This window comes from Vipera ursinii, assembly GCF_947247035.1.
Source record: "Vipera ursinii genome assembly, chromosome: 1".
NCBI classification, from domain to species: domain Eukaryota; kingdom Metazoa; phylum Chordata; class Lepidosauria; order Squamata; family Viperidae; genus Vipera; species Vipera ursinii.
In genome coordinates this window covers 305,735,083-305,807,171 of record NC_139512.1, presented here as the reverse complement: position 1 = coordinate 305,807,171, position 72,089 = coordinate 305,735,083, and the positions used below count along the sequence as shown (strand labels likewise).

Genomic DNA, 72,089 nt, shown 5'->3' with positions numbered 1-72,089 from the left:
GAATACTGCTATTATATCCCCCCTAGTTCTTCTTTTCGCTAGACTAGCCAAACCCAAAGCCTACAACCGTTCTTCATATGTTTTTGTCTCCAGCCCTTTAATCACCTTAATTACTCTTCTTTGCTCTTTTTCCAATCTTTCAACATCTTTTTTGTAATGTGGTGACCAAAACTGGATGCAGTATTCCAGGTGTGGACTTTTCTAAAGCTTTATAAAGCAGTACTAATACTTTGTGTGATTTTGATTCTATGCCTCTGTTTATGCAGCCAAGGATTGTATCAGCTTTTTTTGGCTGTTGCCGCACACATTTGCATGAACTTATCTTCAATAGAATATTTTAAGAGCACATCATACTAGAAGATGGTTTTGCAGTCAATACCTCAGTAATTTGACAGGATTGTATGGGAGAAAGCAGTCTTAATTAGCCAAGTCATTTTGTTTGGATCAATCTAAATACATTCATATTATTCATATCAAAAGTATTGACACAGTCTTTCATTCTGTCAATTTCTGTTTGCTTTTAACCAAATTTGTGTTTGTTATTGTAAGCAATTTTCCTGAAGCTCACACATTTTTGAATGCACCTTTCCAAAATGTAACGCTTTAAAATTGCAATTTTTTTTACTTCGTGTTTTTTTAATATATAGCAGATCATTACTGTATCCCTGAATTGAATGCAGTTTCCTCAAATATGCTCTTTTGGATGTTAATAGATTCTGTGCAATATAACTTATTCAATGTACAACAGGCTCTGCTTTGCAGTTCTTTGATATCAGTGAGATGCAGATACATTTTCTTTATCTCTCTGAAATATATGATATATGAAAAGTTCTGATATATGTAGAAGTTTGAGTCTTAATGCCACAGATTGGACCATCCCAGTTATCGGGATACGAGTATCCTATAGACATGTTTTGTCTGCAAGGAAAAATGTGAGCTTTCTAAGCACACCTATTTTAAAAGGCCTGAAGATTTTGAGTGGGGTGACTTACTTAAATCAAATTCACCAGAACAAAGGGCCAAAATTAACAATAGGGCAGAGTTGTGGCCTGTTTTACAGTAGGAAATGTGCAAAACATGGTACAAGAATCCAAAAATTGGTTTTAAATACTGAAAAGGAGAAAACACAGAAAGCCTTAACAAATCATACTGTACACACTTAAAACAAACCCAATAAAAATAAGATTTGCATCATTTTTTCAGTACTGTGGCCTTGGTTAATCAACAAATGTACAGTAAAGATCATCTTCAATCATCAAAAATGTACTAATTTCTGAAATAACCATAACAATTGATTAATTAATTAAGGGGGACATATATAACATATAATGATAATGTTGCAAAAACTGGGAACATGTAATAATTAGATACTTAAGGAAGTCAGTTGTAAAAGAAGTGTTTGATTGATTATACAGTATGCCTTCATGGATTACTGCCTTGTCGTGGCAAAGGGGCTTGCATAATTCAATGAAGCTATGAGCTATTCTGTGCAGGGCCACCCAAGATGAAAAGGTCATAGCAGAGAGTTCTGACAAAACGTGATTCACTGGCAACCCACTCCAGTATCTTTGACATGAAAACCCTATGGACAGTACCAAAAGGCAAAACAATATGATGCTGGAAGATGAGCCGCTCAGGTCGGAAGGTGTCCAATATGCTACTGGGGAAGAGCAGAGGACTAGTACTAGTAGCGCCATAAAGAATGAAGTGACTGGGCCAAAGCCGAAAGGACGCTCAGCTGTGGATGTGTCTGGTGGTGAAAGGAAAGTCAGATGCTGTAAAGATTTTTTCTCCATAGGAACCTGGAATGTAAGATCCATGAATCAAGGAAAGCTGGACGTGGTCAAACAAGAGATGACAAGACTGAACATCGACATCTTAGGTATCAGCGAACTAAAATGGACAGGAATGGGTGAATTTAATTCAGATGACCATCAGGTATACTACTATGGGCAAGAATCCCTCAGAAGAAATGGAGTAGCCTTCAAAGTCAATAAAAGAGTAGGGAAAGCAATACTGGGATACAATCCTCAAAATGACAGAATGATCTCAGTTCGAATCCAAGGCAAACCATTCAATATCACAGTAGTCCAAATCTATGCCCCAACCACTGGTGTTGAAGAGGATGAAACTGACCAGTTCTATTAAGCCCTACAGCACCTTATAGAACTAACACCAAAAATGATGTCCTCATCATCATGGGGGATTGGAATGCTAAAGTAGGAAGGCAAAAGATAACTGGAATAACAGGCAAGTTTGGCCTTGGAGTACAAAATGAAGCAGGGCACAGGCTGATAGAATTTTGTCAAGAGAATACGATGGTCATAGCAAACACTCTTTTCCAACAACCCAAGAGATGGCTCTACACATGGACATCACCAGACGGTCAACACAGAAAACAGATTGACTATATGCTGTGCAGCCAAAGATGGAGAAGCTCTATACCAGGGGTCAGCAACATGAAACAGTGAAAGAGCCACTCGGAACCGGTTCCCTCACAAAAGGAAAAACTGGGAGCCGCAAAAAATGTGTGCGCACGTGCGCACATGCGCAGGACAGGGTTTGACTGAAGAGTGGAGCCAAGGCGAGATATGCACCTATCCTGCATATTTGAATTGATTGGTTGAACTTTTTTAGTACCACTTTTTTTTTTGGACTGCACATGGCAGAGGACTGGGAGCCGCAGGAGACGGCTGAAAGAGCCGCATGCGGCTCGGGAGCCACGGGTTGCAGACCTGTGCTCTATACAGTCAGTAAAAACAAGACCAGGAGATGACTGTGGCTCAGATCGTGAGCTTCCCATTGAAAAATATAGGCTTAAATTGAAGAAAGTAGGGAAAAACACTAGGCCACTCAGGAACGAACTAAATCATATCCCTGATGACTATACATTAAAGGTGACAAATAGATTTAAGGAATTAGATCTGATAGACAGAGTGCCTGAAAAACTAAGGACGGAGGTTCGCAACATTGTACAAGAGGTAGCAACTAAAACCATCCCAAAGAAAAAGAAATGCAAGAAAGCAAAATGGCTGTCTGAATGCAAAATTCCAGAAAATAACTAGAAGAGATAAGAATGCCTTCTTAAATGAACAGTGCAAAGAAATAGAAGAATACAATAGAATAGGGAGGACCAGAGATCTTTTCAAGAAAATTGGGGAGATGAAGGGAATGTTTAATGCAAAAATGGGCATGATAAAGGCAGGGACCTAACAGAGGCAGAAGAGATTAAGAAGAGGTGGCAAAATTACACAGAAGAACTATACAAGAATGAGTTTAACGTCCCTGACAATCACAATGAGATGGTCACTGACCTTGAGCCAGACATCCTAGAATGTGAAGTGAAGTGCGCCTTAGAAAAGCTGAGAAAACAACAAAGCTAGTAGAGGTGACAGTATTACAGCTGAGCTATTCAAAATCTTAAAAGACGGTGCAGTAAAAGTGCTACACTCAATTTGCCAGCAAATTTGGAAAACTCAACAGTGGCCACAGGATTAGAAAAGATCAGTTTACATTCCAATTCCAAAGAAAGGCAGTGCCAAAGAATGTTCAAACTATCGCACCATTGCACTCATTTCTCATGTTAGTAAAGTTATGCTTAAAATCCTACAAGCTAGACTCCAGCAGTATGTGGATCGAGTACTACCAGAAGTACAGGCAGGATTTCGAAGAGGCAAAGGAACTAGAGATCAAATTGCCAACATATGCTGGATCATGGAGAAAGCTAGAGAGTTCCAGAAAAACATCTACTTCTGCTTCATTGACTATGCTAAAGCCTTTGATTGTGTGGATCATAACAAACTGTGACAAGTTCTTAAAGAGATGGGCGTACCACACCATCTTATTTGTCTCTTGAGAAACCTATATGTGGGCCAAGAAGCAACAGTGAGAACTGGACACGAAACCACTGATTGGTTCAAAATTGGGAAAGGAGTCCGGCAAGGCTTTATACTGTCGCCCTGCCTATTTAACTTATATGCATAGCACATCATGAGAAAGGTAGGGCTAGATGAATCAAAAGTTGGAATTAAGATTGCCGGAAGAAATATCAACAACCTAAGATATGCAGATGATACCACTCTAATGGCAGAAAGTGAAGAGGAACTAAAGAGCCTCTTGTTGCAAGTGAAGAAGGAGAGTGCAAAAGTTGGGTTGAAACTTAACATTAAGAAAACTAAGATCATGGCATCCGGCCCTCTCAATTCCTGGCAAATAGATGGGGAAGAAATGGAGGTAGTGACATATTTTATTTTCCTGGGCTCCAAGATCACTGCAGATGGGGACTGTAGCCAAGAAATTAAAAGACGCTTGCTCCTCGGGAGGAAAGCCATGGCAAATCTAGACAGGACACTAAAAAGCAGAGACATCACCCTGTCAACAAAAGTGTGTATAGTCAAGGCTATGGTCTTCCCAGTTGCAATGTATGGCAGTGAAAGTTGGACCATAAAAAAGACTGAGCACCAAAGAATTGAGGCCTTTGAACTGTGGTGCTGGAGAAGACTCCTACGAGTCCCTTGGACTGCAAGGCGATCAAACCGGTCAGTCCTAGAGGAGATCAACACTGACTGCTCTTTAGAAGGCCAGATCCTGAAGCTAAAACTCAAATACTTTGGCCACCTAATGAGAAGGAAGGACTCACTGGAGAAGAGCCTAATGCTGGGAAAGATTGAGGGCAAGAAAAGAAGGGGACGACAGAGAATGAGGTGGCTGAATGGAGTCACTGAAGCAGTAGGCGGGAGCTCAAATAGACTCCAGAAGATGGTAGAGGACAGGAAAGCCTGGAGGAATGTTGTCCATAGGGTCGCAATGGGTCGGACACAACTTCGCAGCTAACAACAACAACACAGTATGCTAGAGCAAGCCTTCACTAAAAAAATATTGCTTTAAATAATAGTTTCATGATACTATTCTGGGAAGCCACTCAGGAAGAGAACAAAAAAGTCTACCTCTATTATATCAATTTTTATACAACATTCAAATGGTAGAACACAATCAATCATAAATCCCTTTTGCTTAATAGGCTCAATAAGGCAATTAAGTAAGTCTTTTCTTGATGGTAGCCAGGATATTTCCAGCATTTTTATTCCCCAAACTCTCTGAAGAAATTTGAGGGTGACTGACGAGTCAGTTTGATGTAGTAGTTAAGGCATCAAGCTAAAGACTATGAATTCTAGTTTTGCCTTGGGCATGAAGTCAATTGGGTGACCTTGGGCCAATCACTTTGTCTCAGCCTAGGAGCAGCAAGGGGGTTAAAAAGTGGATAAGACACCAGGATAAAAACCAGGATAATTTGAGTACTGCTCCTGCCTTAGGCACAAAGTCATACCTTTCTAAAGGTACCCCTTCTCAACAAGTAACTGGGCGAAGTACATCATAGAACACACACACACACACACACACACACACACACACACAAATGCAATTAAAACAGGTATGTGTGTGTGCGCGCGCACTTTATACACACACACACACACACACATACGTATAGCAAATGTGAAATTAATGTAGTTAGCAGAGTTGTGCAAAATGGAAGTATAACTTTGCCTTAAGTATTTATTACATATCATAAATCATACATATTTTATGTTTTCTTCCATTCAATTGTGTCCAGTTCTGGAAGAGTGCCTGAACTTTTCCTGGCAAGGTTTTTCAGAAGTGGTTAGCGATTGATTCCTTCCTATGGCTGAGAGAAAATGACTGCCGCAAGATCGCCCAGTTGGCTTCATGTCCAAAACAGGCTAGAACTTCCAGGCTCCTGGTTTCTAGCCACATACTCTAAAGATGATTTAAAATTGGGAAGAGGAGACAATTAATAGGTAACTATTCTAAGGAATAGAAAATCACTCAGGAAAAATCCACCCCCTTCTTTCCATTCCACTCAGTCAAACAGCCTTCCATGAATAGAAGACGACTGCTGGATTTTTAACAGCATTTGGATAGGCTTTTAACACTGCTTCCTTCTGATTTAATCCTAGAGGACTACTACACTGCTTACTATTCCATTTGTGAATAATTTTCTCTGCACTTTAAAGCCAACCAATGGTTTGTCCACATTGTCCTCACCATCTGCAATTTTCAAATGTTTTCAGCACAGTGATAGTGCTATGAGGTTCTAGAATTTACAGAGAGCACCATCGGTCAAGCCTTCAGCCAACAGCTGAAGACAGATAAGCTAGCCGGTCAGTGCTCTTTCTTTCTGTATCGAACTAGATAATTGCTGAGTGTGCTACTCTTAAAGCTTTTAGTACAACAGCAAACAGCTTTTCTACTTCATTCACAAAAAAAGAAAAGCAAATATGTTTCTAGTATTGTACACACATTTACACAATTTGTGCATTTGTCCACAAAATGACATTCCTTTGAGTTCTTCTGAAGAGTTCCCAACAAATCCTGAAAATGTTGTACAGCGTCAAGCTGTGGTGGTGCAGTGGTTAGAATGCAGTATGGCAGGCTAATTCTGCTGACTGCCGGATGCCAGCAGTTTTGCAATTCGATTCTGCCTTCCATCCTTCCAAGGTCAGTAAAATGAGGACCCGGATTGTTAGGGGCAATATGCTGTCTTTGTGAGCTGCTTAGAGAGGGCTGTAAAGCACTGTGAAGCTGTATATAAGTCTAAGTGCTTTTGCTATCAAACTCTATTAAAATACATGCAAATAAAATTGCATGTAAGGGTTTTTTCTCAGGAAGGGAACATACTGACAAACATGGGATGAATTGCTTGGAGAGTGAGTTTTACCCATCTCTGAAGCAAGGAAGCGTAATGGGGTTTCTAAGGGTAGGGAAAGGACAGAGATTTTGGAAATTGACAGATTTAAGGACAATGTCTTTTGATTACTAAGAGTTCTGTAAACCAAAAAATAAAAAGAAAGTGGATGAGTTTTCAATTTCTTTACTTTCCTTCAACATCTCCAAAGGAAAGAGATTCTAAAATAAATTTAAAATACAGAAAATAAGAGTCACTTTCTCAGAGTAAATCTGTTACAATATTAGAAAAAAGTACACTAAATTCATTATCATATTAGGGCCTTGTAAGCCTGAAAATATTACTTAGCCTCTCTATTAGCTAGATTATTATTCATCAGATAGGTGTTCATAGGTCATTTAAGGACAAACTTAGCAGTAGTCTTGGACCTAGTTTATTTATCTGTTCATCATTTATGAATAAGAAAATTGAAATTGGAAATTGAAATTATAGTAATAACTAGTAATAGTTCTATCTATACAGATTCTAGTGAACAATTCAATCGGCAATAGAATCAAAACAAGCAATAACATTAATAATAAGAAGGTACCTAGGATGATTCCTAGAACAGCACTGTTTTACGTTTTGCCCAGAAAGCAAAGAGGTTTGGGGCTACCCATACTTCCATGGGGAAAGTCTTCCAAAGAATGATGGTTGCTGTCAAGAAGACCTGTCACCAGGTCCACCCTCCATATATCTCACAAATAGAGGTAACCTTAACAGGCTCTTTCAAAATGTCCATACTGAAAAAGCAAATTCTATTTTGAGAAGATACTTCTTGACTGAATATGTATACTTTTTTCATATTACCATGTTATGCAACCTATATATAATTGCATATTTCCACTTTCTAAAGATAGACTATAAATTACATTTCTTTTTATTTCCCAACTTTTCCTCCAGAAGCTCTAAGTAATATAGCTAGCTTTCTCCCACGGTGCTTTCGGATGCCTTAAAACAGCATTTCCCTGTCCCCAGATAAAATGTTATTAGCACAGAGATGTATCCACATTGCTTACAGATAGAAGAATCCAGCTACAATATCACATGTGATCAGCAGAACCTCATCTCACTCCACTATTGGGACTGTGCCTTTTATAAAGCAGGAAAGTAGTGCATGAACGTAGCTTTGTGAAATATGCTGTGATAATCACACCCGTTAAAACAGTCTGTCCTTGTTTCAGTGACCTTAAAAGTAAGATAGGGTGTAAATGTTAGAAGAAGAAAGCTCCATGCTCTGGTCAAAGTCAGAAGATTGAAGTAAAAGGCTCCATTTCAATTCTTGATGTGTTTCATTTGTCAAGCATATTTGGTACAATCTAATTTTTCTTCTTGGGGTGTCCAATATTTTCTATGCTGGAGAAACAGTACGGCTCTTACCTTGGCCTCTTTAATTAAATAGAATACTAACAAGATAGTGCGATACATTTATCTATATAGACTAATGACAGACAAAACAATGGGGATGCCATTTTTAAAAATATGATGCTATTCTACTGTTGAAAAAAAAAATCTTCAGGTCCAGTCCAAGTCCAAGAAAATGGAGACTGTTTTAGGAAAGAAGGTCTGGTTTATTGAGTTGCCAGCAACTTCAGTGACACAGCATGTGTTTCTGGGGTGGCTAACAAAATGGAGCTGGGAGTAGTGGGTTTTTATACCTTCTGTAATGTACTGGCCTTATATGCTGTAATTACTTGCTTATGTTTGAACTGTTTGCTAATGGGTGAATTTAGACACACATAAACAGTGATGTAGTAGCATATACAATGGGCATTCTGGACTGGTTCTGAATTGGTCCAGAACCCCCATAGTATCTTGTTGAAAGTTGCCTGTCTTCTCCATTCAGCATGAACAATCGCAAGATGATAATTTCTCAGATAATTTGTCATGATAGAACTCCAGGAACCATTTTGTTACTTTCCTGTTTCTAAACTGGGAATAAAGTGGCTCTGAAATCCCTTTCAGAGGATTTTGTGGCTTTCATCACAATGAATGGGATTTTGGTTAGGCAGCATTACCTCAAAAAGAACACAATGGAGCAGTTACTCCCTCTTCTGGGCATCTAAAGAAAATTTGATCAGCACACATTTAAAGACTGACTGACATTACATTCACTTTTCTTTCAGGTATCTTATACTGTTAGAAAAATATTCGAAATCAATATATTTTTGTTAAATTAATTGATATTTTGTTTTTCCCTGATGACCGCTATGTGCTCTGCAGCCAAAGATGGAGATGTTTTATACAGTCAGTAAAAACAAGACCAGGAGCTGACTGTGGCTCAGACCATGAGCTTCTTGTTGCAAAATTTAGGCTTAAACGGAAGAAAGTAGAGAAAAGCACTAGGCCACTCAGGTATGAACTAAATCATATCCCTGATGAATATACAGTAGAGATGACAAATAGATTTAAGGAATTAGATCTGATAGATAGAGTGCCTGAAGAACTATGGACAGAGGTTCGCAACATTGTACAACAGGTAGCAACCAAAACCATCCCAAAGAAAAAGAAATGCAAGAAAACAAAATGGCTGTCTGAGGAAGCTTTGCAAATAGCTGAGGAAAGGAAGGAAGCAAAAGGCAAGGGACAAAAAGAAAGATACACCCAATTGAATGCAGAATTCGAGAGAATAACTAGAAGAGATAAGAATGCCTTCTTAAATGAACAGTGCAAAGAAATAGAAGAAAACAATAGAATAGGGAGGACCAGAGATCTTTTCAAGAAAATTGGAGAGATGAAAGGAACATTTCATGCAAAAATGGGCATGATAAAGGACCAAAATGACAGGGACCTAACAGAGGCAGAAGAGATTAAGAAGAGGTGGCAAAATTACACAGAGGAACTGTACAAGAACAAGCTTAACATCCCTGATAACCACGATGAGGTGGTCACTGACCTCGAGCCAGACATCTAGAATGTGAAGTGAAGTGGGCCTTAGGAAAGCTGAGCAACAACAAAGCTAGTGGAGGTGACAGTATTCCAGCTGAGCTATTCAAAATCTTAAAAGACGATGCAGGAAATGTGCTACACTCAATTTGCCAGCAAATTTGGAAAACTCAACAGTGGCCACAGGATTGGAAAAGATCAGTTTACATTCCAATTCCAAAGAAAGGCAGTGCCAAAGAATGTTCAAACTATCGCACCATTGCACTCATTTCACATGCTAGTAAAGTTATGCTTAAAATCCTACAAGCTACACTTCAGCAGTATGTGGATCGAGAATTACCAGAAGTACAGGCAGGATTTCGAAGAGGCAGAGGAACCAGAGATCAAATTGCCAACATACACTGGATCATGGAGAAAGCTAGAGAGTTCCAGAAAAACATCTACTTCTGCTTCATTGACTATGCGAAAGCATTTGATTGTGTGAATCACAACAAACTGTGGCAAGTTCTTAAAGAGATGGGCGTACCAGACCATCTTATTTGTCTCTTGAGAAACATGTGGGCCAAGAAGCAACAGTGAGAACTGGACACGGAACCACTAATTGGTTCAAAATTGGGAAAGGAGTCCGGCAAGGCTGTATACCAGTAGTGGCAAACCTATGGCACACGTGCCAGAGGCAGCACTCAGAGCCCTCTCTGTGGGCACGCACACCATGCCCCAGAGATGGCAATCATCCCTCTTCAACCAGCTGCCTGCTAACTCACCAAGGTCCCATGTGGCTGGATGCATTCCAGCACAGCTGGTTTCCCTCCCCCCATCCCATCCCTCCTGGCCTCACATGCACTCCTTTTCCTGGGCATGACCCAGTGCATCACCTCCTCAGCTGTTGGCCGGCCATCCAGCTCAGAGGGGACTCCTCTGTACTGCTGGTGGTGGGCTGCGGAACCCCAGAGTGCGCCAGCGAGGGGCCAGCAATATGTGGCACTGGCCTCTGTGTGCGGGAGCTGGTGGTGTCAGGCAGCAGCCCCCCTGGCCCTTGCCTTGCCCCATGACTATGGCACCCCCACCCTGCCTCGCCTCACCCCACAGAACGAGCCTCCTGCCCACTGCCCCACCTGCCAGAGATCCCCTGGATCTTCCCCACAGGTGTCCCTCCCCACGAGCAATATTGAGGTGACCACACCCACCTTGGCCACACCCACCCAGTCTGCCATGACCACCACAGCCATAACCACCCAGTGGACCATGCCGACCTGGCACCCGGTGATACAAAATTGGGTTTTGGGTTGCAGTTTCATCACTCGGTTTCTAAAAGGTTCTCCATCACTGCTGTATACTGTCGCCCTGCCTGTTTAACTTATATTCAGAGCACATCATGAGAAAGGCAGGGTTAGATAAATAAAAAGTTGGAATTAAGATTGCTGGGAGAAATATCAACAACCTAAGATATGCAGATGATACCACTGTAATGGCAGAAAGTGAAGAGGAACGAAAGAGCCTCTTGTTGCAAGTGAAGAAGGAGAGTGCAAAAGTTGGCTTGAAACTTAACATTAAGAAAACCAAGATCATGGCATCCGGCCCTCTCAATTCCTGGCAAATAGATGGGGAAGAAATGGAGGTAGTGACAGATTTTATTTTCCTGGGCTCCAAGATCACTGCAGATGGGGATTGTAGCCAAGAAATTAAGACGCTTGCTCCTGGGGAGGAAAGCCATGGCAAATCTAGACAGCACACTAAAAAGCAGAGACATCACCCTGTCAACAAAAGTGTGTATAGTCAAGGCTATGGGCTTCCCAGTTGCAATGTACGGCAGTGAAAGTTGGACCATAAAAAAGGCTGAGCGCCAAAGAATTGAGGCCTTTGAACTATGGTGCTGGAGAAGACTCCTGCGAGTCCCATGGACTGCAAGGCGATCAAACCGGTCAGTCCTAGAGGAGATTAACCCTGACTGCTCTTTAGATGGCCAGATCCTGAAGTTGAAACTCAGATACTTTGGCCACCTAATGAGAAGGAAGGACTCACTGGAGAAGAGCCTAATGCTGGGAAAGGTTGAAGGCAAGAGAAGAAGGGGACAACAGAGAATGAGGTGGCTGGATGGAGTCACTGAAGCAGTAGGCATGAGTTTAAATGGATTCCAGAAGATGGTAGAGGACAGGAAGGCCTGGAAGAACGTTGTCCATGGGTCGCGATGGTTTGGACACAACTTCGCAACTAACAACAACAACAACAAGCCCACTGAAAGTAATTAGATATAAGTTGATCATTACAATGAGTATATTCTAAAGTCTACCCACTCTTATTTTAATCTTCTCTGTTTTTCAAAACTGTGACAATGCTACTAAAATATCTTAACCAGAATTACCTAAATATTTCTTAAATTTCTTTCTGATTAAGAAAGAGTGTTATATGAAAAAATTCCAGCAATTCATGGATCTGTTTCATTTAAGGCAAGAAATTATGACTGGCCATAATTTTCACACACTTCTGACATTTCATAGACTTACTTCCTATGCTTAACATATTTTATATGTTTTGAAACATGATAATAGGGAATTGTGTGTTTAAAATATGACAACTGGGAATTCTTGTGTAATCAACCTGCACTGAAATATAAACTGTTGTAAAACACACAAAACAAATATTTCTGCTCATTTCAAACTTTAGGGATGATATATAAGAGTTGACCCTGCAAGTTATAGCTATTCCTTAAGCTTTCGTCCCTGCTTGTTTATGGATCTCTGTTGAAATGTCCATCCATACTTCAATTATTTCTTACATATTTTGCTTTATATTATCCAAGCAACCAAAACCATTTTTTCCAAATGCTTTTAGCTCCAGTTGATTGTGAATTTTTGCTTTTAATCTGTTGATTTTTGAGTAGTTTTTTTCTTCTTTTATCAGTTTTCACCACTTGGAAACCATCAAAATTGGAACAGGTTCTAATTTAAGTAGAATGAATCAATGAATATGAAAGACCTGTCATATTCTGTAGAATCACACACTCATAAAAAATAATAAGCACATGATCTAAAAGACAACAAACATTGATTTACACTGGCAGAAATTATACAAAACTATAGCTATATATATATATTTGTTTTCTGAGGTTTTCGCGGGTGTTCGTATGTGGATCTTTGGTTATTCGGGTTTTTTCCCGTGTAGAACTAAAGGTGTAGGGGCGACGTTTCGACGGAATCCCATCCGTCATCATCAGGCTGGTGGCTTCTGCTTCCTTCTTCTGGGAGAAGCATGTGGCTGTTTGTTCCTCTTTTTTAAACTGCCAGAGGGGGTGTGTTCTGTGGGTGGAGGTGTGCTCTGATTGGGTGGGGGAGTAAGTGTGTTCTGATTGGGTGGGAGTGTGTTTTGAATGGTGGGTGTGTTCTGATTGGGTGGGGGTGTGTTTTGAGTGGATGGGCTGGTCTCAGCTGCCAGCCTTAGACCTGAGCTGGTGAGTTGTGCTGCTTTTATTCGGCTTCGTGTTTGTGGTGGTGCCATGCTTTTATAGTGGGTGTCAGTTTGCTTATTGTGTGGTTTGGAGGGGTTTAAAGTGGCTGATGTTGCAGCTGTAGTTAGGTTTCTGTTTTGTGGTTGTGCCTCGTTATCATTGTGGGTTCGGATTTGCTTTTTGAATGGTTGTGTGGTGGTGATGTCATGTGGTGTTATCATGACTTTGGGTCTATCATTCTTGGTGGTTGGGACTCGTCTGTCAATCAAGGCGGGTTTCCAAATGGTTGGTAGGCGAGAGGTATCATCTCGTTTGTTTATGCTGTGGGGGCGTTTTTCTATCTCAATGGCTTCTCTGATTATTCTGTTGTTAAAATGTTCAATTTTGGCGATAGTTTTGGTTTTTTTAAAATCAATTTCATGTCCCGTGGCTTCAAAGTGTTGGACCAGGGATGAAGTTTGTTCTCCTTTTCTGAGTGAGTTTTTGTGCTCTTCAATGCGTGCACTTATTCTTCTGTTGGTCTGTCCGATGTATGTGGTGGGGCAGGTGGTGCATGGGATTTTGTATACTCCTTGGTTTTCTAAGCCAATTATGTCCTTGGGGTTTCTTAGGATGGTGGATATTTTTCTGTCTGTGTAGAATGCTGTTTTGATGTTGTGTTTTTGGAGGACCTTGCTGATTCTGTCTGTGGTTCCTTTTAAGTATGGGAGGAGGGCTTTGCCATTTTCTTGTTCTCTGTCTTGGGTTTTTGTGGGTGTCTCTCTTCGGATTAAGTTGGTAATCGTGTTTCTTTGGAATCCATTGGCTGTTAGTACATTAGTGAGAGTGTGTAGTTCGGTTTTTTGGTGTTGTTCGTCAGCTAGGTGTTTTGTTCTGGAGATGAGTGTCTTGGCTACGGAGTTGATCTGTGCTGGGTGGTGGTGTGAAAGTGCGTTCAGATAGCGGTTTGTGTGTGTTTTTTTATGGTAGATAGTGTGTCCTAGGGAGCTGTTGGATTTCTTGTAGACTAAGACATCAAGGAAGGGAAGTTGATTGTTAGCTTCTGTTTCCATGGTGAATTGTATTTTGGGGTGTAGGCTATTGAGGTGTGTGAGGAAGTCATCCAGTTTTTCTTTGCCGTGTGGCCAGATTACGAAGGTGTCATCTACGTATCTGAGCCAGAGTTTGGGTTTGTGGTTGGATTTTTCTAGAGCGAGGGTTTCAAAGTGTTCCATGTAGAGGTTTGCGATGACAGGTGAAAGGGGTGATCCCATGGGTGCTCCTTCCATTTGTTTGTATCTTTGTCCATTGTAGATGAAGTATGTGTTAGATAGGCAGTGGTTGGAAACCCCAAGGACATAATTGGCTTAGAAAACCAAGGAGTATACGAAATCCCATGCACCACCTGCCCCACCACATACATCGGACAGACCAACAGAAGAATAAGTGCACACATTGAAGAGCACAAAAATTCACTCAGAAAAGGAGAACAAACTTCATCCCTGGTCCAACACTTTGAAGCCACGGGACATGAAATTGATTTTAAAAAAACCAAAACTATCGCCAAAATTGAACATTTTAACAACAGAATAATCAGAGAAGCCATTGAGATAGAAAAACGCCCCCACAGCATAAACAGATGATACCTCTCGCCTACCAACCATTTGGAAACCCGCCTTGATTGACAGACGAGTCCCAACCACCAAGAATGATAGACCCAAAGTCATGATAACACCACATGACGTCACCACCACACAACCATTCAAAAAGCAAATCCGAACCCACAATGATAACGAGGCACAACCACAAAACAGAAACCTAACTACAGCTGCAACATCAGCCACTTTAAACCCCTCCAAACCACACAATAAGCAAACTGACACCCACTATAAAAGCATGGCACCACCACAAACACGAAGCCGAATAAAAGCAGCACAACTCACCAGCTCAGGTCTAAGGCTGGCAGCTGAGACCAGCCCATCCACTCAAAACACACCCCCACCCAATCAGAACACACCCACCATTCAAAACACACTCCCACCCAATCAGAACACACTTACTCCCCCACCCAATCAGAGCACACCTCCACCCACAGAACACACCCCCTCTGGCAGTTTAAAAAAGAGGAACAAACAGCCACATGCTTCTCCCAGAAGAAGGAAGCAGAAGCCACCAGCCTGATGATGACGGATGGGATTCCGTCGAAACGTCGCCCCTACACCTTTAGTTCTACGCGGGGAAAAACCCGAATAACCAAAGATCCATATATATAAAAATGCGAATCCCAGGCATGTTAAAATTAACAAACAAACGAACACTGGGATGGAATTAAAAAAACTAAAACAGTTTTTATCGCTAAAAAATCAAGCTTTCGTTGGCTAACTGCCAACGTCGTCAGGATGGAGACGCTGGGCTGGGGAGATCACGTTTATACTGCACTCTGCTCATGGAGCACGTCACCAGTCTGTTTGTTGAGACAACTACATCCCCAAAAAATGGATGCGTGACAACTCAAAGAAATATAGCAGACCTCAACAAACAGACCGATGACGCGCTCCATGAAAAAAAATTTACAAAAATATGAGCTTTCACTGCTGTGACTACTGCCTGTTGATAGCCTTGGGTTAGGCTGAAACAGAAATAAGATTTGTCCCATGTTTGGGGCCTAGCAAGGTAATCTAAATCAGCTTCCCTCCAAATGTATGAAAAACAAGTCATGAAAAAGTAGGTTGTCCCCATAAATTATTATAAAGCAGAAACTTGGAAGGGGAAACATGGTCCACTAATTTCCTGGGATGGTTCCTTTTAAGGACAAAGGGTAAAAGTAATACTTTTAAGTAGAGGATCAGGAAAAATATAAAAATCTTTCCAATGTTAGTCTTTTGCCTCCTTATAAGTCCTGGTAAAATATGCTTTAAAAAAAGCACTTTCTACAGTATATCTCTGGCATATTTTCTACTGCTAAGATCATCTTGCAATATATTGGTCCCACCAGTCATTTGTAAGTATTTTGATGCATTCTTTCTTTAAATGTATGCATTTCAATTGGAAATTTGACATGTTCTTTATGTTGTAATTTGCCTATTGGCTCAAAAAAAATTCTTTCTTGTCTCCCACACAACACATATCAAGGAACATGGGCAGACTGACAGGATAACAGAATGACTGAGTTGGAAGGAACGTTGGGAATCTTCTAGTCCTGGGGTCTTCAAACTTGGCCCTTTTATGACTTGTGGACTTAAACTCCCAGAATTCTTCAGCCAGCGTGACCAAAAGAATATTTTTTCACTCTGGGTAGAATTAAATAGTAGATTTTGATGAAGTGGGATCGATGTTTTTGAACTTTGGTGTTGACTCCCTAGAATACCATGGACAGCTGAGAAAATAAAAAGGATCATCTAACAAATCAACCCAGAATTCTCAGTTCAGGCTCCAAAAACGAAGCTCAAATTATCATATTTTGGACACTAAAAGTCAACCCCATCTTGAATCAATCACACAAAAGGGTACTGCACAGGAAAATGGTCAGGAATACTTTCCATGCCACAGAACCTAGAAACAATGGATTTACATGTATTTCATTTAATCAGTATAAACAGAATTTTTCTGATAATAAGACCTGTCCAACAGTGGGACAGTCTGTCTATGGAGATTGTGGATTCTTCATTTCTAGAGGTTAAAGATGAAGATGGACTATGACATCGCTAGCATGATTTGCTTAATTTTCCTGCACATTCCAGAGAATTGGTGCAAGTGTGTAGAATGATCCTCGTGGCTCCCACAATTTCAGCTCCATAGTTCTATAATTCCATGATTCTATTATCCATCCATCCATCCATCCATCCAATCACATTTCTCACCTAGGTCACCCTCTGTAGTTTATGCCCTGCTGACAGGTTATCCCTAGCCAGCAGTTTTATGTATTTATTTCTATTTTAATTCCATTCATATCCCGCCCTTCTCCGAAGACTCAGGGCAGCTTACAAGCTTAGCAGTAGCCTTCATTCTATGTATATGCCTGCTTATTAGGGCTTTCACACACACCCCAAGCGGCATTATTACAAAGTCAGCTTAATTGCCCCCAACAATCTGGGTCCTCATTTTACCTACCTCGGAAGGATGGAAGGCTGAGTCAACCTTGAGCCTGTTGGGATGTGAACCTGCACTAATTGCAGGCAGCTGGTGTTACTTAAGGAGGCATGGTGTTACTTAAGGAGTTTGACCAATACAAGAATAGAAGGCTAGTTGTACTTGCACTACTCTTGTTACATTGTTATGATCAAAACACATTTTTTTAAAAAAAAATGCATTCCAAAATATTCAAAACAATTAACTTTGGGAGATTACACAGGTGGTGTATAACTCAGCAAAATAAAAACCAGAAGTACTGAACAATGCAAATCAGTTACATCCTCCAATAAATCAGATGAGATGTTTATGGAGTTTGTGAAATATTAGGGACTTTCCCTTGCTGATCTGCTTAGCATATTTAATGTTCTAATTTGCTCTGGTTTCTATGACATTTTGGCTCCACCTAGGGATTTTGAGTGGGATAGATTGTACCTGCCCTCAGTGTGGAAGGGACTGCCACTCTCCAATTGGCCTTTTTAGCCACACCAGATACTGCTTTAGGACCTCTTTCCAGAGCACGATACCATAGTCTCTCGAGACTGAAGGATGCCAATGATGATGAGGGGTTTTGAGTTTCTCAGAGAAAACTGAAATTGATTAACTATTCTGATTAGTACAGCTTAGTTGGTACTTAAAGCCTAGGAGTGAGCAACCTGTGGCTTACAGACCTCAAAAGATCTCCAGCTCTAGGAGAAATCAAAGCATCTATACCCAGATCTCTTCCTTTCATGTTGGTAAAGTTGAGCACTAATCAACCCCAGGTGATCACAGTGGTGCTTGATTGCTCTATGGTGGACACCATCTTTATTTATTTAATTTTTTTACCACACCCTGCCGTGTCCCCTGTTAATTGACATACTTAAGAGGGATAATTTTCCTCTTTTATGAAATAATTCTTTCTAAATAAGCATAACTTATGTCTCATCTCTGTTAATGTCTTTGCTGTGTCATGACTACACCCACTGCAGCCTCAGAGAGAATATGTAAAGGCAAGTTGGGGAGTTGAAGTCCACACATCTTAAAGTTGCTAAGGTTGAGAAACACTATTCTAGGAATATCTGAGGTGTTGAAGTCATATATTGTATTCATCTGTAAGGGGAAATCAGGCAAAAGATTATTTTTCTCAACTCATTTTTTCCTGTCCCTTCCCCGCACCCTTGGCAATGGGTTAGGAAGGCACTTGAAGCAGAGAAGCTTCCAGAACTTTCTGCAACTTTCTCTGCTTTTTCTCTGCATCACATTATTAAGGTTTTCAGCATCTTACGATATTGAGAACAGTTATATGCATTGGTAAATATTGAATTGATCTCTGCTGTTATTGAAATCATTCATCCTCATCATCTTTGGGAAGGGCTTAAACTGCCAAACTCAGTCTAAACATGTGGCTGACTGTGCACCAAACATTAATAATAACTGAAAGCTTCATTTTAGCACCTCAAGAACAACCTTTGCTAACTAACTGCATGAAAGTGAAAATTCAACATGTAACAAAAACAGCAAATGTTGCCTTTGTAATAATTGACACAACTGACCATTTATTTGATCAGTAGCTGCAGCAAAATTTCACAAAGTGACTACAAGCATGATGGAGTTACCAGAATTATTGGAAACTTTGCCGGAGGCTTAGATTTCAATGTAGTGAAACCTACCAGCACTATCACATTGGGAAGGTTTTGGGAAATGACCTGGTTAAGATCTTGTGGGATTTTAAGATGTAAAAAAGAGAGGCATCCTGTTTGTGATATGCCTGATATAATGGTTATTGACAAGAAGAAAGTCTGGTTCATTCCAGATAATGCTAGGATTCAGAAAAAGCAATTGGAAAAAATAAAAAAAATATTGATACCTGCAGATTGAGCTTGAACACTTATGAAAAAGAAATCCGTTGTCACACCAGCAGTGATTGGAGTCCTCAGAGATACTTCAAGGGCTTCTCAATATATGGAAATATTGAATTTATCACACCTGAACACACACACACAAATCCTGCTTGGAACTGTATAATATTCTTAGACATTGCCTTAGTAATTCTTAGGTCCTTGGTTAGGACTTGAATTATTAAGTTTCCACTAGTCTTATCTTAGTCTATGAATCTTACTGTAGATTGCCCATACATAATAATAAAGTCTCATAAATAGCTCGGCTATGATGTACTTCTGTGTTTTTATCTTCCAGAAATACAGACCTAGTCATTCTTGGCTGCCTGCTGAGTATTTATTCCTGTTTTTAACGAAATGGTGTCATGTTACAGCACATAGTAGGCCGGAAGTCGACTTGTCTCTATAAACTGTATTAGCCAGCGCGGTCTCAAATCTCTGGCTGAAAAATGGAGTTAATTCAATCTTCACAATATCATCGATTTAGAGAAATCGATGGAATGAACGAACATATTCGAAGAACAGTACTGTACCATTCATCGAGATAAGCCAAGATGATAGGTGGCTCCATAGCTCAGTGGTTAGAGCACTGGTCTTGTAAACCAGGGGTCGTGAGTTCGATCCTCGCTGGGGCCTTAGCGTTTTTTAAAAACATTCAGCGTTGTTGTTTTTTCCAAAGTGTTCTGTGTGCAATTTAACACAACACGTTCAATATAGAAATTTAAGGTCGGTGACAGCTCTATTGTCCACAAACAAGCTCAATTTCTGATTGCAAAATACTGACAATCGAAGAGGTGTTTTTTTTTCAAACAGTGCGGGTGAAATCAAAACATTTTGATTTATTTATATCTTGAAATCGGGTGCTGCTTTGAACGACTGCTTCGTGCGCAAAAATGATGCTTAATCAGCTAGGATCCCAAGTGAATTTTAAGTCCGAAGGACAATAAGAAGTGAGCGAGTTGTATAAAATCTGTGGTGTAAGTTGTCTTTCCACGACAGGACCGGCAGGTGGGGCTGCTGATCAAAGAATATGGTGAAAAGGGCAGTGGCAGCCGAGAAAGATTTATTTGGAACAAGAAAGGGGGGGAAAATCAGCCTCCTGAGTACACAGTTGGAATGCTTAGCCTACCATCCCCTATTTCCATGACACCCAGACAGGATTTGGATGTCTATTCATTAGTCAGATTTATATTCCGCCCGAATCCCTAAGTCTAATTTCTCTTACAGGCTGTTATGGAAAAGTGAAGTGTGGTGGGTCCAGAAAGCAACTGGGTCTGAAGTTACCCATCCGGGGCTCCTGGTGGATTTATATCTGTGGGTTCCTGCTCCCCATCCAGTGGGTGCTTCATCGCTACAGGTTTTTTGGAGGAGACTGGACAGTCAGTTGTTTGAGGTGTTGGTGGGTCTCCTGCTTGGTCGGGTGGGTTGGACTGGATGACCTCCAAGATCCCTCCCAACTCTGTTATTCTACAGTTCTGTAAGGGTCTCCTACTTGAGCAGAGGGTTGGACTAGATGGCCTCCAAGGTCCGTCCCAACTCTCATTCTATGATTCTGTAAGGGTCTCCTGCATGAGCAGGGGGTTGGACTAGATGACCTCCAAGGTACCTTCTAACCCTGTTATTCTATGATTCTATGATCACACAAGGACTGCAACAACACGGGGGACAGGAGGTGTTTCAGCTCAGACTGACAGACAACTGTGCTCTCTTTATTTCTCCCACTGCATTTCTTTTATAGGGTTATTTGGGGTTATTACACCAACACCAACACATATACACCCCTTTCACAAATTAGCAGATAGTCTGAGCAACATTAGACTGGTTAGTAAGGCTCAATACCTGAACAGGGAGTTCTCTATTAGCCTATAGAGGCAATCTGCCTTCTCAAAGCAAAGTCTCCTCCATGGATGTTGTGTTATGTTTCCCGTAAGTCTCAGCCAGTGCATATATTAGCAATGCAACCAGGATTGGGGGAGTTTTGTTATAACACATCTGGGAGGCACCAGCATGGAGAAGGTGAGAGAGATGAAATCCAGAGCACAGTCCACAAAGACATGCATTTTAGAGATGGAGAAGACTTTGATGTATAACATTTCCTCTGATTAACATCTATATTCTTGCAAATAGTCTCAAAGAAACCACAAACACTTACTTCCTTTTTTTCGTTCATTCTATATTTAATAGAATACAGAGAGAGGGAGAAAGAAATTTTTAAAAATTCAGCTTTTGGGTTGGCTTCACTGAAATATAAAAGATTGAGTGGCATTTGGTCATTTTGACTTCTGTCGTAAAAATGCAAACATTTTAGAAGACAAATTAGAAGATTTCATTCTTGAGATACAACCAGCTTTCCTCATTTGCTCAGCCCTTCCTCCTTTGCCAAAAATGAGCTCTTAAACTGCAGCTCTCTGTATTCTTAGGGATGCTTTTTCCAAGGAAGTCATGAAGGGTCTGGTTTTTCAGAAAAAGGGAGCAAATCCATTCTCACATGATACAGTTGTAATTTTGGTGGACTGTAGTAAGTGCTCACTAGAGTGTCTGCTCAAATTCACTAGGCAATTCTCAGAGAAAGACCTGTGCAGAGCAGAAAACTGGAAAACATCTGGGATGGTTAAACTCCCAGTTGTAAACATTTAAACAATTAAACATTTAAATGTATGTAGCATATCTGGTGTGGTCAGTGGCTGCAAAGCTGCGTAGATTCAGGTTAAAAATGTTTTGTATAAAATCTATATGCTATTCTGATTCACTTTCTTGGAAGTAAAGTGAGTCACTTGGCAATCCCACCCAGATCCCCTTCTCTTGATTCTTGGAAGCATTTTGGATGTTCAAGCAGAACTTCTTGCACTGACCCTACTTTTCTTCTTTCCCTCCTTCTTCAGGGTTTTCTCCTTAGCTGCTGACTTCAGCTTTGGAGACGGTGACGGTTTCTTCAGGGCTCCGGGTAACTGTGATCTTGTCTTCTGGTGGGGCTGAGTTCTTGCTCCAGAGATAACCGGCGCTTTCTCCTTTTGTGTTTGCCCATCAAATTTGGCTTGGGAACCCCGGCCTTTGGGATGCTGTGCTGTTGGCGGCTTTTTACCAGACCGTGTAGGAATTGCTGAGCCACGAGTCAAAGATTTTCTGTGAGATGCAGGCTTCTTCCGTTTCTGCCCAGAAGAAGCTGGGGGACGTTCTGTAGAACGGACAACTGTTTTGGAAAACTGGGTTGCAAGGCGCTCTTTGATCAGTTCAGGCACAGTCTCTGAGAAAACATGGTTTAAAAGGTCATAACTCACCTTAGCAGATTGACTACTTACAAATGCTGCCTTAAAGCAAGCAATACTCTCCTCCCACATTTTTCCCTCACTTGCAAAAGAAGTGGAAGGTAAGATCACGTTTTCATTCAACCATAGGCATTATATTTGAAAGGTTGACCTGGGTAGCAGATTAAAGAAAAAGATCTTTAAACGCCATGCCCATATCTGTAGATATTTGGGGGTAAAAGTGCAACTTTACAGGAGGGAATCAGCAAACAGTATTGCCTAAATCAAGCATTTAATGTGGACAAATAGTCTACAAAGCCATGATTTCCTGTGACCCTCAAACACATTATTTTGGCCCCAAATTCAGCAATATAGTTGCTGAAAATCAACAACACATTTCCAGAGAAGACTATAATGTAAGCTCCAACATAGGTCTTATATAATTAAAACAAAAGTCCAGAAAGGGAATAAGTCGTATGAACCATACCAACATGTGATGTGACCACAGGTATTTGCATCGCCAGATAAACTTTTCTCCTCCCAACAATATTAAATTGCCCAAACTTACTCACTGCTGGTTTTCTAATTTCCAGGAAGGAAGGAAGGAAGGAAGGAAGGAAGGAAGGAAGGAAGGAAGGAAGGAAGGAAGGAAGGGAGGGAGGGAGGGAGGGAGGGAGGGAGGGAGGGAGGGAGGGAGGCTGTTTATAGGCAGTTCTTTATTATATTTTTCAGTTAAGATAAGACAGAAGAACATTAAAATGCAGTGCCACTATTGACAATGTTATCACTATTTTTTTTAAAAAGAGAGCTAATGAGACTGAAAGTGTTTGCCATTCTGAGAACAGTATTTCCTTGTATCAAAACCAAAATCTACAACTAAATAATGGACAAAACCTAAGGAAAGAATAACACAGGATGCCAGGGTTTGGGAGAGACCTTGGAGGTCTTCTAGTCCAATTCCCTGCTCGAGCAAGAGACCTTATACCTTTCCAGACAAATGGTTGTGCAATCTTTTCTTTAAAACCTCCCATGTTGGAGCATCCACAACTTCTGCAGGCAAGTCACCGCACTGATTGTTTTCACTGTCAAGAAATTTCTTTTTAGAATTCAGGGAAATGTATTTAATTATTTAGATTCTCAAACTCAAAAGTTCCAGAAGTTACTCCAGTTCTGGTTTCCAGGAATTACGTGCGAAGATGCTCAGTTCCCTTTGCTTTGTTGGATCTGATTCTTCTCTTGGCATCCTTCAGTCTCGAGAGACTACGGTATCATGCTCTGGAAAGAGGTTCTAAAGCAGCATCTGGTGTGGCTAAAAAGGCCAATTCGAGAGTGGCAGATACAGTCTGTCCCCTGTCCAGCCCCCAGATTTTGCTGGTTCCGGGACTGCCTGCTTGCCTCAGCCTGCCGCACAAGTGTCTCTTCGAATTGGAGAAGGCCATGCTGTGTCTTTAGCCTCCAAGCTGAACAATCAGAAATCAAGGTTTCCCAGCTGTTAATGTCCATTCCCAAGGCCTTTAGATCCCTCTTGCAGATACCCTTATATTGCAGCTCTGGTCTGCCTCTGAGGTGTTTTCCCTGCACTAGTTCTCCATACAGGAGATCTTTCGGAACCCGACCATCAGCCATTCTCATGACATGCCCAAGCCAGCATAGACGACACTGTTTCAATAGTGTATACATGCTAGAAATTCCAGCACATTCCAGGACTGCGCTATTTGGAACTTTGTCATGCCAGGTGATGCCAAGAACATGTCGGGGACAGCGCATATGAAAGATGTTCAACTTTCTCTCCTGCCATTCGTGAAGGGTCCAAGACTCACTGCAGTGCTCAAGACGCAGGCTCTATAGACCTGGATCTTTGTATATTCTGTCAGCTTCTTATTAAGCCATACTCTCTTTGTAAGTCTGGAAAATGTGGTGGCTGCTTTACCAATACATTTATTTAGCTCAGTATCTAAAGAGGGAGTGTTGTAGATAGTTGAGCCGAGGTACACAAAGTCAAGAACGACCTCCAGTTCTTGTGCAGAGATTGTAATACAGGGAGGTGAATCCACGTCTTGACCCATGACTTATGTTTTTTCAGGCTGATTGTTAGTCCAAAGTCTTGGCAGACCTTGCTAAAACAGTCCGTAAGTTGTTGAAGGTCTTCAACAGAGTGAGCAATAACGGCAGCATCATCAGTGAAGAGGAAATCTAATAAAAATCTAATAAAATTAAATTAAATTGACTTCCGGTGGCTCCGTGGCGCCGGAGACAGCCTTCCCGGGCTGCCCGCAGCTCAGCTGTGTGATTTTTCGCCCGAAACAGCGCCGATCAGCTGTTCGGGCGAATTTGAAGCCCCCTCCTCGGGAGAAGAGGAGGGGGTGAGCCCCCAGGTGGGGGTTGAGTTCTCCGGGGCCGCCTGAGCTTGGAGCTTGGGCGGCTGAAGGATTGAACTCCCCCGTAGCCTGGGCTGCTCCCAGCTGGCTAGCGTCTCTGCTCCGGACTTTATGGAGCAGAGCCAGGCGTCTGCGACCATCCCTGCTTGAAGGAGAGACTATGAAAGGAAAAGAGCAGGCAGAGCAGTACAAGAGGGAAAGATGAAGAGATGAAGAAGATTATTTTATTTTACTCTCAAGCTTGATGGACTTTGCTTAAAACTTAAAGTGAAAGTGCGTCACAATTGTAAGTAAAAGATGGCGGCTAAACCTCCCCCTAGAACTTTTCGGAGTGCTGGAAATTCTCCGGTGCAACAACAATCATTACTGCAGGCGTTGCATTCTCCTGATGTATTGACTTCGAAGGATCTTGAAAGACATACCCAGTTAATTCTGGAGTCAATGGGTGCTAAATTTGCACAGATGGAGGAGAAATTGGAGAAATTGGAGCAGAGAATGGAAGAAAGGATGGAACAGAAACTTAGAGAGATGAAGGCAGACATTTTGTCCTCAGTGCATAAAGTTGCTAAATGTGTGGAGGTGCTGGATGACCAAGTGCAAGACTTGACTCAAAAGAATGCTATATTAGAAGCAAAAGTTTTGGAAATTGAAGATTTAAAAGACAAAATGGATAGTGAACAGAGTCTGGCCCAATTTTACCAGATGCAGTTTGCTGTGAGAATTAGAGGCCTAAAAGAGAATATTAAGGAAGATTTAAAGCAGTTGGTTTCTGAGGCTTTTGAGGGGGTATTGAATCATCCAGCATCTGAAATAAAACAAGGTATGGACAAAGTGTTTCGTGTGAATTCGTGGATTGCTAAACAGAGAAAGTTGCCTAGAGATGTGGTGGTTTATTTTGTAAAAAGGGAAGTTAGAGATGAAGTTATACAAGCTGCCTATGATACCAAAGTTGTGATTGCTGGTCAAGAAGTTTTGGTTCTAAAAGAAATTCCTCCAAAGATTTTAAAGAGAAGGAAGGATTTTATTTTTCTTGTGCAAGAGCTCAAGCAAAGGGATATAAGGTTCAGATGGGAGATCCCAGCTGGGCTGAGCTTCATGTATGATGGCAAAAGGTACTGTTTGGGTAATGTGAAGCAAGCGCATGACTTTTACAACAATGTTTTAAATGTAACCCCATCAACACTTCTGGAAGCTGCAGAGGGATCTGGAGAAGGAGAACATCAAGAGGATGAAGATGGACTGATAGACGAGAAGGGTACAGGAGGAGTTCAAGCTGCAACTCTTTTGGATGATATTAGAGAACAGAGGGTGATGCGTGCTGCCTTAAAACGCTCAAAAAAGACAAAAAAAATAAGACCAGCAGAAATCTATGGAACTTCCACAATATACTTATAGACAAGTGGTAGTTGTGTTTTTAAAAGTTTTGGGATGATATGTATGGTAACAGAATCTTTAATTTGGAATTAATGGACAATTTATTACAGAGGAAGAGGAAGAAAGTTTTGTGGGTTAATGCGGGTTAATTTGTGTAAGAACTATCTATTATAGTCTATTTTGGCTAGAGAGGTTAATAGGGATAGGTGTTTGTGATGTGTAAATGAGAATATGTTTAGGTAATAGGGAAATGTGGAAGAACATAGATGGGAATGATGCTAGTTTTCTTTTATTTTAGTTTTTTATATATATTTAGTATTGTTAAGGATTGGTTTACTTTATATAAGCTAGAGAGTGATGGATTTTAGAGTTTATAATTGTTAGTATATGATTGTTTATGATTGCTTTTTAGATATATACCTTGTATTTTGCTCTGGGAAGTCGGAGGGGGGGGAGGGGGGGAGGAGGGGAAGTAGAGGGGGGGAGGCAGGGGAGGGAGGAGGGAGAGGGGGAGGGGGGGAGATAGGGGGGAGGTAGGGAGGGGAGGAGGGAGGGGGAAGGGGGGTTTCTTAAAGGAAAATTGTATTTTTTAAAACTTTTCAATAAAAAAAAAAATTAAATTAAATTAAATCCCATAGGCATTTCAGCTGGACTTTAGACTTTGCTCTCAATCTGGAGAGATTAAAGAGTTTTCCGTCTGAACTTGTCCGAAGATAGATACCCTCTGTTGCGGTTCCAAAAGTATGTTTCAGCATGACAGCAAAAAAGATCCCAAATAAAGTTGGCGCAAGAATGCATGCCTGCTAAACTCCACTTCAAATCTCAAAGGAATCCAGGGCCATGTTTAGTTCTTCTAAAGTTGGTTCACTATCAAGCTCCTCCAAGACAGGAAGGCACTCAATATTATTTAATGCTTCTTCAGTTACCCCATTTTCTCTGGAATATAACTCAGAGTAGTGCTGCACCCAGCATGCCATCTGCTGTGCTCGGTCCTGGGGGGAGGCGAAAGCCCTAATAAGCAGGCATATACATAGAATGAAGGGTATTGCTAAGCACATTGATTTGTGCTTTAGATTGTAAGCCGCCCTGAGTCTTCGGAGAAGGGCGGGATATAAATGGGATTAATAATAATAATAATAACCTCTCCTGTAGCAGACTTCAGAGGGACAGATTTCTTCTGTCCTAAGGCCTGCTTGATGCCATCATACATCCCCTTGATATTGCCTGTGTCAGCTGCTATCTGGATCCGAGAGCAAAGCTGCAGCCAATAATCATTAGCACATCTCATGGCGGTCTGTTGGACTTTCCTATGAGCAGCTCACAGAACCTGTAGGTTGCACTCACTGGAACAGGCTTTATATGAAATTAAAGCTTTCCTTTTTTCCTCAATGGCTGGCGTCAGCTCCTCCGAATGGGCTTCAAACCAATCTGCTGTCTTTCTGATCTCTTTACTGACAAGGCAGTGTTATAAACAGTATTCTTGAAATATTCCCATTGTTCAGATGTATTTGCTTCAGCCGGGCCTGGGAGAGTTTCCTTGAGTGCTTGTGCAAATTCCTCCACTTTGCCCTTATTGCAGGTCTTGCTGATGTCAATTCATGGTCTTCCTTCCTTCAAGTGATGCAATCTCTTTGTTTTTAGTTTTATTTTGCTGCACACCAAGGAGTGTTCTGTATCGCAATCAGCACCCTGATAGCTGCGTGTGATTGTAATACTGGGAAGGTTGGAGCACCTGGTAAGAATCAAGTCGAGCTGGTGCCAATGCTTCAATCTTGGATGTCTCCAAGAGTCTCTGTGTTGAGGCTTTGTTTTAAAGAATGTATTGCTAACACAAAAACCCTAGTAGCAGCAAAACTCCAGCAGGCATTGGCCATTTTCATTCATCTTCCCGACACCGAATTGACCTAAACAAGTGGGCCAAGAGCTATAATCAGCTCCGGCATTAAAATTGCCAAGGACAAACAGTAGTTCTTTCATAGGGATTTTCTTGATAGTAGCAGCCAGATCGTCGTAGACTTTGTTTTTGGATTCTACTGAGGATGATAATGTTGGTGCATATGCGCTAATAAGAGTAACCAGCCCTGCTGATGAATGGAGCTGCAAGGACAGAATTCTTCACTTCCTGCAGTAGGTGGAGTAATGAATCCTAGTAGGGTGTTTCTGACCACAAAGCCAACCCTCTATTCCCTAGTCTCATTCAATGGTTTTCCCTGCCAGAAGAACGAGAAGTTTCTCTCCTTAACAGATCCCAAGTCTGACAGACTTGTCTCCTGAAGGGCAACGATGTCCATCTGCAGTCTACTCAGCTCTATTCAATGACAGCTGTCTTACGTACATCGTCTATTTCTTGCAAATTGTCAAAAAGGCCAGGGGTCATTGTCCAAACATTCCAAGTGCCCAACTTTAGGGCTAAAAAAATTTTATGTTTGTTGCATGGTGCAGAGTTGTTGATCTGCTTGTCAGCTTTGACCCTAAACCCCATGCACCCTGTGAGGTTAACAGACTGTGGCAGGGCAACACCTTACTGGCTGGAAGCTGCCCAGCTTAAGGCGGGTGGTAGCTGCCCAATGAGGTACAATGACCTCTCCCACCATTGAAAGTGGCCCCTGGCATCACGCTCTATGCCAATCAAACAAAGACTTATAACCGGTAACTGCCACTTCCCGTGTTGTTACAATGCTGTATGCAAAGCTGGGGTGTCCTCTCCAGAGCACGAGGCCTGGGTAGATTAATATGGAGGATAGACTGTTACCCAAGCAGCAGATCTCCCCTCTCCATGTCACTGAAAATAGTCCAATGGAATGGCAAAGCCGATATGATTAATTCCAGCTGCGTCACAGGAGTTACCAGAACGTGGTTGTAAACAGTCACGAACTGCTTCCGGGACTTTGGCTCCGGATTTTGCCTCGAGGTTGACTCCTGAAGCCTTCTCCAGTAGCAGATATAGCCACAAGGCAGTGGAGGTTTGAAATCAGAGTTTCCCTTCTCCTGGAAGATGGTTCTGCCGTTTTATCCACTGTTGGGGCATAAGGTCCTCTTCTGTCTTCAAAACCATTGACCGTCTTCTCCTGTAACCCTAGAAAGGGGCCTTTACAAGATGCTACCAGCCAGGCCAGCTGGACCAAGATTTTTTAGGGAGGTATTACTCTTCAGCAGACCCAAGGTTTTGTGACCCAGAACTAGTCTGGATTAGATTAGACTAGTCTGATCTGATTAGAGATCAGTAACTTTGCCCATCATCTCGGCTCTCCTCTGTCCTTTCCAGAGTTTTTTCCCATTTGGGAAGAAAAGCTGCATCTACCCTGGACTATTTTTCCTTACTTCCAATGGTATGTCTATCACAAATTAAGAAGCACTACCAAATCATGCTATCATGTTATCTGTTATATATTGAGTGTTAATTGTTAAACAGACAGCTCAGCTGGGCATCAGCTGTGTAACACCTGGCAACAACAGGTGGCGTCATAACTCCCGTCCTATTGGTCAGGCCATTCTGGCGGGACGCTTTTAGGATGTGGATTGGTCGCTGGCTTGCCGGCAACAGTATTTAAAGGAGCTGAGCTGTGGAGACTATGCCGGTTCCATCCACAATAAACCTGAGCACTGACCCGGTGACATGTCATCTGTTCCTGATCGGTCTACCCACAATATTACTCTTCAGCAGCCCCAAGGTTTTATGATCCAGAACTAGTCTGGATTAGATTAGACTAGTCTGATCTGATTAGAGATCAGTAACTTTGCCCATCATCTCGGCTCTCCTCTGTCCTTTCCAGAGTTTTTTCCCATTTGGGAAGAAAAGCTGCATCTACCCTGGACTATTTTTCCTTACTTCCAATGGTATGTCTATCACAAATTAAGAAGCACTACCAAATCATGCTATCATGTTATCAGTAAATGAGCACACAAATCATTGACCAACTATATTATCTAGACAAGGAATTATGTGAAAGAGATGGCAATAGAACAGAAACAACGTACAATTCCTTGCTGAACAACTGACTTCTTGGGACCTGGAAAAAAGTGTTGAAAGCTGAACAAATCTTTCCTTTCAGTACGTCTGAATATTTGCACTATTACATAGTGAAAATAAACAGCAGAGCAAACCCAAATCTTATTGACTTACTTGCAGCTGGAACAAATGGGATCCGCTTGCTCTTTGTTTTCACTGGAACTGGCTTCTGTTTACATTTTCCTGGTGGAGCTCTCCTAAAACACAAATTGGATCACAAAAATGTATCTAGGCATCTCAATGTGGATAAAGAGTTTCAGGTTTTTTTATCCTAGGGGCTGAAGGAGGTCACCTAATTTTTGAGTAATTCAAAGGTGTGCAGTTGATGCAGATTTTTTTGGATCTTTCCAAACAGGAAAATAATTAAATACAAAGAAGATAATAACTGTATTCAGTGAATTTAATTTAAACGCAAAAAAAGACATTTTGAAGTTTTTGCTATTATTCCTTTTGAATATGGGGACCAAAGGACAGTATCAAAAAAAGTCAGGACATACCTAAAAAGGGTGGGCTTCAATAGTGCAATTGCCATTTTGACCCTTTTCTAGATGCCCTGTTTTGAATCCTGATGTTATCCTTTCCTTGACAGAATAATGGCTTTAATTAAGGATGTTTTTTAATATATTTTCTAATTAAAATGGACATTATTCCTCATTTACATAATCTGCCAATGAGATCATAGCTGCTTCTGTATATTTTCCATGCTCTGCTAATTAACTGTGACTTTAAACACAGACAGATAGGTTGGGCAGAAGGAAAACAAACCATATTACAGCAGTAACTATATTAATCCAGCCACAAAATGTATTAAGAGTTTGAAAATTGGGAGATTTTTGTCAGAAAAAAATAGTTATAGGGAAAAAGGGGAGGTAGACGCATGGCTGGTATACCGTATTAACATGATTGAAAAAGTTCCTGAGTAAAATAAACCTCCCTTGACATCTGCCTATTTTGAAAAAATAAGTGCCCCCAGAAGTGGCTAGAAAAGAGCTATCATGACATCTCACCACCAAAGAGTTGATTTCCATAGTTACATTACATAGTACTTCTTGACAATCATGGTTGGCACACATCTCTTAAAGGAAACCAGGCCTTGAGGCTAACCCTTGGCCTACATGGGATGATAGAAGGGATAAACCAACTTCTGAAGGATCAGAAATTATTATTATTATTATTATTATTATTATTATTATTATTATTATTATTATTATTATTATTATTATTAAACCAACATCTTTCTCACCCACGTTTAAATCCTATATTTGGCCTCCTCGACATTATAGTAGCCCATACCTGCTACCATTTTATGACCCAACTTTACTGAGAACATAAGAAAATACACTTACTACCAATTAAATGTATGGATATGTGCAACAGATGCCAATTGCATAGAATGAACAATGTTGATCCCTTCTTCTTTCAAAGGTTTTAGTCAAAAGGTTTTCACATACCCTAAAATACATGTATGCATACATACAATTCCTATTCAAACAACTCAAAGTTATGGCATATTTAAAAGCAAAACCAGTAGCTTCAACTATAAACACAGCCAATTTTACTTTGTATGTACAGGTAGTCCTCTTTTAGTGACCAAAATTGTGACCAGCAACTCAGTTCATTAAGCAAGGCAGTCACTAAGTGAAATCCTGACTGGGTTTATTATTTTACTTCAGCTTTTCTTTGCTGTACAGATCCTCAAAGGCTGTAAATGTGAGGATTGGTTATAAAGTTACCGTTGTAACTGCAAATGTTCATTAAACAAGGATTGCCTGTAATCATCTGAAATCAATAGCTCAAATGCCAGTCCTGAAATTTCCTATGTAAATACTTCCCTTTTTGAAAGAATACTGTAAATTACATTTCCTATGTTCATTTTTTCTACCCTTTCATAAAACTAGCAGCAGATCATTTTTTCTGCTTTTTTCCCCCCTGCTGCTGTTTTTCTTACTGCGGCTTGTTCTTGTGTAGAATATATCCAAGAATATATCCAATATATATATATTTCAGTTCAAATCTATCAATGGAGTTTTCACATTTGTCCTAGACTTGTTCCTCAATTGCAGACAAATTCTGTGGTAATCCTCCATTTTAAAATAAATACACACCTAATTTACACGGAATGGAAAGATATATTTTTGCCTGCTTTCCAAGCTGTCAGTCCCACAGAGCCTCCTGCAGGCCAACTTTCCTTGATGACCAGTTTTGCTTACCACAGCCTTCCCTAAACTGGCACTTGGTGAGATATGTTGGACTACAACTTGCTTCAGATGAGAATTAGAGTCCAACACATCTGGAGGGCATTGGCTGGGATAAAACTATCTTCTAAAATAAGAACAAGACAGAACAGAAAGAACTGGAAGAACATGATAGCTTCCAGTGATGAAAACAAGATGCACAGAGAGATGAACTAAACAGATTTTGGAGAACAGGCCCAGGCTTATCCCCTTGCCTCTTTTAAAACATTGATTACTTAAATTATTATTATTATTATTATTATTATTATTATTATTATTATTATTATTATTATTATTATTATTATTATTCCCATGTTAATGGGAATATAAACACTCCTCTGGATTGGTGGGAGGAGTCAATTAATGTAGCCTTAAGTGCTTCTTTGAGACAACTAACTATCATCAAGAGTATGGGATGACTCATATGTCATATGTTATATAATTTCTTTGCTTTTGGCTTAGAATGATGAATGGACCATGATGGTGAAAAAGCAGAACATTGAACATATATTGATGTGACCCATAATTTTTAAATAGGACACTTTTAAAAATATTACAGATTTCACCACATACTCTCACACACATGAACTGATGCTCATTTAACTTCTGAGCAGAGAAAATAAAGCTTTTGTTGTGGGGCTATACAAATTATTTGTTCAGGCCCTGTAAACAAGCTGTTTTTGAGATCATAGAAACAATCTTTCAGGTTGTTAGAGCACAAATTAGAGTCTATAACTAAATGTGTTTCATCTGTTTCCACCTTTTTAGTCTTAGACAGATTTTTCTGACAGGTTTTGTTTTACAGAGTAGCAGCTGTAGTAACAGGAAGCTTCAGTGCGGGACTAATACAGACGGTGCTCTCTAATCTAGTGCTTCTCAACCTTGGCCATTTTAAGACGTGTGGACTCCAACTCCCAGAATTTCCCAGCCAGCTGCTGAAGTCCACACATCTTTAATGAGAAATACTGCATGGCTTTAATCTCTTCCACTCCCTACTCCGTGAGGGGAGAAAAGGCTTTCCCAGCTGCAAAGGAAAAAAAATACAAATAAAAGTTGTGCACTCCTTCGTTAAGAAAGAAAGAGTAACTTATCAATAATGTAAATTCATCCACGGATATCATTCGTGAAACTGAAGTCAGATGGATTCATGAGAGTGCCTATGCAATTACAGATGCTTTCTTTCTTCTTTTTTCTTTTAAAGTAGCTCAAGAAAAAAGTTTCAACATCTTGGAAGAAGTACCCACCTTGCTGGATCCACAAATTTGTAAATAGAGCCACGTGGTGCATAGGCACTTGGATAAGATGTAGCCATAAAATAAAGTTCACCTGGAGAAAACAGAAGGAAGGATGTGTACTAGTAACGGGACTACTTTGCACAAGACTGAATTGGTTGTTAGGATGTAATTTCTCCTTTGGCTGGCTCATGTAATAGGTCACATCAAGGCTGAAGGTAGCTGAGTACTATCGCCATCCAGTCTGTCTTTCTTTCCCACTCCTGTTCTTGCAATTTCTGGCAGATATAAAGCTGGAAGGTTATTGGTAAAATAATACATATAGTTGATTTGGCTTTATTCATTGCTGGTCGACCATGTCCGCCCACCTCTACTTTAATACAAGCAAGAACAATGCTCTATTTTGCATCCAACTGTGCAGCATGAATGACCAGACATTTCTCTTGGCATCTGCTCCTCACTTTAAATTTTTAAAGATATTTTAAAAGCATACTTTAATGGGAAAGTGGCATACAGTATCAGCCTCAAGTGTAATTTTTGGTTCTAGGTTGAGCTATGTGCCTCACATTAGCCCACAGGCATCCTTAGGAAATAAATTAGATGGCAGCTGAAGCTCAGGACTTTGGGACTATGTCTATTTGATGGGAAACAAGACATATGTAAATTAGCATATTAAAAATATATCTGTGAGACCCAAAGACTTGGCAGGAGCAACCTAACAGGTTGCATTCTGATAAATGGTTTTGGGGGACTAGTCACAATAGTAATTTTGTTTTGGGGGACTAGTCACAATAGTAAGAGCCTTGGTGGAGCAGTGGGCTAATGCCTCCTTAAGTAACACCAGTTGCCTGCAATTAGTGCAGGTTCGCATCCCACCAGGCTCAAGGTTGATTCAGCCTCCCATCCTTCCGAGGTAGGTAAAATGAGGATCCAGATTGTTGGGGGCAATTAAGCTGACTTTGTAATAATGCCGCTTGGGGTGTGTGTGAAAGCCCTAATAAGCAGGCATATACATAGAATGAAGGCTACTGCTAAGCTTGTAAGCCGCCCTGAGTCTTCGGAGAAGGGCGGGATATAAATGGAATTAATAAAATAAAATAAAATAAAATAAATAAAAATTTTGCAAATATTCCTGCAGTAGCCATTTTGTCAGAGCATCCACAGCAAGCTCTAAACCTTTCAAGCATGTCCATCTATTCAAAAATGTTGTCTGTGACCAAAGACATGCTTTGGAAAGTCACCACAAATGCAGAACAAGTTTAATTAGTTAATTACACATACATGCAGTAGATACCATGTGTGTAGACTGCCCCAAACAATTAAAACATTTTGGCAGTAAACAAAGAAGAATAAAACAGAAAGCATGGTAAATAAAAATTAAATAAAAAGATGCATACATACCCAATAAATTCAAGCCAAGGGTTTAGTAAAATAATACCGAGCATGCACATTATTATAGAAAAGGCCTATCCTCTATCTTCCACCCATAAGTATGTCATGGCAGGTAGGATTCCCAGCAGATCACCTCTATGGGTTCAGACCAGATGGCAGATTCAATTTTGGCAAGACAGTGACTGAGATATCCCTGTACTAATCATATACTTCTTTGAATTAGATCCTCCATTTTCTAAGATTTGGAAAATAAGATTTAAGAAACAGGTTACCTGCTTCATCTTCTGCAAAAGAGATTATAAATTTGCTGTAGGAACTAACGAGCCCTGGAAAAGCACAGGCTTTCATGCTACCGATGCAAATATCTTGTTTCTTCCATGTATTTGTTCTCTCATCTTCCCGCAAAGCCATAAGTCGACTGAATGGGGAAAGAAAGTTTAATCTTATTTTTATTTTGCAATCCCATGATAGCTTGAAGTTTTAAAAAATAATGGTGGTACATACAATATCTACAAAACGAGGGTCCCTCCTTAATACAAGCAGAAATGAATTTAAACCTTGGTGATCCTGAGCCACACACCCTACTGCGTTCACTTAGGAAAGGCCATAGGTCCGTGTTGGAGCATCTGCTTCCATTTTATCAATCCCAGGTTCAACCCCAAGCCTCTCTAAAAAAACAGCCACAAAAGGTCATTAAAACTTTCAACTAAAAACTTAAACTAGAACTTCAGTGTAACAAAACTGAATTACAAGGATCAATATTATGACTCAATATAAGTCACTTCCTATATTTCTCTATTACCCAGTATAGGGATTGTACAAAAGGTTATTCTTGTTATTAGCATAATGGCCTCCATTTTGCTTCTGTGAAGGCAAGAAGATCACATATACAGACCCAGAGACAGGGGAAAGAGCAGGAAAGTAATGAAAGTCGATTGGTCAACATTTTGTGTGCTAACAAGTGTCACCTTGTGATTGGTTGTTATCTGTATATAAATAGAAGTGCCTAACTGTGTGGCACTTCTGAACGCAGCTGCCAGTGTTTCAGACAGTGATCCACCCAGCAACTTCTATTGGCCAAATAAAGTTCTGTTTTACCTGCAAGCCTCCGCTTGAGTCTCCTGATTTGCCCTCTTGGAAGCTCAAGTTTTTTGGGTAGCTACTGACCCTTACACCAGAAATAGGGAGTTTGTGACCCTTCAGATGCTATTAGAGAATACTCCCATTATCCTTGACTACTGAACATACTAATTAGATATGATGTGGGTTAGATGTGATGGGCAATAAGTTGCCATCTATTGCTCTATTCCATTTAAATAACTTCTATATATTTTCCCTGTCAGAAATACTCTATGATGTAGATTTTTAGATATAGATCTATGATTTTGTACCTGTGGGAAGGACATTCATTTTCTGATGATTCTCTCTGTCTTGAAGGAATGGTTACCTGAATGTCTGCAACTGAGACATAGCACTGCCTGATAAAAACTGTCAAAAACTACGTGATAAAACTTTACAGCAATTAGAACAGGAACAAGACCTTTAGAAAGATGGTTTGAACTTCTCTACCATGGTCACTTCCTGTACTTTGATGTTTTGCTAGCCACTGGCTTTTACCTAATGGTAACTATCTTCAAATATATAATCCCAGATACATATTGGGCTGAATGTGCTAAAGACCTATAGCTTGGAGAGCCATCTTTTCAGACTGTCTGTAATGGATGGCCATAGTTTGAAATAAATGCTGATAAAAAACCTCTTGAAATTTGATGGGAATTGCAGAATTTAATAAGCATAATTATCTCACCTCAACAGTGAAATAGATGTTATATACATTTAATTAATAAATAAATAATTTTCATAATGGGCAACACTGAGAACAGTCAAAAATAAACAAATGTTTTGCATACTCAGGCAAGATAAACAGAATTTTATCTGATCATAAAGTTTATTTGTAATCAATAAACTTTGTCCTTCATGTATTACACGTTAGTGTATTTAAAAGTAAAAGGAAATAACTGTCCTCCTTACCCATTCATAAAGTCACCAAAAATGTAAAGGCCATTGAGGTTTAATAAATAAATAATTTTCATAATGGGCAACACTGAGAACAGTCAAAAATAAACAAATGTTTTGCATACTCAGGCAAGATAAACAGAATTTTATCTGATCATAAAGTTTATTTGTAATCAATAAACTTTGTCCTTCATGTATTACACGTTAGTGTATTTAAAAGTAAAAGGAAATAACTGTCCTCCTTACCCATTCATAAAGTCACCAAAAATGTAAAGGCCATTGAGGTTTGGAGACTCACACCCTCGATAAACATATCCACCAGTGACTGATTTTCCTACAGAACGTCCATAAGAAAATATTGGAAGTACATCCTCTGTTAAAAAAAAATAGTTACTCAACTGAAATTGTCTGATGATCTAAAAAGAAGCAAAAACAAAAGCAAAAACAACAACAACAACAACAACAATAATAATAACAACAACAACAACAACAACAACAATAATAATAATAATAATAATAATAATAATAATAATAATAATAATGCAGTGACATTGACAGACTCTATCTACCAAGGCAAATAGGTGGACGTGGAATGCTGCAAGTACATCAGATGGTTGAAGAAGGAAAAATGGCTTTGGAAGAATATCTGAAGGACAATGATGAAGATGCACTGAAATTAGTATATCAGGAAGGCTTACTGACTACTGGAGAGACCAAACTGGCCTACAAGAAAGACCAAATGAAAAACAGAATAGAGGCATGGGAAGACAAAGCACTACATGGCCAATACATTAAAAAAATAGCTGGGAAAGCAGATAATAATACAAGACCTGGCAATGGCTAAGAGCAGGAAAGTTGAAGAAAGAGACAGAGGGACTAATTCTGGCTGCACAAGACCAAGCCTTAAGGACAAATGCATACAAAGTCAAAATTGAGAAGACAGCAACAGACAGTAATTGGTGCCTATGCAAAGAAGCTGAAGAAACAGTGGATTACCTGGTAAACTGCTACAAGAAGATCACACAGACTGACTACAAGTAGCAACAATGGTGCATTGGAAGATCTGCAAGAAATATCATTTGCCTGTAAGCAAGAACTGGTGGGATCATAAAATAGAGGAAGTCATAGAAAATGGTAAAGTTAAACTGCTCTGGGACTTCAGAATTCAAACAGACAAGCACCTGCAACATAACACCCCAGACTTAACAATTGTCGATAAGAAAGACAAAAAAGTCTGGATAGTGGATGTGGCAATGCCTGGAGACAGGAGAATAAAGAACTGGAGAAGATAACAAAATACAAAGACCTACAAATAGAAATAGAAAGATTGTGGCAAAGGCAAGCAAGGGTAGTACCAATAGTAATAGGCACCTTGGGTGCAATCCCAAAACGACTTGACCACCACTTGAGCACCATTGGCATTGACAAATTCTCCATTAGTCAATTGCAAAAGGCGGCCTTACTAGGAACTGCTTCCATCCTGCGACGATATCTCTAATACCATCAAACATCCACATCTGCCTATCACAGATCTTTGGTAAGGACTCGATAGGTAGACAAAAATGCCAAATCCAGTCTGAACATCTGGTTGACTGTGCAATGATCAATAATAATAATAATAATCATCCTGTGGCTGGACCTGGACAGCTATCAGGTGTGGTCCCTATGGTTATGGGATTACCGGTCTTCTGATTGGTAGTGGCTTAACCACCGTGAACCAACCCAGGCACCTCCAATCACCAATGATGAGAAGAAATAAAAAAAATCCCATACCAGATCGGTCGTCACCCGGGTCAACAAGGACCACATCAGATGCTATGGCTCCTGGACCTCTGTCAAAAAATGGGCCACAGGGCTCAGTTGTTACTGCTGGGGAACCAGAGCGTACAACTGTAAAGCAACTGGAACAAAAGCGCAAAACCTGGACAACCAAATAAAATCAAGAAATCATCCAATGCTACTACCAGGCAGAACCAACAGCCAGGGGATTTTAAAAAAATAATAATGATGCAACTGTGGAAGGAAAAGCATCCGGAAAGTGATGTAACCGAACAACGATTAATGGTTCAAAGACATTTCATCATCCATAATAAAGTTTTTACAGATGTGGAAATTCAACATCTAGGAACATTGGCTAAAAAGAAAACAACAAGCAATGATGAAGAACAGGCTGAAGAAATTGTTCCAATACCTGAACAAACTGACCAACAAACTGACCAACCAGTGGAAGAAGCCACCACACAGGATAAAGCTTCCCCTGTGCAACAACTCGAAAGTGTAGAGCTAAGTAATCTAGCAAAGATGCTGAAAGAAAAGATTGAAAACCACATCAAAGAAAACACAGAACACAGGCACGCTGGCTGAGGAATTCTGGGAGTTGAAGTCCACAAGTCATAAAAGGGCCAGGTTTGAAGACCCCTGCTCTACACCCATGAAGTGACATCGACAGATTGTACCTGCCAAGAATAGGGGGCAGAGGGCTACTGCAAATCCACCAAACTGTAGAAGAAGAAAAACAAAGTTTGAATGACTATGTGAATCAAAGTACAGAAAAATTGCTGCAGGCTGTGAAAACAGAGAGCATTATCAAAATAACAGAAACAAAGGCAGAATATAAGGAGAAACAGCTGGATGACAGATTAAATAGATGGAAAACCAAAGCTTTGCATGGACATTTGAAAAACATTGAAGGAAAATGTGATGACAACTTGACATGGGCATGGCTTAAGATATGAACCATCAAGAAAGAAACAGAAGGCTTAATACTGGCTGCTCAAGAACAAGCACTAAAAACTAATGCCATGAAAGCGAAGATACAAAAAACTACTAACAATCCAAATTGCCGACTTTGCAACTACAAAGTTGAAACTGTTTCACATTTAATATGTGAGTGCAGCAAAATCGTGCAAACTGATTACAAAGGTAGACATGACCGAGTTGCTAAACTAATCCACTGGGCATTGTGTAAAAAATACGACTTGCCTGTGTCCGAAAAGTTGTAGGAACATAGGGTGGAAAAAGTTATCGAGAATGAGAGGGTGAAGATCTTGTGGGACTTCCGAATACAGACAGATCACCATTTGGAACACAACACGCCAGATATCACAGTTGTAGAGAACCGAAGCATACAGCTGATTGATATCGCTGTACCAGGAGATGCCAGAGTTGAAGAAAAAGAACTGGAAAAAATTATGAAATACCACAACCTGGCCATCGTAAATGCGTGATTATGGATGAAACGCGTAACAGTGATACCCATTGTCATTGGGGCATTGGGAACTATGTCCAAAAACTTTGCAAAATACATCAAGAAATTGCAGCTTCCTGCAATAACTCCAGCAAAGCTACAAAAAACTGCGCTACTCGGAACATCTTACATTTTAAGGAGATACCTGGTTGATACCTAGGACGCTGGCAGCAACCCGTGCCAACCATTAGTGCCAGTCAATTTGAGTGTTCAGTTGACTGAGTTTCATGTTTTATGAATAAAAGTTTAATAATAATAATAATAATAATAATAATAATAATAATAATAATAATAATAATAATAATAATAATAATAATAATAATAATAATAATAGAGCTGGAAGTGATCTTGGAGGTCTTGTCCAACTCCCTGCTCTGGATGGAAACCCCATACCATATCAGACAAATGGTGTCCAGTCTCTTCTTAAGAACTTCCAGTGTTGGAGCATTCACCACTTCTGGAGGCAGGTTGTTCCACTGATTAATTGTTCTAAATGTCAGGAAATTTCTCCTTAGTTCTAGGTTGCTTCTCTCTTTGATTACTTTCCATCCATTGCTTCTTGTCCTGCCTTCAGGTGCTTTGGAGAATAGCTTGACTCCCTCTTCTTTGTGGCAGCCCCTGAGATATTGGAACAGTGCTATCATGTCACCCCTTACCTTTCTCTTCATTAAACTAGACATAACCAATTCCAGCAACCGTTCTTTATATGTTTTAGCCTCCAGTCCCCTAATCATCTTTGTTGCTCTTCTCTGCACTCATTCTAGAGTCTCAACATCTTTTTTACATTGTGGTGACGAAAACTGGATGCAGTATTCCAAGTGTAACCTTACTAAGGCACTGTAAAGTGGTATTAACACTTCACGGGATCTTGATTCTATCCCTCTATTAGTGCAGCCTAGCACTGTGTTGGCTTTTTTGACAGCTGCAGCACACTGCTAGCTCATATTTAAGTGATTGTCCACTAGGACTCTGAGATCCCTCTCACAGTTACTACTATCGAGCAAGGTACCCCCTATACTATACCTGTGCATTTGGTTTTTCTTGCCTAAATGTAGCACCTTACTTTTTTCACCATTGAATTTCATTTTGTTAGGTAGCGCCCAATGTTCAAGTCTGTCAAGATCCTTCTGTATCTTGATCAAGAGCAATGTCTTTGTTAACCTCTGTTAATTATCTGCTAATAAGAATCTTAATTTCCATTGGGTCAATCCTTAAATAGTCAAACCAGCACCACTTCTGCAGAGGAGGATGAACCTCAAGATTTATAGGTATACAAAACAAAGGTTTATTGGGAGAATAGTATCCCAGAAACAGGCGGCCCTTTCAGGGTACACAATTAATAGTAGTGTAGAGCAGGGGTCCCCAAGCCCCGGTCAGTGGACCAGTACTGGGCCACGGCATGCCAGCAACAGGTCTGCACAAACAAGGAAAGCCCCATCCACAGGATGCAGGCAGCACACAAAACCACGCCCCCTCCAGTCCGTGGAAAACCTATCTCCATGTAACCGGTCCTTGGTGCCCAAGAGGCTGGGAACCTCTGGTGTAGAGCACCATTTTTCTGAGCAGTAAGCATGCACACAGGTATTGCTTTCTACTATGTGTTGCTCGGAGAAAATTTATTTGCCTGATATTATTCTTGATTAAGTACACTAAGTGTTCTTAATGCACTTGTCATTCGACCCAACTATAACTGCAACATACTATGTAAACAGTCTTATAAGTAATAGGCCTGTCGAAATATCTATTTAAAGATTATTTGTTTGCTCATTTATTTTAAGAGGTAAACAAAATGTTAAAATGTTTATAGGCAGGGCTTTCTACTTGAGTGACATATATAGAAGTAACACACTCATTTCAAAACTCAGGAAAGATCTTAGCTGCAGGGTTTGCAGAGAAAGTCTGGGGAAGGCCAAATCCCCAAATCAACATATGGTTACAAGCTGCATGATCCGCCTTTTGGTAAGGAGGCGGAACTGGTGGCACAACTCCATAACACATTTTGCCATTTTGAGAAAAACATCCTGAGGATGCCTGCATCTCTTAGGAAATGGATGGCTTAATGTAGACTTTTGATCTGACAGACTCTGTTCCCACTATATGGTCCATGCCAGGTTTTTTTTATTCTAATGCTTTATCTTGCATTCTATGAGTCTTTGTGCCAAGCAAATACTGGCAAGTCTTTGGGATATCACTACTTGTTGTTTGGACCAGGCTGGCAGAAATAGGGCCATGCATTGGTGAAGGTTAGCCTTTTCTGCAACACTTTTTAAATGTAGGTGGTGCCATGATTGCCTACGTGGAGTTACGTACGTATGTCTATTTTTGATTAGTTTTTTTCCTGTTTTCAGCAATAGGTTGAGCCTTGCCTTCATTTTCTTCTAAGAAAACAGGTTCAGCAGCATGTAAGAAACAGGCAACAGGAGGAGGGCTGAAAAATAATGAAAGCAGCTTCACACATCCCTTTTGTATGTGTGTTGTGATGTTACATGCATGCATGAAAGGGGTTTCATGCCATAACACTGCTTTTATTGTTTTAATGAAAGTAGTAAGCTGCTAAGGATGCCTACACATTGGCGTTCATCTTATTAGAAGCCCTGAGATGTTGTAATAGGATAGGATATCTTTATCGTCATTGTGTAACTCACAAAGAAATTAATACTTACCTAACGAGGAGTTTTGACACAGTTTTGTGTCATAGCACTCAAATCCTTCCTTGGCTCTCCAACCATAGTTCCCTCCTTTAATAATTATATCCACTTCTTCAAATCTGTTCTGGCCGACGTCTCCACAGAAAATTCGTCCCTTTCCCCTCTGACTGAGTGGATCTCCACGATCCACAGAGCAGCGCCACATGTTCCTCACACCATATGCATAGACTTCAGGGCGAGCTTTGGGATCTGAGGAAAATGGATTGTCATTGGGAATGCGGTAGGGCTTCCCCTGGGGACCTCTTCTATCCACATCAATCCGTAAAACTTTTCCTAACAAGCTACTCCTAAGAAAAAAGCAAGACATAAAAAGGCATTGTTAGAGACATGGACAAAGAACTTAAGTCTACAAAAAGTTAAAAATGGATAAGCAGTTTGGTTTGGTTTAAACTACTATAGATGAAATAATATAATGTGCTACTCAGCACATAATACAGTAGTTGTGAAAAGCCTCAATAGAGATTTATCCTTTGTTTGGGAAGCAGAGAAAATCTTGGTTTATTTTTTATTTCATCATGGAACTCCTCAATTCCTGAATGAAATCTTAAGCCAAGGCTTGATCTCCACATACAGAATACTACTAGTTACAATATACTATTTAAATGTGAGCAGTATATTAAGAAATCTAATTGGTTTGTCTGTTTGTTTACCATGCATTGAATATGTGTTCTAATAAATATTTTCCACTGTTATAGGGGACTATTAGCATATGCCAGTAACTTTATTTAATAGTTTATATTAATAAATTGCAGAATTATTTAAAAGGCACACACCTGCCATTTTATCAATAATATTTAAAACAGTTTTATTAAATAGTTTTAAAAACTGATAGAAAGATTTTTTCCCCTTTGGTTGAATTATATCTGATTTTTGGAGACTGTCTGAACAAGCCCCTGAAGTTTTCTTTGCAAAGTTTTTCAGAAGTGTTTTGCTATTGCCTCCTTCCTAGGGCTGAGAGAAAGTGACTGGCCCAAGATCATGCAGCTGGCTTTGTGCCCAAGGCAGGACTAGAATTCACAGTCTCCGAGTTTTTAACCTGATGGGTTAACTAATTCACCAATCTGGCTCTCAATATTAAAAGTAAAGTTCAATAAAAATTAATTTACAATAGTTACAATAATTAGCTTTATTGAACTGTTTATATTACCAAACTTCCCATATAACCATTCACATTTAAATGCAATCAAAGGTGAATATATTTACTTGTTTTGAGCATTTCCGAATTTACCAAAAGGGTCCCCAGCTTTCCCTCCATCTCCAGTAAACAGATACAAGTAACCATCTAGCCCAAACAGGATCTCTCCACCATTATGATTTGCAGCTGGTTGTTCAATCTCTAAGAGATTCCTAAAGAAGAAAAGAGAAACAATATGCAAGGGGAAGAAGAAAAAACAGATATAGATAAAGTTGGATGCCTTGGATGACTTTCAAGGATTCTTTGCAAGTAGATTATTTATTCAAGCATTAACTACAACAGCTTATCAGTTTAGTGCTTTTGTTTAACTTTTCTTACACTAAGCAAAGAAAGGATATTAGCATTCTTTTGCTATTTCTATGTTTCTACTGAAGCTGATCAGAGAGATATGCTAAAACTTGGGTCAGGACACAATGTCTATCAGCATCTATGCTTCCATGATTGTAGACAGATTGTAATTTTCAAGAAAAGTATGACTGTTTTTTATTGAATCCAGACTGTTAGTCTGCACAACTCTGGATGCAATAGCAGCCTTGTTGCTGCTTCTGGAGTATTACTGAAGCTCTGAATGGCCTTCTGCATAAGCCATTATTATCTCAGAATGGATTCATGTCTCTCCCTGTCTTTTGAAAAGGGAATATTCGAGCATGGGTTCAGGATTAAAAATAACATGGTCTCATGAACCTTTTTTTAGGACCCCCTCTGTGCCTTCATGAATGGCCCTAGTTCTGAATCGGACATTGGTTGATCAGCTTCTAAATCAGGATTCTAAAACATCAGTCATGCCAGACCTCAGTAAAACCAACAGAAAAGCCTGTTTATGGATCAGAGTTTTAGTTATATTCAGAGTCACAAACAGTTAAAAACCACTGCTCTGAAATGATGTGGGCTAAAGAGTGATGTGCACCATAGATATAGATGTGTTCTTGGCTTAATACCACAAGGTTACTTCTCTTGCTTAGCAGCAGAAAAACAGATGGCATGCATTTGTAGGATTTGTATAAGTGGTTCTTAATTTGATTTATTTATTTGGAAATGGGTTATCCATGGTCTTAGTATTCTGTTTTGGTCTATCCTGTCTTACAAGATTTTATGTAAATGAAATGAGCAAATATGTCCTCCGGACTTGGAAAAAAGCAAGTTGAGGATAGGAGTTACTACCTTTCTGTGGTTACATCCGCCTTGTTGACATCCAATGTGGAGACCATCAGTTCACTAATCCTGATTTTTTCCACCTTTTCTTGTCCTGGTAGGAGTAATAGATGTAGAATTTCCCATTTTCCTTGTATTGGGGATGGAAAGCCATCCCGAGGAAGCCCCTCTCATCCCCAACCCAGGGGGTAGTCAGCACCAATTGCTTAATGTCTAGAAAAGGTTCTTCTAGTCTACTTCCATCCGGGAGGTAAACCCACACAAGGCCCACTTGTTCAGCTACAAACATTCGATGGCTATTGTCATTGGCATGCACCATGAGCACTGGATTCCTTAGCCCATTGGCCACTTCTTTGAGGCACAATTGAAGGCAACCTTTCTTGTCTGCCACCACAGCACCCAAATTATCATTTAGGTCAGTGTTCTTCAGTACATCAGGGAAGCAATAGTCTTTGTCCTGAATGTTTAAGATGTTGCAGAAATGGGTCCTGTTCTTCTCACACCATTCCTGAATGTGCCTGTCATCTGTAAGCAGTGTGATTGCCGAACGGCAATAGAGATGGAATTCTGAGCAGTAGTCAAAACAAAGGCCAGGGAGGTTTCGAAGGGGCGTCTGGGGATTCTCAGCATCATAGAGATGGGCTGCATAGGGCGAGCATTCCTGTTAAAGATTAAAACATTACGGTATTCTCTGAAATGTTATGGAATGGATTGTGACTGTTTGCATCTGCTCAACCATTTGAATCTGCTTAACTCAAATGTGAATAAATAGTTATAAAGACATTTCACATCGGCAGGGCTTCATGTTCTTAAGGAACGCAATCATCTAAAGATATTTCTAATTTTTTTCTGCAGAATGGAGGAATAAATAATAAATTAGATCCAACACAGTAGACTAGTCATTAACCCATTGATTGCAACATGGGTGATTAAATCTGGACTTCCCTGTTGTGCATACAGATTAAGAATGTGTTATTTGAGTCGAGTCCTTATATTCAGCAGACAGTCAAACATCAGGTGCTGGCAAAATTGCAGGTGTGTGTGTGTGTGTCTGTGTGTCTGTGTGTGTGTGTGTGTGAAGGGAAAGAGATAACGTGAGGAAATATCATGAAGAATTAACTTAAAATAGATTGCTTGGAAAGCATTTGTTACCATAGCTTAAAATATTAAGATAATGATTTGAAGAGAAAGGTTAAAATAAAAACAACTATTCTATATTTATCCTAGGTAGGCTAGAAGTGAAAAAAAAAATTAAATTTGGACTTCTAATATGGGTCCAGTACCTGAGACGTTTCCAGAAAACGTCATGTATTATTTGAAGAGTTTGGGGCAAATGAATTGTAGTTGCATTTACCTCACATATTTTATATTTTCACAGCCCTTTTTGAAATTACCTAAAAAGCATCTTATTAAACCAGTTCAAGTCAAGCTTTTATTCCAATTTACCATGTTTAAATTGTGATTTGTGGTAGCAGTGCTCTTTCCCATCAACCACTATCTGATATCTTTAATGGAAAATGTCAGCAGCATTTTCCATGCAAAGAAAATTATCTGGGTTCCTGAAGAGATTGGGCTGAGACAACAAATGAGCAATCAAGGTCAGCAGTGTGATTCAGCCTGAGCCAAGAGCTCTAAGAAAGCTTTTTACCCTAAACATTTTCAAATTATACAGATCAGGCAAATGCCCAATCTGTAGAGGAGGTTGGTGGGTATGGGTCTTCCATTCTTTTAAATCATGTTACGTGTAGGATAATACACACAATTTTAAAATTTTAAATAAGTGAATCCTACAAAGTTGCTACTTATTTTAAAAAAAATGTAACTGAACAAATTAATACCCATTTTCCCACAATTTCCTTAGGTTTATGATCTATTGCTTAAAGCCCAAATCTTGTCCCTGCTTTGCTTCTATATCAAAGAATACAAGTAACATCCACTGTGACTAAGCATGCCTAAAGTTAAGACAGTTCATTGGGTTCACATAAGAATTAAATTACTTTAACGGTAAAAAAAAACCTCAGTCCCTCTGCTGCTTTTCATTTTTCCATGTGAGATAGTAATTGAAGGGGTATTCTGATTGCTATTCTTATTTTTCCTCAACAAGAACTGGGCACATGAAAATTTCATTCCCACGTTGTCCACTGTACAGTGATTCCATTTGCTCATTTGAAAAAGTTGCTTCCACTACATAATCTTTAATTTAGATCTACGCAGAATTAGTGGTCACCAGTGTGTAAATGCTACAGTAATTCTAGATCAAAGGTCCCCAACCTTTTGGGTACCAGGAACCAGTTCCATGGAGAGAGGTTTTTCCGCGGACCAGAGAGAGCATGGTTTTGTGTGCTGCCTGCATCCCGCGGATGGGCCTGTGCTTCTTTGTGTGGACCGGTTGCTGGCATGTCACAGCCCGGTACTGGACCACAGACGGGGGGTTGGGTCCCCTGTTCTAGATAGCTCTCTGCTTGTGTGAGCATCTATTTATCTTCCTTCCTTTCTTCTTGAGAGCCACTTATATTAAATGATACAGATGGTGTTTAACTATATTGCATCTTATTCCTTTCCTACAAAAGAATGTCTTCAAATCAGATTCCCACCCAGCTGCAGATTTTTTTAATCAATCAAAACTTTAGAGAACAATCCTAATCTGTTGGTTGGAATTCAGAATGAACAAAAAAAGTCATCCTTGCTTATGCAGAAATGTTCTGCTGAAGGGCTAGGAGAATTGCTTTTATACATGTTGATCTGCTGGTGATGATATTTCTGCCAGTAGGACCCCAACCAGGGATTTTCAGGGATATACGAAGGTAGATCAGAGAAATCCTTGGATGAAGTTTCAGGACTGGACCCTCCAAGTATCCCAGTCTGAAGCTAACCCCAGTTAATTTTCCATTCTTGAATTCAAGAGTCAGATAGAATTTCGAAGATGCAAAACTCTCTTGTGGATCATCTTTCATTTTACTCTCATTCACTTCACTCAAGAAGGATTTAAAACAGAATATTATAATCTTTGGGGTTTCTATTTGAGAAAAAAATTAAAAAGCATTTTTTTCTTGCAGAAGATAATGACAATTTTGTTTATTAATTTGTATAACCCTTTATTATTCTGCAGCTTTCAGGAACTATAGTGACTGGCTGGAAATTTGGGGAGTTGACTTGAAGTCCAACAGATTTGGAGCTGCCTAATTAGAAAGGGCTGCTGTGCTAAGACATAACAAGCATGATAAAAAATCCAAAATGACATGATTCACAGCACAACCGTGAATAAGGCTGCTTAGACTACTGACATCAGTGTTTTGTATTAGGAAAATGAATCAGGGATTCCAACTGTGACATAATTAAAATGTATTTTATTTAAAGCGCAGATTTTTAATGCAAACTCATCAGCTGCTATAAGATGATATTAATGAAACTTGGTACAGATTTAGCTTAATCCCTTTCTCTCCAACTGTGCCTGCTTAGAACATTTCTTTTCTGAAGTTGGTCTTTGCACTGAGATGAAAACTACTATGTGATCCATTTTTTGTGTGTTAAAAAAGGGGGGGTTTCCTGCCCTTTGGAATAACTCATCCCCTGAGATCAGCTCCCATCCTTCTGACCTTCCACAAGGTCAGACCTGGCTGTTCTAGATGGCTCGGAGCCCTATGGGGGGGAGTATCACACTGGAGGTGGTTGATTAATTAAGAGCCAATCCCACCTCCCCCCACCCGTTTCCCCCACCCGTCTTGTAACTGTGATTTTACTTTGTTTGCATTTTTATTTGACCTCTGATGATTTTACTGCTTTTATGCCATGAGCCAGCTAGAGTCGCTTTGAAACGAGATAGATGGCAGATAAATTTAATAAATAAATAATAATTTTATTTATACATCAGTTGCAAAATTGCATTGAGCATCATAATACCTTAGGGTTCAGCAGCTGTACGATTGCGTTCAAAATGGAATCCTGAAAACAATTCTATACTGACTTAACAACATTAGGACATACCCGACACGTATAGGTCATTGACGAAGGATTGGCAAGCTGGAAGAATGTTTTTTTTTTGCTTTTGTTTTTTGTTTCGTTTTTGCTGCTCAGTGCTGGCATGTGGTAAATCACAACCACTTGGCTTCAGTCAGAAGAAACCCCTTCCTACCCACAAATCAATGAATACTGTAGGAAGGGAGGCCAGGAAGGGTTCCACGGGAAAGTCATTGTTCTCCTCACACGGGTGGAATGGCTATTTTGGCAAGGCAAGGAGCAGGCTGGGAGACAGGGAAAGGTGGGGAGGGAGCAGAGTGGAAGGTGGCTGTTCCAACAGTTGTTCTAGAGCAGGGGTGGAGAACCTTGGCTCTTTTATGACTTGTGGACTTCAACTCCCAGAATTCCTGAGCCAGCCATGCTGGCTCAGGAATTCTGGGAGTTGAAGTTCACAAGTCATAAAAGAGCCAAAGTTCCCCACCCCTGTTCTAGAGGCATGAATCCAGCTGTTTGATCTAAGACTGTCTTCAGGAGCATGGCTATTGCTGGTCATTAAGCGTGCAGTCTAAACACCCCCTTTATAGCAACCAGAAACCAAAATACTAAGGTCTGTGGGTTGATTTGATTCATTTGCCAAGTGCCTACCTGGGGCTGCATTTGAAAAGCCACCAAAAAGGTCTTTTGGCTTTACCCTTGAACATGAAATAATCACTTTAATCCTTTAAAGGAATGCAATATTTATTTTTTTTATTTCATCGCCAGGATACGCCATTCCATAATCTTCCTTCCTGAGCTCACAGCTGTCTTGCAGGGGAGGCTTCAGTTTGACAGACAGGCCAATTATGCAAGAGGTGTTTATATCATTCTTCCTAGATTTGGGAACATTTTTGCTTCTGGTGGAGCGCTTTATATAGATAGCGGTATACAATTTATCACAGCCCTGCCACTGTCCAAACAGGCTTATCCCAAATCAGTACTCTATGAAATTTGAACAATATGTTTATCAGGGAATAAAATGGTGTTAGTGTTTAATCATAAGCACTGATTTTCTTTTCAAGCTACCTTTACATTTTTGGAGAGAAGAGAAGAGCAAATGAACATTACTTGGAACTGTGAATTCATCAGAAGGCAAATTTCTACCCTTGAGTTATCCTTAAATTATTGGTTTAGTCGTGTAACAGAATCTTTCAGTTATAATATGGTTAGCATCTATCTATCTGTCTGTCTGTCTGTCTGTCTCTGTCTGTCTGTCTGTCTGTCTGTCATCTATCTATTTAAATTATATAGTTGTCCATCTCACAAACAAGTTAGTCTGGGAGATAAAAAACTAAACTAACACAATAATTTTCATGCAAAGCAAATTTGCAGAATTTATGCTTATTCAATAGGCTCACCCTACTTACAGCAGAAAAATGCTCCTGGGAACCTTAAATGCAAATTCTTAAATTACCATTCTCACCATTTCTCAGAAAGGCCAAAACAGCTGACAATCATATCCATCATAAGGGCACATGAGGAAGATGAAGCTACTCACCAACACCTTACCTGGCACAAGATATCTTTGATGAATCCTCCACATAGTTTTTGGGCTTGGGGATCAATATAATCCATGATGTCCCAGTATTTGGCAGCAATATGGTTGTCCTTCTCTTGCTCGCAACAGCCAAATGTTTCATAGGCAGAGCAAAACTCCAGATGGAAAGGAGGCTGAAAAGGAGGACCATAATCCAGGCACTGGGGATGTCCCAGAACTGCAGCATGGTGCAAAAGGAGTATGGAGATGCAAATGAGGAAATAAGATCCGTGGAGAGAAATCCTGGAACTGTGGAGGCTTAAAGTAGTTTTTTCCCCTGGAGGTTTCCTGGGGTCATGTGAATCTGATATGTGTCCATCTGGAAAATTGGGTTTATTCATCTTCTAAGCTGTGATACATCAGCATGAAGCCCAATGTTTGCTCAGGTTTGCTTCCAGGCATGCAGGCGCACACATCCACCCTAATCCCTCCCTGTCTCATTAAGTTTGCTAATAGTGAGCTGAGAAGCAACCTTCCAAGTCCGCCTCCTTGCAGTTCCACGCCCCCCTCCTTCCTTTTTCACGAAGTTATCTGCTCCCTTGAATACCGTAGATTTCGTCCAAGAACACATCAGACTGAGATCAATAAGAGGCAGATAGGCAGGCAGACCGAAGAATGACAGCCACTGCAACTGTACAGGGATGTCTGGTCTATGGTTACGGGGGGGGGGGGGAAGGATCTGTTTTTTCCCCGTTCCAAATGATTCCCAAACTTCAGCCAAATAGCTGAGAAGAAAGATGAATCATGTCCATCAGTTACATTCCCATTCCAATTTATTTCAGCTTAGCCAGACTGAATTATAAAGAAGCACAATTTCTGCCTCCACGTCTGACCCTAAGCATGTTGAAACAAAAATAGGATTTTTAATCACTTGTAAAGGAATTGCTTCTCACTGCAACAATTTGGGATTGATAGAATATATTTCAACCTCACAATAATATATTTTAAATGACTCGAGAGGAACAGACTTCATACATACACACAAAGTACTTTGTATGCTAGAGATGCTCGCCAAGCAAAGGGACAACAGGATTTTTTTTTTCTGCTGAATTATGGCATCACATGAACAGGTCATGTATTCCCTACTGACCTAGCCATATCTGGTTTTTGTCTAATTTTAGAAAACTGTTGACTCTGGAAAAACTGGTTGCACTATATCTTCTGTATATAAAGTGCTCTGCTCCTGAGCTCTGCTCCTGTCTAAATTAGCAGTTCAAGAATTCTGTATATGGCAGAATGAAATTTTATCTAATTTCTGATTGCTGTGAGAAGGTGCAAGACTGAGTCTGATCTCAAGTTAAGTAATTAACTGGCAGCTAATTACGCTTCCCCCAAAAGATTTAAACCGGTTATTAATCTTCTGTCCTTTTTATTTCAACTTTTTACTCTGCTTTATTAGAGAGTATTGTATTTGCTATATTTTACTTTACTTTTTTGCCCTTGGGCCTAAATACTGAGCAGCATTTTTATTGTTACCTAACGGTTGGATTTACAAAACATTATAAACTGCACAGGAACAAATTAATTTGCTTTGTGAATCCACTAGGCCAGGGGCCTGCAACCTTGACAACTTTAAGACAATTGTTGTACCATTGCCCAATAAGTTTGTTGAGAGTTGTAACTGATGTGGATTCATTTACAAAACTGCACTAGAAGAAATATACGTTGGCCAATAAGAATAAAGACTGATGTTATCCTTCTGTAGCAGCTGTCTTACTCATTTTCATGTTTTTTATCACTCACTGAAGGGCAGAAGCTGCCTTGTCCAAGTCTAGACATTCTCTGCAGGATATCTTTGAGTTGCTTTGTCTAGTCACATATCAGACAATGACGCAGTTCCAAGGACTAGAGGTTGGGCTGGATGGATTAATATTCTTTTAAAACATATCATAGATATATCCATGATATTCCTTTCTTTCAGGCTAACCTTATGCAGAATGTTCTTTAAAGAACCTGTCCTTTGGTGTTTCAAACCAGCTTAGAGTTTCAATTCTCTAAAATTTAAATAAATGTATGAATTGATAATCAGTCAACTTACACAGTGGCTTACACTGTGCAGTTATCTAAGGCACTAACTTTACCACTTTCCAAGTATAATCCTGCCCGCCTCTTGAGCTTGGTCCTCATATACTAAGACATACTATCCATGAACCAGGAAGCCCTCAGAAATATATGCCTTCAAGACGCATCAAAGAGCACTATGTGCCTGTTCAAAAATTATATATAACCACTAGCCACATTTAACATATTTTGAGTTGTATACCACAAGATGGGCAGCCATATAAACATTTTAAATAAGTTTCAAGTGTTGTATTGTATATGCAATTTTGGAAATGTAAATTATTATGTCTATTTCCTCTAAAGTCTCAAGTTTTAAAAGTCTAACATTTAAAGGCCCGATTTTTATTTTAACATTAACATAAATAAATAAGGAAAGAAGTTCATTCACGAAACAGATTTATTACAGAGACATATTTTTATTGTAAAAAAAAATACAATTCTTATACATATACATACAAGTAGTCCTTGACCTAGGACAGTAACGGAGCCTGCCCATTACAGTCGCAAGTGTGGTCAGCCATTAAGCGAAACAGTCTTGCTTAACAGTCCCCAGCCCTGCTCTCCCTGATGCCCTTAAACAAATGTGTGGGTTGTTAAATGGAGCATGGGGCGCCTTCTGGGTGGGGAAGGCCCATCACTCAGCTGGGTCCATAAAGGAAGCAGACAAGCAGCAAAGCCAAAAACAGCTCAGCAGGATTAAGGCCCAACGCCATGTTCCGATGCCAGAGAAGCTTCCAAACCAACCTCTGTGCATGCCTGATAAAGCCACCTTTGGGAAGATAATCCTGAAGCTTCCACTTTTGCATGCAGGCAACTGGCCTCGCCCAAGCCTACCAAGAGCCAGGAGAGCTTTGCAGTCTCCCTACAGCCAGCTGACCAGGGCAGAATGCTCTGAAAGCAGCCGCCATTTCCACAAGGAATTGTCAGTATGTGGGAAATGGCAGGTGCTTCCAGGAGGCATGGGGAGTAGACCAAGCACTGTGGGGTCCCAGGGGGGAAAGCCATTGGGGGGGAAGGTGGAGGATGCTGCAGCATCTCTGTTGCCAGTTGTAAGGGGTGCTGCAGCAGCCATATTTCAAAATAGATCATATGTAGCTTTTGGGGGGAGGGGGGTTGATGTAATTTCAAATAGCCCTTAGGTGACCAATCACATCTCCAGAACTACCTGAATTTTACAATAATTGCTTGTCAGGATTTTTCAACACCCTTGAAAAATCAAGAGATTTGACACTAAGTAATCACGTAGCAGCCAATCTTAAACTGACCCAGCTGTGTTCCTTCACAAATTTCTTCAACTGTCGGAACTTTCTCTTCTGAACTTTACAAGCTTCTTTTGTGACGTACTTAAAGTACTTGCAGTCTAAAAATATATAAAAATTGAAATGGCATTAGCACAAATGTGACACAACAATGGTATTAAAATAACTTGTGACCCAGGTAGGGCTCTTCTAAACACAATTAGTCAAATCAACTGGACATATTTTGTTAACTCCAGGAGATGAAACATCAGAAAAGGCACTTGGAGATGAATAGCAAATCCAGACAAATACAGGTATTGCTTTGTGGCAAGAAAAGGAGCCAAACATAACCATTTTTCTGCTCTTACTGCCTCTGCAGCCCTGTTCAAGATGACCATGTTCCTCCTGGGGAGGGAAAGACCAGAGAAATATCTGCAGGACCACTTGAGGCAACTGCCAAATGAAGTCATTCGGATCTGCTCTGAGCTAGACCCAGTTGGGTAGGTCATCTGAAGCGGATTGAAGCATAGTTTGGCTCAATTTCCTGAGGACAATTTGCACCTGTTGGTCCTGAGACATTACCAAGAGCAATTTAAGCATGGTCACCTGTCTATTAAATCAACCTCATTTTCATCCTGCCTCCTGCTTTTCCTTTTAGGGAAGCTATTGAGAAGCCCTGAAGGATATGACTTATCAGACACCAGTATTAGTGTGAAATTTGACAGGTTTTTTGGACTTTGGGCTCTTGCTTGAACAGCAAGTGGCAGCAGTGGCAGGGAGGGCCTTCGCACAACTCTTATCTTGCGTGCCAATTGCACTTGTTCCTAGACTGGAAAGCCTAGCTCATGGCCACTGACTCCTTAGTCACCTCCCAGTTAGATTGCTGCAATATGTTTTATATGAGGTTGCCCTTGAAGATTACTCAGAAGTACAACTGGCTAGAATACAGTGGCCCGGATAAGTTATGATGCCCATGTACCACTGCTATTTGGATAGTGGCACTAGTTTTCACATCTCATCTGAATGCAACTGAGTGTGCTGACAATCACCTATAAAGCTCTTCATGGCATAGTTATGGACTATTGCACACGTTATGGGGAAAGAGGAATAGTTTTTTTAAACACTATTTAAACAGTATTTGAAATCCTCACTAACATAAAATAAAATAATATTTAAAGGGAAAGAAAACCTTACCTTTTCCCAACAGTATTCCGGCTACCAGAACTTTTTCACAAGTGAGCTTTTTGTTTTCCTGCCAGTTACTTTTTGCCAAATAAGGACTGAAGTGAAAAGCCGGCCACCAGTCCTTGCGAATATCCCACTCCTTTTTGAGCCAGTGAAATTGCTTATCAGAGCTGAAAAACATTTAAAGAAAACCCAGTAATATCTGAATTAGATCTAAACCTGAATAGATAAATATATCTCAAATATTAGTAGGGGAATTTCCTACTTTGTTACAGGTAGTTCTCAAGTTACAACCACAACTGAGCCCAAAATTCCCATTGCTAAGTGTTAAGTGAGTTTTTCCCCACTTACTGCAACAGTTGTTAAGTGAATCACTGCAGTTGTTAAATGAATCTAGCTTCTGCATTGACTCTGCTTATCAGAAGGTCACAAAAGGTGATCACATAACCCCAGGACACTGCAACCATCATAAATACATCCCAATTGCCAAGCTTGCTCACGTGACAATGGGGATATTGCAACGCCTGCTAGGTGCGAAAAATGGTCACAAGTCACTTTTTTCAGTGCCATTGTAACTTTGAACAGTCACTAAGTGAATAGTTAACTCAAGGCCTACCTGTAAAAGATTGCAAAGATCAGGTACAAAGCATACACTGCTTCAAAAAATTCAATCTGGGTAATATAAGGCCATTTCTGTTTTCCATACAACTATAAATGTACTCGCAGTAAAAAATTAACTCAAATCTAGCTCAAATTCAAAGGGACAGGCAAACAAGATGAAAGTTAGCCAGGAAATCCAAGTAAAGACAGCTTTGTTCTAATTAGATATCACTTTGGGCAAGTATAGCTTTGTCCTGTATTTAATCAGTTAGAATCTTTCCATGGAATCCAGCAATAAAAACTCTATGTAACTGATTTTTAAAAAAATCAGCAGATTACTATGCAATTGCATTGAGTTCAATATAGTTATTTTTTTACTTTTATTTTTAATGTTTTGACCTGGTACAGATGGATCATCTAAAGTCTAGAACAAGGGAAAAGAACCCTTCCCAAATGTGCATTTTATTAAAATTAGCTAATGTTCACCTAAGGAGATTGCTAAATTTTCTTGAACATTTCCAACTCTGGGTTTCAGATTCTTTTTTTAAAGAATGTCTTATTTCCATCTGAAAAGATCCCCCATTTTATGCAGAGGACTAGACTTCTTCCCCAAGAAAATTAAAGTACATTAGATTTTTACAATATATATAGCACACATATTTATATAGATATAACAATACTGCAAGACCTGATAGACTTACTTTTGCAGAATTTCTACTGTCTGTTTTGCCAAATAACTCCAAGCTTTTACATTTTCCTTCCATCCAGCAAAATCCAAGGCTGCAAAAATAACTTTCAGCTGTAACTTATGTTTTTTCCTTTTTTCTGAAATTAGAATAGATCCCATTATTTTTATAGTATTCTAATGTATGCAAAAGAAATAAAAAGTTCTCATTTTTCCAGTTGGTGAGGCTTTTCCTTTTTTTTTAATTTCTGAAACCAAGCACAAAAATCCAGCAACCGCTGCAGTAGTAGCAACTAATTGTATTGGATGTAATCTCTTCAATTTGCAATGATAAGATACTATATATGAACCTTCCCCAACCAGACACCATTCTGAAGTCAGCCACTAATTCCTAGCTTTTAACCATGGTAGTTGGAAATTATAGGAGATTGAAAAAGACTCAATAAAACTATGCGATAAAAAACTAGTTTTTAAAATTAGCTTAAAAGCCAACAATATATATTATTCAAGACTAACAGGCCACAGCTAACTGGATAGTAATAGTGGACCAGAAACAGAGGGGCCCATCACAAGATATGAGCAGGTTCATAGGAGGTCAGGTGATTTTTTAAAAAAAAATTATCAAGCCTTTTAATATGAAAACCAGTAAGATAAAAGGAGCCAGGAAAAAAGGGAAACAGTAATTAGCACAATATCAGAAATAATTTAATCAGTGTGCTTGGCTTTCATGAGCATCCAGGCACTATCATCTATAGCGATGTTTTCGAAACAAAGGCGGTTCTATACAGAATGCCTTACACTTAGTCAGGCTGTAACCAATGCTGGTAGAACAAGGTTGCTCTGCTTTCCTCCAAGAGATAAGTCCAAGATAGCAAAAGGAACTCTTGGTTGTAAACTTTTATTTGCATTAGGATTTGCTTGAAACTTTTTCTTTTAATTATGGCTCAAGGGAGGAACAGAGCAACTAATCTGAGTTCAGTGCTGGGATACCTTAAAAGGACTCACTCGATTTTCTAAGCAAGTTGTAAAATTCCAGCATTACTTCATGGGAAGGAACAAGCTCGTGCAGGATCTAGGAAGAAACAGGCAAATGCATGAATGTTGGAAAGCAAAACTAGGCACTTTTATATCTCAATGGTTTTACAGAAGATGCCTGCAGAAGTTTATACCAAAGGACAGAATTAGAGTGCCAGTTTCACCTCAGAGCCAAGGCACATTACAGGCAGTCCTCAATTTATCACCAGTCCTGAACCAGTCTTAATTTGAAGATACAACAGACTTCAGAAAAGCTATTCACAGCCTAATCTCAAAGTTAACATGCGCCCCCCCCCCCACACACACACACACATACAAGCAGAGTCAAATTATTGCATTTTGGGCACAAGGGGGAGGTGATGAGATTGCATTTATGACCAGTGCAGCATCCCATGACTGCAATCTGTTACATTTTTTTGCCATTTTCCAGCAGAAAATGATGTAATTTGCTTAATAACCATCTTAAAAAGGTTGAATCTGCTTATGTAGTACCTCATCTTACAACTGGAACAAATTATGACTGAAATCCCAGGCTCCATTGCCATTGTAAATCAAGGATTGTCTGTATATCAGGTGTAAAGTACATGCCGCGCTAAAGAATTTGAAATATGTATTCCGGCATCAAAAAATTATATTTTATTTATTTTATTTATTTATTTATTTATTTAATTTGTATACCGCCCTTCTCCCGAAGGACTCAGGGCGGTGAACAGGGCAATACATAATAAAAACAAGATACAAAAATTAAAAATTATTAAGCAAAAAAGGTACGTAGAAACTGAAGTCAGCCCATTAATCTATTCCAGTTATTGCAGAGATCGCTGGCACTGCATTCTTACTATAATAGTGTCAAATTTATAAGACAAATATTTTAGGATTGTGGTGTAATTATTGCATTTAATTTGTTTTCTAAAAAGTACTTGTTTGAGCATTTTACACTTGAAAAACGCAGCATGAGAATACATCAGCACAGAAGACGGTGGTTATCTACATCTAAAACACTGCAATATTTTAATTACAAATACAAAAGGTGGATTGGAGAGCCCAGGGGTACATGTTTGCAACTTCTTAAAGCAGCCCTGCCTTCTCCCAGCATCATTGCTCAAGCCTAGGAAAAAAAATGTATTTGGTTGAAGAAGTTGCAAACAGACACTACATTTGCCCCTCCCCACACTCCCAAATTCCTATTTACTGTAAAGTAAATTGTGCAGTAGCAGCTCTGCAATAAAACAGAATAACATTCAAGATGGACATTATTTAAAATTTATTTGTTATGTATATGTAGGGGTGTGGGTCTATACATATGTTGTATATAGTATGTTTAGGTGTGTGTCATGTGTGTTTCACTTTGAGAGCGGGCAACTAAATTTCATTTTTGATATGTGCCGTTGTGCCCACAGTAAAAAAATGACAATAAAAGCTATCTTATCTTATCTTATTCTTAGAAAAGACAATCTGGGTTTGGAGAATTTCTGTTGCTGCATATAGGTAGTCTTCAAATTATGACCATTCATTTAGTGAACATCTGAAATTATGATGGTGCTGAAAACAATGGCCTGTGATGGTCACAACATCCCTGCTGTCACGTGATTTTTGTAACCGGTATGTATTTATGAAGTCTGCAGCATCCCAGGGACACATGATTGCTATTTACATTCTTCCCAGTCTGCTTCCAACAAGCAAAGTCAATTGGGGGGGAGGGGGAGCTAAATTTGCTTAACGATTGTGTGATTCACTTAATGGTCATAAAATCAGTCATGGTCACATGATTCACTTAATGGCCCCCATCACTTAGCAATATGGTCCCACTTGTGGTCATAATTCAAGGACTACCTCTACATTGTTGTGCCACCCTGATGTTGTTCCAGCTTAAGTTAAGAATGTAGGAATTTAGATCAACATACATGAAGTCGTTGAGTGAGATCACCCGTCACCATGGCTTGAGATATTATCAATATGCTGGTCATATTCAGCTCCACATCTCTAGACATGGTAACCCGAGTGATGCCGTCTCTGCCCACTTGCAATACCTGGAGGCTGTTAAGGATCTGGATGGGGACAACAGACTTCAACTGAACCCTGACAAGACTGAGTGGTTTGGGGTACAAGGAGCCTCAGGAACCGAGTATTTGTCATCCTTTGTTCTGGATGGGTTGCACTACCCTGCTCAGACCTAGTTTGCAACCTAGGGATTCTCCTGGCCTCACATTTCCTGCTCGTGACTAGAAGAGCTTTTGCACAGTCCAGTCTGTGCACTAGCCATGACCTTACCTGGATCATGGCTCCCTGCACTCAGTTACTGAAGTCCTGGTCATCTGTCACCTGGACTACTGCAATGCTCTCTGCACGGGGCTACCATTGAAATCTATTCGGAAGATTCAACTGGTGCAAAGTATAGCAGCAAGAGCAGTCTTTGTGGCCTGAAAACCTGGTTCTGCTGATTGGCCCAGGGTCCAAACGGGGCAATTCCACTCTGAAGGAGGCTGCTGGATTGATGGTAGACTCCACCTCCCCCCCTTGTTGTCTGCTGTCCACCCATCCATCTTTTTTTGGTTTTCATATTGATGTATTCTCATTGTGTTCTTTTTCATTGTTTCATTGATCTATTATTTTATTTCTGTTCTGTTTACACTTTTCATTTATTCCTTTTTATTGTTGTAAGCCACCTAGAGTAGCCCCATGGCCAGGAAGGAAGGAAGGAAGGAAGGAAGGAAGGAAGGAATAAATAAATAAATTTCTCAATTTATGACAACTTGAAACCGAAATCCAGCTGTAAATCACTGCAGTTGTTAAATCAAGACACCTGCACCACCAGACCTATATATTTTTTTACATTTTTCACAGTAGTTAAGTGAATCACACAATTCTTAAAGGAACAATGCAATCATTAAATGTATCCATTTTCCCAAATGGGAGTTTTTTTGCCAGAAATCACCCAAAAAAAACCAAACCCCACCAAAAATTGTGACAAATCACATTCCTATGGCCACACAATCCTGCAACTGATCCTGCATGCAAGTCGGCTGCCAAGCACCATAAATGTGATTACATGACTCTCTCTCTCTCTCTCTCTCTCTCTCTCTCTCTCTGTGTGTGTGTGTGTGTGTGTGTGTGTGTTTGTAATATTTTACAACAGCCAGAAGTGCTTTATGGGTCATAAAGCACCATTCCAAGGCTGTTGTAACTCCAAATGATCATAAAATGATCAGGGGTAAGTTGAGAACTACCTCTAGTTGTAAGTTCTGTTGATTTCAGCAAGCTATTTGGTACACTATATTAGACATATTCAACTTCCGAGAAAACATTCATTAGCCAGTTTGTGGTGTTCATTATTCACAGATAAAAGAGAGTAAGAACAGAATCATAAATAAACAGAATAGTAAAACTCCAGAATTCTTGCCTGCAGTGCAGAGATCTGTGTTTTCCTGGATTCCCCCCTTCTCTTTAGAAACTGGTAGTAGTAGACATGGGCATTAGGGTTGGGAGGAAACTTGGAATTATATGCATAGTCACTTAACACTTCCCGTGCTTCTTCGTACTCCTCGTAGTGTTCCAGCAACTAAAGGAACATAAATTTTCAGCTGCTCATTTAAAATAAACACAAGGTTACAAAGTAGTACCAAACTGTTTTGCAATAAAATGAGATTAAAATAAATGTAATTTAACAGTGCAATTATTTTTTTAAACTGCATTAAGGCAAGGTGCAAAAACATATGGTTTCAGGTGCAGTTGGGGGGGGGGGGCTGGATGTGTCCCTTGAGGCTCCCTGACAAACTTTTCTCTCCCCCAAGTGCCCATTGAAGCTTTTGCTTGCTAATATTACTAAGATGGTGCAGGGACTGGAAACCAGGTCCTAGGAAGAACAGTTAAACGAATACGCATAATAAAAGACTGAGCTGAGATCATGACAGTCCTCTTTGGATAACTAAAGAGCTGTCATATGAAGGAAGGAGTGAACTTCCCTGTATTTTTCTCCCCTCTCCCATTTAGTTTTTCTGTTTTTTCATTATCCAACAGACTTCCCTCTCCTTTTTCTTCTGCTGCCTTCCTTGCTTCTTTTTACAATTTTTATCTCACCACTGAAAATCGGTGCCATAGGGCCATCTATTGTCATCTATATGAACTGCAGCACCAAGGAAGACTTTGCTACAATTATAAATATGGAAAGGGGGTCTGTGTATGCGTGATGAGAAAAGTACGTATCATGGCACATATTATGTAATAAGCAGTTTGGACAGAAGGATCACCAGCTTCTGTTTGTAGGCCTTCAGTGAAGGAGAACATGTCATTCCATAAGGCAACTGTTCCACTGAGTCACATACCATCAGAAAATATTTCCTAAAATCTTAATAGTTCAATCCGCTGGTTTTGGTCCAGCCCATGACTGATTGGTTCCACAAAAATATGTGGAATCATACACTTTGGTTTACAGATCAAATGGCTGGTTCCCACAATATGTTAAGCTAGAAACAAACAAATCACATTATGGCTTAGTGTAACATGTAAACCTACTCACTCAGACTCAGCCATAGTCCACTCTCAGCCATAGAAGCTCATGGAGTAATTCTGAACCAGTCATTTTCTTTTAGTTCAACCTACCTACCTCACAGGGTGGTTGTTATGGGGGGAATGGGAGGAAGGAGCACCATATATGCTGGCTCAAGCTCCTGAACAAAAGGTAGGATATAAATCAAACAAGCTGTGTGATGGTAGAGCTTAGACCACTTTCACAAATTTCTGAATCTACAGATCTCTGCAAAAACCTCTACCACTGAGTTACTTAATGACTCTCTAAAGCTGCCACATCTGACAGCCATCCAGATTATGTGACACAGAAAGTTTGTTATACAAAGGGTGCTCTTACATCCACATAACAAATTACGAAAGGATCCCAAACACCAGGAATTCTGATTATTTCCCTGAGGCCGACTTTAGCCTGCTGGTACAAGCCATGCATTTCCTGCTGAAGAGAAGTTTGTGTACAGCTGTCTTCATCTGTGAAAGGCAAGAGATCCATCTCATAAATTCAATTTGAAACAGATGACATCATGATGTTATCCTTGATTTTAAAATCAACTTCTCAAAAACCCTCCAGAAAGAAAAGCTTAAAAAAAGAGATAGTCAAAGAATATAGTCATTCAAATTGAACACATAAAAGAAAATGTCTTATTTACAATACAGCAGCTGCCATTTCAGATCTCCTGAATATTTTTTATACTAAAGAAGTCAAACAATAAAAGGAATGGTGAGGGGGAATGATAAAAAAAAATTCCATTTCATAGCTGGCAAAATATTTCATCAATGCTTTGCCATAATATACTTGGTAAGTTATGATCAGTATCTCTTTCATGAAACCCAAAAGTAGCATCCCAAGGTAATCAGTTCAGAGCCAAATATATCTGCACATCTTTTGGAGATGGCAGAACATTTCTTTGAAATACACAACTCAGATGTGTTTACCTTCTCCCACTACTGTTATATGTAACAATGTGAAGTCCTTAGTTCTCTCTGAGCTTTGTTGTTTGCTTACAGACATTTTATTACCTAACTAGGTAACATTATCAGTGCTACTGCTTTATTTATATAGAGTAGCTTGCCTTGCGAGTATCAGTGGGGGAGTGATTTTCCTTTTGGTAGTTCCTTGGTCAGAGTATTGTTTTCTGCCTGATCTTTTGTCTTATGCTGATCCCTACTAATCTGAGTGTTGGCTGTGGGTAAGAATATGTTCTGGTCTTTTGATTTCCTTAGCTTTTTATTGTCTCTTCTGGATGGTGTGTAAATGTGGTTTATCTCTCTGTGTCCACTAATGGCTGAGTTGTTCAAGTGCCAAGCTTCCAGGAATTCACTAGCACTGTTAGACTTAAGTTTGGTCTAGGATGCTCACAGTTTCCCAGTTCTCAACCTTAATACTTACTGTGGTAAAATACTATAGGTGAACTGAACAACTAGTGTTTCCCTATTTCATTTTGTGCCTTTGCAAAATCACTAACAGATTATTATGATTTCTCCTTATACTTTCCTTTGTAAAAATTTAGCTTATCAACAAAACCATGTTGACAGTGTTTTTGACAGTTTTGATTATGGCTCCAAATCATAATTAAATACTATGATTATCCAAGGCCAATAATTCTGATAGAGCTTATCAGCAAACAAACTAATATTAGCCAGTTGAGAAAGCCATTTGAGTTCTCCAGGGGCAGGTTTTTTTTAAAACTGCAATACAAGAGAAATAACATATACAATAATCCTTAGTCATCCCCATTGTTAAGGAAGATACCAAATGAATTTCAAAACCTTCTACATACTTTAAATTAAATTAACATTAACATTAACATTAACATTAACTTCATCAGGTACCAATTCCATGAAATTCTCTAGAACTTATTTCTTAGTAAACATGCCAGAGAAGACTCAGCCAAAGTTTTGTCTCACCTTTCATATTTCATGAATGGAATTGAAAAATTCACTGACAACTGCAACCGTTACTGCTGCATGCTGCCACTGTGGCATCTACAGGCATATACTCACCCAGCTCCAAAAGGTCTGTCTTTTTTTTTAACCACATATAATAGTCTATCAGTCCCTTATAAGCTTGAACGAGTTTCAGCTCTTTTTCCTGAGCAACAGTTTCTTCTCCATATCGCCAACTTTCAGCCAAGATCAAATTCTGATAGGCTTCATCCAGAAATCCATTGCACAAAAGGTGGAAGGCATGCTCTAAAGAAATCTGTAATTTGATCTTTATTTACTAGGTTGAACAGAAGCAGCAACTTTGGATATCAATATGCATAAACAAAGCAGCAGTTTCCAATAACTTCAGATATGAGTTGTATCTTTAGAACTATTTTGTTTTAATAACAAGGAATCACTTTCAACTGCAGTTGTGTATGGGTATGCTAGATGGTCATCTGTATAAGAAATCAAAGATTCTTACTATAGAAATAATCACACTTTTTTGCTGATACATGAGAGTGGATTTTGCCAAGTTGTGGAACAAATAAGCTTATGGTATTAAGTTAGAATAAATTATGGAACCACTCAGTTTTTAAATAGTTCCAAAGCCATAATTAAAATACAATTCTGTATCATTAAAATTTGAAGCCATATATTTTATCAAAAATATCACACAAGAAACTTAACATTAAGAAAACCAAGATCATGGCATCTGGCCCTCTCAATTCCTGGCAAATAGATGGGGAAGAAATGGAGGTAGTGACAGATTTTATTTTCCTGGGCTCCAAGATCACTGCAGATGGGGACTGTAGCCAAGAAATTAAAAGACGCTTGCTCCTCGGAAGGAAAGCCATGGCAAATCTAGACAGCACACTAAAAAGCAGAGACATCACCCTGTCAACAAAAGTGCGTATAGTCAAGGCTATGGTCTTCCCAGTTGCAACGTATGGCAGTGAAAGTTGGACCATAAGAAAGGCTGAGCGCCAAAGAATTGAGGCCTTTGAACTATGGTGCTGGAGAAGACTCCTGCGAGTCCCTTGGACTGCAAGGCGATCAAACCGGTCAGTCCTAGAGGAGATCAATCCTGACTGCTCTTTAGAAGGCCAGATCCTGAAGCTAAAACTCAAATACTTTGGCCACCTAATGAGAAGGAAGGACTCACTGGAGAAGAGCCTAATGCTGGGAAAGATTGAGGGCAATAGAAGAAGGGGACGACAGAGAATGAGGTGGCTGGATGGAGTCACTGAAGCAGTAGGCGTGAGCTTAAATGGACTCCAGAAGATGGTAGAGGACAGGAAGGCCTGGAGGAATGTTGTCCATAGGGTCGCGATGGGTCGGACACGACTTCGCAGCTAACAACAAATCACACAAGAAGTGTAATTTAGAGATCTATACAATAACAGTATATTTTCTTTTTTAATATAATTTTAGCAATTTTAACAAGGTATTAGAAAGTAAAATAAGAAAATAAAACAGAAGAAAGGGAAGGGAAGGGAAGGGAAGGGAAGAAGGAAGGAAGGAAGGAAGGAAGGAAGGAAGGAAGGAAGGAAGGAAGGAAGGAAGGAAGGAAGGAAGGAAGGAAGGAATGAATTGTGGCTTCTAACCATTTTGATAGTGTGGTTATAAATGTATTTTATATTTGACCTTTCTAAGATTACATCATATTCTTAAAGGAATCAGTGGGAATTCTCATAATAAAACATGTTTTCAATATTAAATATTGCATTAAATTTATTTTTACTTAAGAGTGTTTTTCTTACCTTTAAATATCTTTTGACTCCTAAATTTTTCATCCGATCTGCAAAATTGTTGATCTCTTCTATATTACTTTGTGGATGCTGCTGCATGATTTCAGTTCCTATTCTCCAAATCTCCTAATCAGGTAGAAAATACATTACAAGCAAATCATAAAACCACAGTACTAAAAGCAAATGCACTATGACTACTGGTGCACTCTTATACAATTATTTACAAAAAAAATCACTAACATGATGCCCATGAGCAGGGACATGCATAGAAGCAAAGTCAAGAAAGTCAAGATGCCAAACTCAATCGCCTGTTCAAGGTTGCCATCTTGATTTTCTTGATCAATCTCCCAATACATTTGCCTGTAAACACTATATTTCCAATATTCACTTCCCCATGAGCTGTGCCATCAGGCAGGCAGGTAGACGGACAGATAAAGAGATCTGACATTCTACAGATCAAAACACCAGCCTCTATCATCTTTATTTACATAGAATACAGGACCCCATATAGACCCAACATGTATTACAGAAAATAAAAAGGGTAGGTGACTGTAAGGTAGGGCTTTAAGAAATTTGCTTAGGTGTCCAGAAAATGTGAAAGATAAAATAGAAAATGCCAGGAAGCCTCCTGAAGGGATGAGAGGAGGTGAAGACCAGCCAATAGGTTGCCTTATATCAACTAAATAAGTATTTCATGATTGGCTGCAATGTTTGTAACTTTTTTGTGAACAGACAATCCCATTATAACTTACTCTGACATTTTGTGAGAGTACTCACTACATCCATTCAAATTTTCAAAGGTTCCTACGGCCTAAAAAAGGATTGAATCCCACATTTATGAAAAAATGTCCCATGTCATACATCTAAATACACGACACAATGCATAAAAGGGACATTTTTATCCTGTTCTTAATTATATAGAGGAACATGCTAGAGAAATGATATATTTCCAATCATTTCAAAGATATTCTATTAATTAACTCACTTACCTCTTGAGCTGTCACTCTTTTTTCTGCAGTTGTATTTTCCAGCATTTCCAAGTAGCTTATCATTAATTCTGCAGCTCTCTGCCACTGACTTTGTAAGAGAGCATCTTGGATACAGCATAAACAATCCTCTTTCACCTTCTGAAATTCTGAAGATGTCACAGCCATATTTGCTTCAACCAACATAAGAAAACATTGATTATTTATTTTATAAATAATGCATACATAAAGCATTTATGGAACTAAGTTTGCCATTCACAGAGAAAATGTGAATTTATATTCATGTCTGGAATCTGAACTCCAAGAATATATTGTGCATTAATTTGGCATTATCTTATCTCAGAAATCTTATCAGTATCCTGAGGCACCAAACTCATGGATTTTCCTGGTATAGCTTACTATGTGTCACATCAACTGAAAAGCATTATGAATTTTAGCTGTTTTTCTGGTGACTGCATAAACATTATTAACATAAACAATCCTTCCTAGAATGGAATTAAAATAAAAAGGAATATTTCTTATTGGAATATTAAGAACATCTGAGTGTCCTGCCCTGACTCCCAATTTTTTTCTGAATACAATCCAAGATGCTGATTATCATCTTTAAAGTGCCGGATCATTTTATTTATTAAAAAGATTTATAAGGCCATCCGACACACTCACTTTGACTCCAGGAGACTTACAAAGACCAGATCCCAAATGCAAAACACAATACATTCCTACCTTCCTGGCAACAACATTCAGACAAATCATTTAATGGGCTCCAAATCATCCTGAGGTCCCTAGGCTGGCTGGCAAAACCATATCTTCAGAGATTTTCAAAAGAGTATCAAGGTGGGGTCCAATCTTATCTCCATGGGGATGATGTTCCCTAAGAAGGGAGCCACCACAGAAAAGTCCCCTCATCTTAGTCCCACTAGACGGACCTATCATACCTTGCCTCCTCGCAACTGGATCTACTGGGAAAAGATGGTCCATCAAATAACCTGGTCCCAAGCCATGTAGGGCTTTATTTATTTTTATTTATTTTAATTCCATTTATATCCCGCCCTTCTCCGAAGACTCAGGGCGGCTTACAAGCTTAGCAGTAGCCTTCATTCTATGTATATGCCTGCTTATTAGGGCTTTCACACACACCCCAAGCGGCATTATTACAAAGTCAGCTTAATTGCCCCCAACAATCTGGGTCCTCATTTTACCTTCCTCGGAAGGATGGAAGGCTGAGTCAACCTTGAGCCTGGTGGGATGCGAACCTGCACTAATTGCAGGCAGCTGGTGTTACTTAAGGAGGCATTAGCCCACTGCTCCACCAAGGCTGTTTTAAAAGTGATAACAGGCACCCTGAATTGGATGCAGACGCAAAGTGGCAACCAAAGCAGCTCCCACAAGAGGAATCTAGATTTGCACAAAACCACCACTTTTTGAACCAATGGAAGCTTCCAAATACTTTTCAAGGGCAGCCCCATGTGGAGCGCATTACAGTAGAAAAACCTGGAGGTGACTATGACATAGGTAACTGTGTGCAGAGCCTATTTTTCAATTATACAAAAAACAATTTTAATGTAAACAGTGTACAGTGTATAAAAGCACAGTATCTTGATAATCGTCATCTGAAAGTACAAAATAATACTGCAATCAGATAACTTTAGACAGATCATGTAATTGCTCTTTGACTCAGCTAAAAAATTCTGAATTCCATATCCTTTCACATTCAGTGCTCTTTTCTTCAAAGACTTTCAGGTAAACTACTTACAGTTTAATTGCTTCTAGAACTTCTTTTACTGGCTTCAAAAGAGGATCCCTTTTATTAAATACATCTAAGGTTACAGATAAGGGACGCGGTGGCTCAGTGGGTTAGGTCGGCAGTTTGGCAGGTTGAATCCCAAGTGCCACATAACAGAGTGAGCGCGTTACTCATCCCAGCTTCTGCCAACCTAGCAGTTCGAAAGCACGTAAAAATGCAAGTAGAAAAATAGGGACCACTACAGTGAGAAGGTAACAGTGTTCCGTACGCCTTTGGCGTCTAGTCATGCTGGCCACATGACCACGGAGACGTCCTCGGACAAGCGCTGGCTCTTTGCCTTTGAAACGGAGATGAACACTGGCCCCTAAAGTCGGAAACGACTAGCACGCATGTGCGGGGGAACCTTTACCTTTAAGATTACAGATGCTACTCTAACTTTCCACTAATTCTCTGGTCTATCCTCTTTTCCATGTACCCCATTGCCCCAAGAACTCACTTTTTGTCCCAAAGCAACAAGGGAATTTGGGGAAACAGAACAAATGGAAGAACCTGATCAATGCTAAGCTTGTAAGCCGCCCTGAGTCTTTGGAGAAGGGTGGGATATAAATGGAATTTAAAAAAAAATAGGTAACAGATGAAGCTTTACTAGATACATTAGCCAGTTTGGCCTAGCAGTTAAGTCACCAGGATAGAAAGCAGGGGACTGTGAGTTCTAGTCCCATCTTAGTCATGAAAGCCAGCTGAGTTACCTTGGGCCAGTCAGTCTCTCTTTCAACCTACCTCATAAGGGTGGTTGTTACTGTGGGGAAATTGCAAGGAGGAAGGTGTGTTGGATATGTTTGTTGCCGTGAGTTATATGTAAAAATAATAAAGATGGGATACAAATAAATAAAAATTATATCCTAAGTCTGGCCACAGAATTGCAGGAAGAAACTATAAGTTACTAACATGTGATTTTCGACTACCAGTCTGTATCTTATTAAGTATCCTATGTCACCATCACATTAATAACAGTAAGTTAACTAGCAATTGTACACTGCCCAAATTCAGCAAATGAATAAATAAAAATATGTACTATAGCACAGCAATTGAATTTGCTTTGCAAAAAGGAAAAAAAAGTATCAGGGCAACAGCTAGGTTAGAACCCATCCTTCTAATTGCTAGTTTTTCTATAAACGAGAATTCCATGTTAGGTTAATGTTCAATATACCATTTCCTCAACTGCATTTCAAAGTGGCACCCAAAAGATATATTATGCAATTTTTCTGAAGAAAACAATTGGTTATAACAAGTTCATAGCAAAAGATAAAGGTAACACTACCATATACTGCAGGCTGATGAAGGTCTATATGGGGGAAGGAGAATGACCCCAGAATTTTGCTAGTTTCCTTCATCTCTACTTTCCATCATGTCAGTAAAAACTTACTTGGATGGTTGAAATGTTTTGGTAGTAAAGGCAAATAAATTTCTGGGACCAGAGCACTGGCTGCAGACTCATCCTCTGTTTGTCCTGTGGATGGAGACCTTCTTTCTTGTCTCAGTTCTTCAACGAAGTTATCCATTTCTATGACTATATTTAGAAGAAAACCTGTTACCTGTACAGTAGTGTAAAGCTTATAAATAAATCAAACCTAATAATCTGCAAAAAACAGGAACAAGGAAAACGCACAATATATGGTTTAGAACAAAATCAGCAACATTAATAGTTTTAAATGTATTTAACAGGTCTCTTCATTTAATAGACATACTAGTGGTATCTCTGAACTGGCTCCCAGAAATAGTTTTTTCCATTAAATATATACTTACATACATCAGCATTTAACCATTAAGGAAAATGCCGCATATAATCATTAATAAAAACAGTAAATGAGCGCCAAACTCCAGCAAATACCTAGGTCTGAAATTTTGGGGCATTCTCAAAGAAATCTTTTAAAGCTTCAATATCTCTTAAAAGTGGATCAAAAAAGGGACCTGCTACTGATTCCTTTAAGAATATGGGATATGTTTATTCTTGATTTGTTCCCTCTAGAAATAGATTTACAATATAAACAGCCTCTTCAATCCACCAATGATCTCGATAACTACATAATAAAGTTGATAGATGGAGACAAATCTACTCTAAATGATTCATGTAGCACTAACTTTACGGCTTGAACATTACAATTCATTCTCCATGGCTTTGAAGACATCCAGATTATATCCAATACAATATGTTAGCATATTTTATTTTATTTTTTTATTTTAATTCCATTTATATCCCGCCCTTCTCCGAAGACTCAGGGCAGCTTACAAGCTTAGCAGTAGCCTTCATTCTATGTACCGGTATATGCCTGCTTATTAGGGCTTTCACACACACCCCAAGCATGGGAGCCTGTTCAAGATGCCTTATTATCCATGTTGAATCAGTTTCATTGGCTACCAGAAATCATTCAAGCACAACTGAAAGTGCTCACAGTGGTGCATAAAGTTTTACCTAGATTAGATGCAAGCTACCTGCAAGGCTATGAATTCATGGACAAACTGTGCTTTCAGATAATCAATGGACTTTTATGGATGAGTTGAATATAAGCAACCAATCTAGCTTTCTTTGTGGTAGGAACCATATTGTGGAATAAATTGCCATTGGGATTGAAACAATCTCTCTCCTTGTTACAATTCAAGAACTTTGCAGCTTGAATCCTCAAGTGCAAGGCTCCTTTCATTTTGATAAAAGCATTGGTCCTATAGAGATCATTAAGTGTGCGTAAATAATTTCATGTATCTTTTTCCTATATCTACCTTCAGAACTCTTAGGGAAGTGGGTGGCACTTAAAATTTCCACACAATTACAAGTACAAAATTGCATTGACCAGAGAGCACTTCCCAAGTAGAAGATAATGTGACTGAAAGGAGTTACAGAACCTGTTTCACAGAACCTGTAAGATTCACAGGCTCATGGAGAAAAAAAAGTGTCCTTCCAATATCACCCAGTAACCCCAGAGCTGCAAAACAGGAAACTCAATTGACCTTTGCAGGACACATTTTCTAAGCATTTGTTTTAGGCGCAAAAGAAAAACGACAATACGAAATAACAACGGAGTTATAAAGTTATCGTGAAGACTGTGTTTTAGGGCGTCGCTTGCCTAATGGTCAATGAATTCGTTGGTTATGCTGTAATAGCAACCACCCGTACACATTACACACATTTCCTTCCCTTTTCTTATTTTTAACAGCCGATGAGAACGCAACATTTGAGAATTCTCAGGATAGCGCTACCTACCAGGATAGGAAGCCTCCTTTCCTCCCACCTCCCTTTGTTCCGGTTCCGAGAATATGCGCGTTACATTCTATACGACCGCGCCTTTTCTTTCACTTCCGATGCTTTGCTGCAGCGAGCGCCATCTTTTATTTGGGCATCACGAAAAACGGTTCTCTGCGTGATACTCTGCCTTTCAAAGTATCAAATTCACCTGCGCATGCGTGAATCCTTTCCCTTTGGTGTCTAATTGGTGTCTAATTACCGGTGACCCTTCGTTGCCTTGGAGTCCCTGGACGCCTTTTTGTGCTCGTAAACTGAGCCTTGTTAAAGATAATGCCAGTTCA

The 72,089-nt window shown here is 39.7% G+C and overlaps 2 protein-coding genes across 2 annotated transcripts; both read right to left on the bottom strand.

The window, feature by feature from the left end:
- Positions 1-21,293: 21,293 nt before the first annotated feature.
- Positions 21,294-51,113, bottom strand: HHIPL2 (HHIP like 2; the record flags this gene model as incomplete). The annotated part of the gene is given in 10 exon segments (XM_083362954.1): positions 21,294-22,304; positions 30,181-30,263; positions 33,545-33,626; positions 35,197-35,342; positions 37,187-37,313; positions 42,851-43,182; positions 44,099-44,242; positions 45,252-45,330; positions 45,333-45,903; positions 50,745-51,113. Coding segments are annotated over 10 exon segments (2,349 nt in total). The 3' UTR covers positions 21,294-21,888.
- A 2,122-nt stretch (positions 51,114-53,235) lies between these two features.
- TAF1A (TATA-box binding protein associated factor, RNA polymerase I subunit A) lies at positions 53,236-71,859 on the bottom strand. The gene is made up of 11 exons (XM_083368700.1): positions 71,767-71,859; positions 69,934-70,077; positions 66,767-66,936; positions 65,790-65,903; positions 64,105-64,303; positions 62,441-62,571; positions 60,977-61,135; positions 57,547-57,613; positions 56,558-56,681; positions 55,266-55,426; positions 53,236-54,193 (listed from the first exon to the last, which is right to left on the bottom strand). The coding sequence occupies exons 2-11, from the start codon at positions 70,067-70,069 to the stop codon at positions 54,072-54,074; spliced, it is 1,383 nt and encodes a 460-aa protein (XP_083224826.1). The 5' UTR covers positions 70,070-70,077; positions 71,767-71,859; the 3' UTR covers positions 53,236-54,071.
- Between the last annotated feature and the right edge of the window lie 230 nt (positions 71,860-72,089).

Excerpts from the sequence above, each read along its gene's own strand:
- TAF1A (XM_083368700.1), bottom strand. The coding sequence starts at position 70,069 with ATGGATAACTTCGTTGAAGAACTGAGACAAGAAAGAAGGTCTCCATCC. Across the intron at positions 62,572-64,104 it reads GACAGACCTTTTGGAGCTGG|ATGAAGACAGCTGTACACAA; the intron begins GTGAGTATATGC and ends TGCCTTTCACAG. Across the intron at positions 54,194-55,265 it reads CGGAATACTGTTGGGAAAAG|ACTGCAAGTACTTTAAGTAC; the intron begins GTAAGGTTTTCT and ends ATATATTTTTAG.